Source organism: Nicotiana sylvestris, chromosome 11, assembly GCF_000393655.2.
Source record: "Nicotiana sylvestris chromosome 11, ASM39365v2, whole genome shotgun sequence".
Classification (NCBI taxonomy): Eukaryota; Viridiplantae; Streptophyta; class Magnoliopsida; order Solanales; family Solanaceae; genus Nicotiana; species Nicotiana sylvestris.
In genome coordinates, this window is record NC_091067.1 from 4,995,256 (window position 1) to 5,067,344 (window position 72,089).

The following is a 72,089-nucleotide window of genomic DNA, read 5'->3' on the forward strand; positions in this document are numbered from 1 at the left end:
ATAGTCATGGATTTGCCATGATTGTTCCACGTTTTTTGGCATTTTAGGGAAAAAACATAGGATCTCACGACGATTTTCGATTTTTCGTATGCTAATGTTCACGCTATCTTCATGAATTTGAGCGACGGGCTTCGAATCGTCAAAAAATTTTGGGCCCATTAATAAACCTAATGAACAATAGTTATTATTTCGCCATGACCATTCCTCATTTTTTGGTGTTTTAGGGCCATAAAATAGGAATTGAGGACGATTTCCAATTTTCCGTGTGCTAATGTTCACACCATCTTCATGAACTCGGGCGACGGGCTCCGAATCGCCTAAAATTCAGTGGGCCAATAAGAAACGACCTAAAGAACAATAGTCATCGCTTCTCCATGTTCTTTGTATTTTGGCATTTCAGGGCCATAAAATTGGTATTCAGGATGATTTCAAATCTTCTGTGTGCTAGTGTCCAAGGTTCATAGGAAACGGCGTAGCGACCAATACTCATTGCTTCGCTATGACTTTCGAGTTTATTTTCTAGCACTTTGTGGTCATGCAACATAAATTTATGATTATATATACTTTTTCGTGTGTATTAGTACATGCTTATTTTGTAGAATTTTTTTTACGGACTTTGATTGGCCTGAAATTTCGTAAGTCGATAGGAAACGGCCTACTGACAATACTCATTATTTTCCCATGATTTTCGAGCTCATTTTGTGGCATTTCAAGGGCATGTAACACGAATTTATGATTATACCTACTTTTTCATGTGCAATAGTACATGTTGATTTTATAGAATCTTTTTGACGGACTCCAATTGGTCTAAAATACCTTAGGTCCATGGGAAACAACTTAGTGACCAATATTCATTGTTTCGCCATGACTAATGTTGCTTTTTGGCAATTTGGGTTTATTTTTTAGGGTTTTGAGGTCGTGCAATACAAATTTATGACTATATTCACTTTTTGGTGTGTATTAGTATATGTTGATTTTGTAGAATTTTTTTTACGGACATTGATTAGCCTGAAATTTTGTAGTAACATAGAAAACGACCTTGTGACCAATACTCATTGGTTCCCCATGACTTTCGAGTTCATTTTATGGCATTTCGAGATCATGCTATACTTTATGATTATATTCACTTTCTCGCGTGTATTAGTACATGCTGATTTTGTAGAAGTTTATTAACGGACTCCGATTGACCTGAATTTTTGTAGGTCAATAGGAAACGGCCTAATGACCAATACTCATTGCTTCGCCATGACTTTCGAGGTTATTTTATGGCGTTTCATGGTCATGCAACACGAATTTGTGATTATATCAACTTTTTGGTGACGGACTCCGATTGGTCTAAACTTTTTTAGGTCCATAGAAAACGGTCTAGTGAGCAATACTCATTGCATCACATGACTAACGTTGCCTTTTGACGTTTCGAATTTTTTTTTTTTTTTGGTGTTTTGGGGACATGCAACACGATATTATATACTTTATGCTGCTGTATTTTCAATAGTCATATTAAGGCAGATTTTGGCGTCATGAAACATCTAGAAATGCATGCAACACAAAATCAACTATGGTCAAGTGCTATGACGTTAAATTACTCAAAGAGGCATGTTCCTAATTTGTATAAATAGGAAATGGAGGAAGTAAAAAACCATGCCAAAACTGAAGCTCTGAAAACTTTTAATAAGCATGTAAAATCCTGGAAATAATCTTGAGAAATTGGCCTCAATATATTGCTATTTCTAAATTGACAAAAATAAATTGAACTAAAATGAGCAGCTGAAATTGAAGAAAGACTTTATTCTGCATGTCATCTCGAGGCTTTCCAACGCTTCACAAAATGAGAGTTTTCGGCAAAAACGGTGACCCACCCGAGCTGGTTAGATGCGTGGGACAAAGGGCTTGTAGTATCTGCTAGAGCGGCTACACAGTCGAAAGGGAAGGAGACCATAAGGGATCTGTACAGTTGGCAAAATTTACTTGAAGCTGCTTCAAGAATGCCCCCAACAAATTTGATTTGAGAATCCGGAAGAAAGGAGACGGGACTCATAATACTCAAGACATGCAACTGAGACAAAAATAGCATGGAGGATCACCTGAGTTTTCTTCAGGGGCAATTCCATCCAAGCATACACTGTGAAAAGAATGACCACACGGCAAAATAGCAACATTTGGGAGAACCGAAGGTTCAACATCATCATAATATCCGTCTACATATTCATCAGGCATGTACAACAGATCATTTTCGCATAGTGGGCACGTGATTCCAGAAGATTCAAATGTTTCATCCGGACCTGCAGTGTACAGATTATTGATTAGCAATGCACTAAAGCAGAAAAAACTGAAATGCATATGCTGCCGAACACTGTGTTTATCCCGATAAGGGCAGCACAAGAAAGATTATGCCATTGAAATCATCGTTGTTGTGCACATTCCAGAAAAAAGTAAGCATATTAACTCGCCATAACATTTATAGTATGACTGGATCTATATATCTACCAACCAGTAAATTTAGGATCGCTTATGTTCTGTAAGCCCATCTATCCCATTTGCTTAAGATTAAAGCGCAGCTTTCCTACCCTAGATAGTGGTCTCGGAACACTAAGAAGAGATAAAATTTTGGACATACCTTCCCATATAATATGGTGGATAGGCTCTTCATTAATTCTTAAAGGCTCCTTGGTACTTGTGGACGATTTAGACTGCCTGATGGAAGTAGGGATCCTTGTCTTTCCCACCGAATTCTGGTTGAGGGTCCTTTTTTGCGAAAGGTCTGAAGTTGGAGCCTTTTGAAATTTGGACTGATGGACAAGAGCTTTGCCCTGCATCTTTTGATGCGAAAGCTGGGTCTTAGATGAAGTCTTCTGAAGTTCAGAGCTCTTTGTATGTCTAGGTGTTGGTTGTGATTGATGGATAGAAGTCTGGATTGGAGTTATTTCCTGTAGGACTTGAGACGCGGCCGCTGAAATCTTCTTGATTTTCTTAGCTACAGGAGGCAAGGGTGGTCTTCCAGGAGCAGGAGTATCTTTCACTTGGCTTGTCTTAATTGCTTCTGATTCCGAACCTTTTTTTAACCTTGTCTTCATTTGCGGGACTTGGACTGTATGATCTGTCAGAAGTAGTAATCAATGTAAGAAATCTCATGAAGCAATAGTTGGAACAAAAAGTATATGGATCCTCTAAAATAAGGGAAAGGAGTACTTTTCATGCTGATACTAAAATTTTACTCCTTCCGTCCCGAAAAGGATGATATTTTCCAATTTCGAGAGTCAAACTTCTTAACTTTGACCATGAATTCGAACATAGAATCTTTAAGTTTTTTAAAGTAAAATTTATATATTTGGAAACTACATAAAAAGTACTATAAGTCACAATAATTAACAATTCAAAATATTTAAAAAGGTATATGAAAAAGCCGTAGTCAAAGAACAACTTGTTTGACTCTCGAAATCAGAATTCATTTGCAGAAAAAGTATATGTTCTAATGCATTATATAGGTTTCATCAGTAACCTTCAAATCTAAGAAGCAGTATAAGTACTCCAGATAACTTATAATATTCCAAATAATTTGTCCCTAGTTTGGCTCTATACTAAACCAAATGGCAAAAACGCATATAATGCTTAGCCACAACCTCAAATACCATATCATTCATGTAGCCCCTCAATATGAACTCTAGCCATTAATTAAGAATATCTGTCTACGTTGTCGACGCCTGACATGAACAATTCAGTCAGAGACCCGAGGGATGAATAACGGAACATACATCAAGACTGAAGGAATTATAGGAATGTCTCTCTTTATCATGGAAGTAAGCTCCAGTTCCATATCAGTAAAGCAATCTGAAATAGCGCCGGTCTCACAACCAAAGATATTGAGCGCCAAAGAAGGCTTAACAGTCAAAGTATCTGACCCCCCTTATTTATAGGTAAGAGAGAGGAATTGAGTCCAATCTCTTTTCTATCTTATGCGAGGTAGGGGAGGGAGAGAAACGAGAGCAAGAGCATTAATCTTAGTTAACTTGCAGGGACCAAAATAAAATGGGGGAAATTATTCATTACGTGTCATTTTACATGGAGATACTCACAAGTTACAATGTAATCTTACTGGCTTCTCTTATACCAAAAACGAGTATATGCCTTTTTCACTAATCTAGTTGGCTGCTCACTACATGGACTTGAAAATTTAAAAAAATAAAAGATAATAAAGAGACAAGCCACAAAACCATGAGGAAAACGTGAAAGCATATCCAAACCAGATTTAGATTATCCTCGGCCATTTGAAAATCTTATTATAATTAACTAAGATTAGAAAAGGAAATTGGTCGTGTGGACATAGGTACTTGACTCAAGGAGTTCCTCACAATCTTCTTTTGCTAATATTGGAATCAATATTAGCAAAAAGTCATGCTTTATCAAAGTATATTGTTCTTCATCCAGAGGAGGACATGAAAGGAAAGAAAATTTAGTGTTACCATTTTGCTTTTCTGTATTAGTTTTTCTAGAAGAACTAATTGTAGGTGCGGAAAATGAACTTCTATTCCTTGTCTCAGCACTCCTCAACTCCGGTGTACTTTCTGTTTCTTTTCCACACAATACTTTTGTGCTAAAAGCAAGTGATGAATTCTTCTTTAGATTATGGGTGGTGTCCTTCTTGCTAGATAAAACAGGAGATCTCCGAACAGATGACACTGAAGTAGGAACTGGGGCTTCTAACCGCTTTTCCTCAACTTTACTACAGATGGAGCCATTCGTTTTACATTTCCGACTTAAAGGGCCGCCAACCATATTTGATGATCAGATGAACTTGAAATTAGCTTCGTCCAACGAAGAAGCTAATGCAAAGCGGCAAATCACCTCAGCAACAAAGGCCCTCCATTTATTGTGCTACTGCAATAACCACAACAATAGGTCACACCTGCTGAAATGTAAAACGATACCATCTATAACACATGCACGTTATGCACACTGCAAAGCGTCCATACATAGATTATAGATAAATCTAGTGATGAAAAGTTGTCCAACCGACAGTAAATTTTTCTCTCTATTAACTTTATCCACTGATAAATACTGTTACCAATTTAATAAATTAAACTACCATAAATAACCAAAAGGCCAAAAGGGTCACCATAAAGCATGTGAGTTTAAATAGGACCTGTCTACATTAACTATATCCACCAATAAATCCTATTCCCAGCTTATTACACCTAAAACTCACAGAAATAACTGAAACAGTCACCATAAAAACATACAACAACAACAACAAACCCAGTGTAATCCCACATGTGGGGTCCGGGGAGGGTAGTACGTGTACAGCCTTACCCCTACCTTGTGAAGGTAGAGAGGTTGTTTTTGATAGACCCTCAAAACAGGGGAAGCATAGTCACATCCCTTGTTGAAAGGAAAACAATAGTGTATAAACCATGGAAAAAACAATAACACGACATATTACCAAAAACAGTGGGATAACACGAAAACTGAAGCAAAAGAAACGGTCACCATAAAAACATATGAGAATTATATAGAACCTGTCCGGCAATCTCTATTAACAATATCCACCAATTAATCGTATTCTCAGTTTATTACACTTACCGGTCATTTGATTGATGGGTTAGTTAAACAGGGATTGTAATGCATAGATTGTTTGTACGGAGATTTTTATGTCGAGAATAAATAATAGTGGGGATTGTTATACGGTGATTAGATAATACAGGGATTGTTTTTAGGGCATTTTTGGCTTTAGATGCTCTTATACACGTATTGCTTATTCCGCCTTCTATTACGTATAAAATAATACATAGATTCCTATATAACTTATACCTCTATTAGCTATACAACATTTGATTTTCGGTATTAAAATACGCATGATGTATGAGTTTAATACTGGAATCATATAAAGTTCCACCAAGATTAACTTGCAATGCAGGGTTGTGTACTTCATACCAAACACTATGTAAAACAATACGAATTTTTATACCAGGATTATTTTTGCTTATATACTTGTAATTTGTAACCAAACGGCCACTTAATACTTCCACAAATTAATGAAAAACTCATTACACCTGACATGTAGTAGTAACTAATATCTACAGCAACACACAAGCTAACAAACCTTAAAAACACAATTAAAAAAATCAAATAAACCTAAAAAAAAAAAATCAAGAACGCCATATGGGTGTCTAAAAAATACGAAGAAACATCGAAAACTCAAATACCCAGAAGACGATATTTGAAAAAAAATCCGAAAACAAGAAATTAACAATAGAATAAAACCAGTATGAACAGCATAATCAATTCTTGATTCATCTACAAATATATATAGAACAAGTATGCACCTGTTGTTAAGGAACTGAAAGAGTAATTAAGAGACACTAATTAGGGTTAAAGGGGGTGTGAATATAAGAAAAAAAAAGACAAAATTTTGAAGAGGGGCGGTGGATTGAGAAGAAAGAAAGAGGGATTTGAAATTCAGAGGTTTGTTTTTGGGGCAAAGAGTGGTAAAATTGGCTTTTAAAGGTTTTGGTTGTGGGGTCCATTATTTATGTGGAATATTTTCTAAATAATTGAGTTAACCTAACCGACATAGAGAAATTAAAAATAAAAATAATTTCAAAAACACTAGTTGGCTTAATATCGGGGAAAAAATTAGTTGGCTTAATATTTTAGATGAAAAGTTTCTTTAATGTTAATTATTAGCTGGCAAACGCAAATGGCTAGAATTTCTTGGTAATATTAATTTTCTTTTTTACAAATAGAAAAATCCAAAAAAAGGTCTATTCGATGCTGCATTCATCCAGGATTTACGGAAGGGTCGCACCCTAAGGGGGTACAATGTAAGAAGCCTACCTTAATGCAAGCAACGTGGCTCGGCTCGAACCCGTAATCTATAGGTCATACAAAAACAAGTTGACTGTTGCTTCAAGGCTCCCCTTCAAATAGAAAAATCCAGATGTATGACAATAACCATTAGGTCAAATAGAATTGATTTCGTAATACTATAATTTGAAGTCACATGCATTGATGGTCTAAAAATGTATTTACACAATCATATCACTTAGGATAGTTACAACTATGAACTCAAGAATAATGAGAGGAAGAAAAGGCTTTTAGTGAGATTGAAATCTTACACTTAAATTGTGACTTTTAAAAGCTTTGTTACCTTTAACATATATCAGAAATTGTACTAGGTGTGAATAATTTTCTTCTTTTTTCAAATTACTAAAATGGCCACCAATTTCAATCCAGTAAGGTGTTTGCTTCTTCACCTTACTGAAAAGTAAAAACAACACTTGACTCCTCTAGTTAATAGCCAAACATTCAGCTGCCACAACAAATAATTAATAACTCAACATATTCAATAAAATAAAAAGGATAAATGGACAAGCACTAGGCACTAAACAAGGTTTTTCACAACAAAGTCCAGCTAAAATAAAAGATCAAAGGCACCAACCACCAATGAGTGTGGTGCGACTTGCCCTTAACTAGACATCTCGAATTCAATAAGGGGCGTTCAGACCTTCGAAATAACTCCTCATAGGGAGCATTATCCCTTTTAGTGGGGCTTACATCACACGAATCCGGATTAGTCGGGCCTGCAAATCTCATGACGATGATGCCATGAGCTATAATCAAACATTTGATAAAGCCATAAAGGCACTACCAAAAGAAGGATTCAACAACAAAAAAAAACTTTGTATAATCCCAAGAGTGGGGTCTGGGGAGGGTAGTGTGTATGCAGACCTTACCCTTACCTTGAGGGTAGAGAGGCTGTTTCCGATAGACCTCTGGCACAAAGAAAAAAAAAAAGCAGTAACAACCAGCAATAACAACCGCATACTAAAAGAAGGATGAATATTCAAATGTTTTGATAAAGGCAATAACAAAAGGAGGATGAATATTCAAATGTTTTGATAAAGGCGCTAACAAAAGGAGGATGAATATTCAAATGTTTTGATAAAGGCACTAACAAAAGGAGGATGAATATTCACAGAACTTTACATGTTTATAAGAAAAAAGCTATATACACAGAAAGAGTTCTGATTGATTTTCATCATCAGCTGTACATTGGGAAATCAAGCAAAGAATCCCTCTAAAAAGAGTACTAGTTACTATATAAATCATTCTGTACAATTTTGTTTTTCTTCCCTCATTTCTTTCATTTCCATTCATGAGATCAGGAAGTAGGTGACGAATGAATGGCGGTATCAGGTAACATGGCTACTGTCACTACGAAGTATTCACAGCCGACAGGGAGACCATACGGGTTCGTAGTTGATCCTGAATTCAAGGACAAACGATTGGTCGTTCCTGTGTCAGAAGTCAGTATATCTAAACGGTCTCTATCATGGTCAGCTCGAACTGATGTTGAGGGTGGCAGCCTCACAGTCTGTCGTTCAATATGCACAACCAGCCCTACGATGTAACTTGGACGATTTGGAAGATGGTCAGTAAACAAAGCCACAGATTCTGCAGAGAGATAGTAACGAGGACTGTTTCGATTGATAGCCTCATAATTTCCAGTAGAGTTGAGGACAAATGCTGCAATCTCATGGACTTCTAAACGCCCAAACGATATCTTCTCTTTGTTTGCCTGATTAACAATTAGGAAAGAATAAGTCGCATAAACAAGAAATTTCAATGGATCAAACTTTTTCTGTCACTTTAAAATCATGCCCAAACCATTGTCCTAACCAGCAATATTTCTATTTTTTCCGCAATATAGATTAAGATCAATCTAAGAGGGAACACTTCCCAAAAAAAGATCAAGGAAAGAGAGAAAACGAGAACAATTTACAGCCGCTACATGCTATCCTTATTAATTGTATTTCCAAACCATTGCTTAACATAACAGTACTTTCATTGTCTATGAAACTGAAAGCTCAAACATAGACAAACTACAAATACCTTGAGAATAGATCACATTGTAGTAATGGTACTATGTATATGACCAGAATACTAGTTACTATAAAGTGTACCTGCTTCTCGTGTTGATGCTTTTTATAGAGGGTGTTAACCAATTCTTTCTTTTCGTCCAACTCCTTCGCTAGCTGTTTATTTGCAGCATCAAACTTGGTACATTTGTCAGCCAGGTCCGCTCGGTGCCTTGATAACGCACCAACTTTATCAGCAAGTACCCGAATGCATTCACGAAATTCAGCTGAGCCATCTTCTTCTTTTTCATTGATTGAACTAAAAACAAATCAATTTAACTTGCATCAGCCTGTGTTAGTGAAAAGATTGCATATACAGTAATTATTACCATTATATTTTTAGTCCACTCCACCAGTAAACCAATGGGCTGACAGTCAACAAATGGTAGTCATTGTCCTAACTCCTAATATTTTAAGTAGTTAATCCAAAAACAAACATGTTATAATATCAGGAATTGCTCCCTAGTTACATTTAGTTCTCCCCTTGTAGAATTTAGGGATAAAAGAAAATTTTTATAGTTATTCAACACATTTCTTCACTCCACTTATTCTCATTTACTGCATAGAAGCAAGCAAAAAAAAAGCCCCTTGACACGACTCCAATTGCCAAAATCGCAAGACATTCCTTTTGATCACTAGGTTAGATTTGAGGACTGGAACTAATATAAACAAGATCATGGCTTAAGCATTTTATCCTTGAGAAGAACTTTGACAAGTTTCTTGAATAAGATATAATATACATATTGAAGGTGTTGAGCCATGCAAATATCAAGCTGGTGATTCATCATTGAGTTGAAAGCAAGTTAAAATAGAGGAAACCCATGTCTAAAATGTGGAAATATTGTACTCTGAAAATAAAGAAAACTAAAGAATAAGGCTAGGTGAAAAGGCATCAAGATAATTAATGGCACGCTAGAAGTTCTTTAATGGGGTTGGTTATGGAAAAATGAACACATCGTTATTTCCCGATGGATCTTGCATCTTAAACATTTTATGACCACCAACTAAAAAAGTATTTTACAGATTAGTAAGTTTTTGTCATGCATCACAAAACAAAGTATAAAGCAGAGTGAACGGCGAGAACTTACTTGGCTAAAGATTGAGATAACGCACGCAAGGACTCAGGCAAACCAGCTACACCACCGGACAACACACACGCTCTCAATCTTTCAAAGAGGCTGCGCATTTTAACTGCAGAAGCACGCAAAGCACTATACTCAGAAGCCCTTCTATCAGCTGCACATAGATGGGTTTGAGCTTCCTCTCTCGCTTCATGAAGACAATTCTCTAGATGGGCACAATTCATCTGCAAGTTAATTATAGAAAAGGATTAAGTAAAAGTCGATCAATAAATTAGCATACCATGAGATAACAATTGCCGTCACACATTAGGCCTAACTCTAACAAAGGACTCTATTGTAACTTGTAAGAGTCTTCACAGTGCAAGAGAAATCCATCTTCTTCTTTTTTTTTTGTTTGCAAACTACCAGCTTTGAACTTTTGACCTAGTATTGTAGAGAAAACTCTCTCAACAACTATGACAAAGAGTGACCGATAGGATAGAGCTAATTTATTCATCCCCCAAGATATTAAATTTGTATGGCTTAACTCTTCATTCATTTACAATTTTACTCATTACACTTTAGGTATAAAGCTTGCACTACATCCAAGGAACTACATCAGCACTACAGAGGGGTATTATTGGAAATGACAAACCACAGGTCAATGAATAACGAAAAACAGAAGACTTTATTCATGCATTCTCAGTGAGCATTTCTGTACCTTCAGTGTTACATGTCCTCTTCCAGAAAACGCATTAAAATTTTAAGGATTTGGGTTGGTTGGTTAAGGATTAGGAATGATCAAGATTTGATAGCTTTACAACCCATTCTTTTTCACTGTAGATAATAATTTGATTTATCCATATGACTAGGCAATTTACCAATAAACCACTTAAAGCTTGCTCGGTTTTGCTGTACGAGAAAACATAATTCCGGCATAAAACTCTCCATTTTATATAACTCTATAAGACTGATATAGTATAAAATTCCATGTAACTAACCCATGCAGAATCTTTGTATTATTTATACAACATAAAATATCAACATGCATTAGCAATACTCCGATAAAGCTAATTCTAGGCTTGGACATCACAATCTTTGTATAACAGTCCATGTATTATTATTCATCACACAACAACCACTCATTATTATTCACGAATCATCTATGTATTACAACTCCCAGGTAACTAGTAAGTGAAGCAAATAGCCTCCTATAGTCACATAGCACATAAAATATTTTTTATAATCGAAAAATCCTCAAGTGCCAGTGACGCACGGTTTTAAACTGGGTGGATAATGAGCCTGCCCTTCTGCCTTTTCCACTTAAATACCGGGCTTTTGTTTGTGGCAGAATTCAGCCCATCATGTGAGCCTAACCCACATATCACGCAACATTCTTATGATTGACCTACCGCAACAACAACCCAGTTGAATTCCACAAGTGGGGTCTGGGGAGGATAGTGTGTACGTAGACCTTACCCCTACTCCGGAGGAGTAGAGAGGTTGTTTCCGATAGACTCTCGGCTCAAGAAGATGAGAAGAGATAGTGGCGCAGTAATAAATCAACAAATCCTAAGGACATCCATTTAGCATCCAAGCATAAATTTTCCAGGAGCAGCAATTTAGCAGGATAACCTAATTCCTTAACACTAATATTGGAAATGCATACATAAATTTCTTTTACCAAGGAAATACACCCATAAAATTATCCACAACCACATTGAAATTACATCAATGATCCTTAAGCGATACTTCTGTTCTTGCATGTCAATGATCCTCAAGCGATATATCTATTCTTGCACAGGAAGAGAACACTAGTTACTTCGATCCTCCTACCAGCTTCTCTAAAGAAAGTTATGACTCCAAAAAACATATAAATACATGGAAGACAAGCTATGGACGCTAAGATTATACTTTCAAGAATCTGGAATTCTAAGGTCATGATAATTCCAGCAGTTACCAGAAATTTAAAGAAGTTCAGGAAACTAAAGAATACCTGAGATTCATCAAGAAGCTTCCCTCTGATCTCCAGCTCTCTCACCAGCTTGGCTACCTCCTCTGTTAAGGATTTTACCTTGGCTTCGCTTTCATCCAGTAGCTTTGATTTTTCAGCCACGACACCTTGCAACTCCAGGAGAAGATCCGATCTTTCTTTAGCATCCAAATCTTGTTCACCAGTTACTTCAGAAGGTATGTCATTCTGAGGGTGGGATATACTCACAGCCATGGAACTTGTCGCAAGTGTGATATCTCCACCAGCCGCTAATCCGGTATCTTTCTTGTCTTTCACGGGAAGGTTCTCATGCTCTTCTTCACGATGTGGATCTAGCATAGATGAATCCAACTGAGGGTTTATCATGCCAGAGGAATCAGTCATATTGTCATCTAAGCCTTCTTGTTCCTTAATTTGTTTAGAGCCAGGTTTGATATTTGATGAACTAGAAGCACAAGAAACCTCATCCATGACTTCAGTGGGCATATGAGGCATGTCAGATTTGCTGTCATCATTCTTCACAGCTGAAACAGTTAAGTTAGAAACACCCTCATCAGCAGAATGTGTGTGCCCTTGTGAGTAATGATCAGACAACCGCTGTTCCAACTCCTGAATCCGTTTTTCATAAGATTCACACTGAATTTGTTTCGTCTTAAGCATAGAATGAAGGTGCTTTTCGTACTCTTCTTTCAGATGTAGAGCCTCAGAGGTTTTCTCTCTTGCTTCTTTCAGTGCACTATCAATTTTACTGTCATCAAGCGATTCATAATCAAAATCAGGACAGGTAGAACACATAAAGGCTATCTTAGAAGCAAGTTCAGCCCTCAATTTTGCATTCTCCACTTCCATTTTGCTAGTTCCAGCAATATCCAGAACCTCTGAACCCTGAAGTAATCCCTCACAATCAATTTTCTCAGCAAAGTCACTTAACTCAGTTTCAGCTAATTGAGAACCGTCGTTAGACATGGAAAGCGGACTCTTTGATGTCCCGTGTTTTTCACTCCTGGAAGAGAGTCCCAACAGATACTCAGGAGCATATCGATCAATGTCTGAGATATCAACGTCAAGCAATTTAGTGTCAAAAGGAGTTATATTGACATCACAGTGGTTAGGGGTATCGTACAGTCCCATGGAAGCCAAAATATCCCGAGGAATGTATGTACTATTAACTCTCAGAAACTCCTCTCTTCTACGAACTTCTGTCTCCCTCCTGGTTGCAAGCCGTTCAGCTAATTGTCCAGCCATTCCCATGTATAGTTTCATTGCCGCTTTTCTTCGTACCACTTCAGCAAGGCATGCCCTGTAAGCAGGACCAATCCCTCGGACCACTTTTAAGTGCTCGAATAAATCGCCTTGACGCCTCAAAGCTTCCTGGAAAACAGCAAACTTGCATCGTATATCTTTGATGGTGTACTGGATATATGCTACCTTTTGCATGTAACTATGCACAAGAATGTTCATTTCATTCTTTTTATCATTGCAGAAGTCAACCAAATTTGAGATTTCACCATCACAAGCCTGCATCTTGGGAAGGTAACTTTTCTCATGGCATTCATACATCGGTCCCAAGGCTGAAACAGCATCATGCGGACGGAGTGAAGATGATAACTGGTTGGCCAAACAGTCATCCACAAGCTTTTTTACCATATTCACATCCTTGCTGCATATAAAATGAACAGAGATATCAAACATAAGAAGGCAAACTAACAGCATCTTAAAAGCTGTGTCAATAGTCATTCTTATCCAAGGAAAAACAAATTGACTATATCCAGGTAAAGCAACGAATGTACTCAAAGCAATTAATTCAACAGTCATCCTATAATCCTTCAGACTCTAAGGTTAAAAAACATCAAAATCCAGGGCTCCTTACCTTCGTCCATCCAGATCATTGTGACATGACAAAGATTGTAAACATCCTGAGCATTCTTTACATGTTCCAAATTGCTGGATATAGCTTAATAGCTAACCCAGAAAGAAATACATATGGTCTAAGGATCTATTTTGACATATAAGGAGTTGTCATCTATCAACTACCTTCACCTCTGAAACGTGACCCCCTACTGGAAAACAAAAAATCATTTGGTAAAACTAATGATCAAAGTCAAACTAATGCTTCAGCTTATAAATGAGGATGGTTCTTTCTACTAAAAATCTGAGACCACAGAAAGGTCGAACTAAACAAGAACAATATCAACGAAGGAGAGTGCTCGAGAACTTCCGAATCAGATTTCACCCTTTGTCGCTTCACACGTGACTTCAGTTTTAAATCATTTGAGCCATCCGTGAACATGACATCCACAAATAACTCGCACAGAAAGTATTTAAGTTACTGAGTTACCTTTAACCCGAAAGTCTTGCAAGGTGTAAGAGCCAAGGAAGTATCACTCACTTTAGATATCTAAAAAAAGGGGCCAAAAGAAGTATCTATAACATTTTCTTAGAGAAGGTCCATCCGTTGTGCAAAAGACTCTATAATTCATTACCAAGAACTTCTTTCTACAAGTCTAAGTATCACCAAAACCTACATGAAGCAAGCAGAAAACTGTCCCCAAGCTTAGCCTCCAAATCAGTAGATTAGCACTGCGGACAGGTAGTGTTGTCAAATGCTCATTTAAGGTGCGCTTATGCCCTGAAGCTCATAAAAAGCTTGGGAAGGGCGCTCTGCCTCGCTTAAGCTGTGCTTCCGTATAGAGAAGACAATAAGGCGTGTGCACTCATTGTCCATGAGTTCTGTCTTGAATCGAGCGGTACTAAACGACAAATATCGACAAATAAGTGTATTAGTTGTTAAGGAAAACAGTATGAATGACTTTGTTACCTTTTTCTTAAATTACATAGTGTATATTTTTATTTTTTTTCCTTCATTGCGCCTTTTTTTTAAAACTAAAACCCAAACTTAAATGCTTAAAGCCCCAATCAACCTGGAGCATTTTTTAGAGCTTTTCGCCTTTGACAACACTGCAGACAAGCACAACATAAATATATTGGCAGGTATGCACCACATGTAAATTAATAAGCTTCTCAGAGAAAGTAAGAGAGGAAGAGGTGGAGAGAAAACCTCAAAGCCTGCATTATGCTTTTCTGTTCACTGACATATTTCTGATGGTCTCTGATAGCTAGTTCCACTTCCCTAATAATATGTGAACCTTTGGTAGAAAATAAATGCTTAGCATTGTGCTCTAGCTCTCCAAACTCGTGCTTAAATTCGGCGACTTTATTCTCAAACTGCCTATGTGAACCACTACAATCCTCTGCCAACTTCCGCAAGTTCTCTTCTTTCACGAAATCCAGCAAGCACTTGCGGTTAGCAGTCTGCAAAGCAGGATGAAGTTTGCAAGACCTCAACTTCTCTATATCCCTTCCAAAATTAGATAGCAAATTAGAATGGCTACGATATTGCTGGGAATAACACTTTAAAAAGTCATTGTAATTTTGCACTATCATCCCATAGAAGTGATCAAGATTGCCCCTAGCAATCCCTAATGCCCGTTCTTGCACTTTTTGCTCTCTTAAAAGCCTCTCACAAGTCTCGATCCTCATTTGGGAACGGCTATAAATGGCATGACCGCTCTGGAAGTGGAACCTAAATTGCCTCTCATAAGAAGGCAACGCTTTTAAGGCAGGGTCTGTAGCATCATCCAAAGGGTGAGGGTCATGAGAAGACGATGGCAATGGTGGGTCAGGAATATCAATTATCTCAACTTCCTCGGGTAATGGAGGTGGCGCATTGCTCCTCATTCTAGCTTTATTAAACAAGATAACTTCCCGGTCATCGGATGGGAGCTTATAAGTACTAAGGGGACAATGCAATTCAAGTTTCACATCTAAGCACAAAAGAAGCTGATCACCAATCGGAATACCGGAAACAGATTCAAGAAATTGCTGAACAGCATCAACAAGAGTATATTCATCACAATTCAGTTCATACGATTGCCCATTCTCAGCAATATGAACCAAAAGTTTGCCTACTTGAACTACACCTGATGAAGCATTTGAACTACTCATTTTAGCCCTCAAAATATCAACCAAACAACCAAAACAAAGTTCCAAATCACAACTTCAAGAACCCAAATCCTCAAGATTCAACCCAGAAAATCTATCAAACAGATGTCAAAGTGCCATAAACACTATGTGAAAATCACCAATTACTCAAATCCTAATAAACCCCAAAAGGGATCTCCCAACCAAGATCAGATTTTTAAGGTTAAATCTACTAAAACCTCCCAAATTGACCAAAACCAAAAACAACCCACCAAATATTTTACAATTTTTTCCCAAATTTCAGCAGACCCACAAAGGAATTCAGCAATATAACTCCAAAATTTCACTGACCCACCAAACAATTCTTCACAAAGTGCAGATTTCAGACTTCAAATCAGAAAAAATCACATAAAAATCCAAACTTTACAACCCCCGCCCCCACCAAACTCCCAGTTCTCAGAAACCCCAGATGAAATCTATGATTCTTGTAACCAAAATAATAAAAAAGACAAATTTTTTCTAGAAATTTAAAAAGAAAACACTGTACAGAAAACCAAAAGCAAGATTTAAGAAAATTAAACTATAAAAAAAACCACGAGAAAGGGGACAGAATATAATTATCTTAGAGAATGAGTAAGAACAAGTTTAACACGAAAACTCTTCTATATTATTTTTTTTCTTATATATAATAGTATATATGAAGAGGTTATCTGGGTTGCTTGGTTCTGTGTTTTTCTTGTTCTTCTAAACAAGTGCTGGTGAGGGATTGCTTATATTTATTTAATAAAACTAAAAAAGAACTGAAAAAAAAAACTTTAAAAATTATACTTAAAAATAACTCAGCCGAAGTTGCTGTGTTCTTCCCAATTAAAGAAGATTTATAAAAGAAAGAGTCCTAAGAAAGAAAGAAAGAAGAGGTAAAAAGTTTCAGCTGTATTACATGTATTTTTTGATTATTTTTATTTTTATTTTTTTTATACTTTTCGTAGATAATGATTTGTATACACGTAGGATATATGTATGTAGGTGGTATATAGTACATTATACAAGTATTCTTTTGTTATTATTATATATATATGAATAAATAGATTTTAAGATCAATGATTGTGGAATGTGAATTTCCAATAATACCCTTGTTATTGTGATCCCTATTGGCTTTGGACTTTGGATATCCAACCGGACCAACCCCCTCTATAAGGTTTTGTACCATGAAATATTCTTCATTGTTTTTCATTTATTTAAGAAAATTCTGAAAATATTTTTTTTGTGTAAGTACATCTTTTTTTAGTAATTTTTCTTGAAATTGAATTTTTTTGGTTGATTATTTGGCATTTGTAATCCACGCTAAAGGGATAAAGCATCTTTTATCAAGAAATTTTTTTATTTTAAGAATCGAACTCGAGATATCTAGCTATAGCATCAGCTAACCAATTTGTATTATTCAAACTCAATTTGTTGAGAAGATAATGAAAAGGCATTAAGGAGACGATTCCAATGTGCTTTTGAGATATCGAGAAGTTTAGAGGCTCCCCAATCCTTTTTCATATTTTCTTAATTTTTTAAAAAAGAATTTAGTACTTATTATATTGGGAAGGTGAATGGAACCAATGAGAATTGAATTCGCATCTATTCGATTAAAGATTTTACTATACCACACGCAGGGGCGGACCCAAGTGATTAGAAGCGGGTTCCGTTCAAAAAATAATATTATGTATATATATAAATTATGGTTAAAGCAAGATAAATTTTGTATAGAAATTATTTTTGAACCCGCTTATACGGTTTATACCGCTTATATTAGTTATGGACTTTTTCGACTGAACCCGCTTGCACAAAATTCTGGGTCCGCCACTGACCACACGATTATACAAATTATAATTAGATTATTAACACGTTTCAATAAAACTATAAATCTGTAATATACTCACATATTCAATATTTTCGAGCTCAAACTAAATACAATCTTAAAAGCTCTACCAAATTGCGACGAGATAAAGGAAAAAGTTGACTAATGACTTGAGATGACTTGAAAAGCAAGTTTCATTTATATTTCATCACTTTTACTCCGAAAGTTCCTATATATTTTTTATTAAAAAACATTTAAAATTCCAAGACTTGTTTCACTTTTTCCTTTTTTTTCTTTTTTTTCAACCTTTTTTTTTTTTTGACTTTTTGTTTTCCAGTTTTCACTATAAGTATATTGCTCATGGCTCATTATGTTTTTATGAATTTTTTTCACCATTTCGCGGATAGAATCTACGTATTGTTTTTTAGGTTCATAATTTTGTTTTTATAACGGTGGTGTTAACGCTAGTTTGTGTGTTGTCCGGCCATTTTTATTTGATAGCTCATGTTTTCTATATTATACATATCGAGTAACTCTACCATTAAAACTAAGATTTTCTAAGATAACATTTTAGTTTGATTTATAATAACCGACTTGATCTGTTTCTTATGCATCCATACTCCTTTGATAGTGATTTTTGACAAAGTCTTAAACTATTTACGTGTATGATTAGAGACGGACCTATGTGTAGTATTGAAGGAACACCTTACTCGAAAACTTCGATAGAAATTTTTGATATAAAAGGTACCCTGGTGCACTAAGTCTCCGCTATACCTTGAGTCCGGGGAAGGTGTAACGACTCAGCTAGTTGTTTTGAGTATTTTAGCCACGATCCCCTATTTATTGCCTCCTCTATATTATATTATGGTTATGTGACTTGTCAGGATGGTTGGTTTCGGGTTCAGGTGAGCTTCGGAGTGAAATGGGACGCATAGTCTCTAAGTTGGAGGTTTAAGTTGTAAGAGTTGACCGTAATTTGACTTTTGTATACACGACTCCGGAATAGATTTTTGACGGTTCCAATAGCTCCATATGATAATTTTGGACTTAGGAGCGTATCCGGATGTTGAATTGGAGGTCTGTAGGTCGTTTCGACATGAATTGGCGAAAGTTAGAAAAATTACGGTTTGGAAGATTTCGAAAGTTTGACCCGAAGTTGATTTTATTGATATCGGGATAGGATTCCGATTCCAGAAGTTGGAATAGGTCCGTAATGTTATTTATGATTTGTGTGCAAAATTTGAAGTCAATCAGAGTTATTTTGATATGAATCGACATTGGTTTCGGAATTCGAAAGTTCATAGTTCACAGGCTTGAATTTGGGTGGCAATTTATAGAATCGATGTTGTTTGATGTGATTTTTGGCCTTGAGTAGGTCCCTTAGGTGTTTTGAGACTTGTTGGTATATTCGGACGGGTCCCGGGGGCCCCGAGTATGAAACAGATTGAATTCGGATCAAAATTGGACATGTGCAATTTGCTGAAATTCCAACCTTCTATTGTCATCGCACCTGCGGAGGGATTGGTCGCGGATGCAGACTCTCAAAAGCGAGCAATTGGTCGCAGAAGCGAAGCTGGCTTTGCCCAGCTGGGATCGCAAGTGCTGGGAGTTATCCACATATGCGAGTCCGCAGGTGCGAAGGTGTGATCGTTGATGCGGACGAGGCTGGCTTAGGCTATGGTCGCAGAAGCAAGCTTGCAGGTGCGAGCCATAGTCCGCAGAAGCGGAATTTCTGGACTTAAGTGGGATCCGCACATGCGATGATTTTTCCGCACGTGCGATCCCAAGGCCTGCAGAAGCGAGAATTGCTGGGCAAAAAGGGGTCTTGTTCGAGGGTTCAATTTTCATAATACATATTTGGACTTAGAGAGCTCGGTGTGAGGCGAATTTTCGGGAGATTTTCAAAGAGATCATTGGGGTAAGAATTCCTAACTCGATTTTGGTTAAATTACATGAACCTATTGTTGTTTTTATCATTTAATTATTGTTTTGAGTTGGAAATTGCAGAAATTTCATAGGCTTTAATTTGAAGATTTGACGGCCGAGTTGTGATCAAAATTTAGTAATTTGGGTATGGTTGGACTCGTCGTTGAATGAGTGTTCGAATTTTTATAATTTTTGGTCGGGTTCCGAGACACGGGACCGAGTTAATTTTTTGAGTTAAATTTTTATTTCTTCGTAAAGGCCGTAATTATTGACCCGACCGGTCGTCTTGGACATTTACACTTCGCTCGATAGTTTACGGGCATGAGTAGCTCCGTATGTTATATTATGACTTGTGTGAATCATCGGTTTTGATTTTCAGGTTATTCGAAATTGATTTGGGGGAATGATTCTCAACTAGGAAGCTTTAGATTGGAAAAGTTGACCAAGTTTGACTTTTTGGTATTTGACCTTAGAATGGAGTTTTGTCGGTTCCGTTAGCTCCGTTGGGTATTTTGGACTTAGGAACGGGTCCAGATTGTGATTTAGAGGTCCATACTTGAATTTGGCTTGAAATGGCGAAAGTTGAATTTTTGAAAAGTTTGACCAGGAGTGGACTTTTGATATCGGATTTGGATTGTAGTTCCGGGAATTGGTATAGCTTCATTATGTCATTTGGGACTTGTATGCAAAATTTGGGTTCATTCCGGGTTGATTTGCTATGTTTCGGCACGAGTTATGGAAGTTGAAAATTTCAAGTTCATTAAGTTCGATTTGAGGTGCGATTCGTTGTTTTGATATGGTTATGTATGTTTTGAGGCTTCGAGTAGGTCCGTATTATATTATGAAACTTATTGGTATGTTTGGACGGGGTCCCGAGGGGCTCGGGTGAGTTTCGGACAAGGTTCGGAGCATTTTGGAAGTTTTGGCCAAGGTTAGTGTGGGTTGTTGGTTCTGGTGTGATCGCACATGCGACTGGTTTGCGCAGGTGGTCGCAGAAGCGAGGTGTGAGCTGCTGAGGAAAATCGCATAAGTGGAAGTAAGAGGGCATCTACGCGTTCGCAGAAGCGCAGGATTAGTCGCAGAAGCGGCGAGTGGCGCAGAAGCGGGAGTTGTTGGCGCACATGTGCGTGCGCAGAGGCGGGAAATGTCGCAGGTGCGGAAGGACCAGTCTCCATGGACTTCGCAAAGGCGATATTTTATCCGCATAAGCGAAAGTCGCAGATGCTACATTATAACCGCATACGCAAAAATGCTGGGCAGAAACTATAAAATCGAGGTTTTGGTTCTTTCTTCATATTTTGAGATGTGGGACTCGGATTGAGGCAATTTTTGGAGCAATTTTCATCACAAGGATTGGGGTAAGTATTCTACACTTGGTTTGGATATTATTTCAGGAATCCATCTTCATTTTTGGCAATTGCTTGATGAATTTTAAAGAGAAATTGGGGGTTTTGGCCTAAAGTTTCATAATGTGAATTTTTTAGTTTTGAACATCGAATTGGAGTCGGATTTGAGTGAACCTAGTATGGTTGGACTCGTAATTGAATGACTTGTCGAATTTTATGAGTTTTGTCTGGTTTTGAGGTGCGGGACCGGATGGAACTTTTTGGGTGATTTTGAGCTTTTGATTAAGATTCAACATTTATCGATGGGTTTGTTTCCTTTGACATTATTTGATGTATTTGAGTTGCTTTTGGCTAGTTTTGAACCGTTCGGAGGTCGGTACGCACGAGATGGCAATTTTGAAGCATCGCTTGGCTTGCTCGGTATTGAAATTGACTTGTTCGAGGTAAGTAACACTTCTAAACTTGGTGCTGAGGATATGAAACCCCGAATTACGTGCTATGTGATTGGTGTTGAGATGACACACATGCTAGGTGACGGACGTGTGGGCATGCACAATGTGAATTGTGACTTCGTTATTTCTGTGGAACTATGTAGTTACATGATCTTACCTATAACCATGCAATTTCTATGTATTTGAGCTATTGAGTTGTGATCCATGTTAGAAACCATGTCTAGACTACATGTTTATCCTGTTGGGATCTACTGAGGTCGTTTCTACTGTTGAGTTTTTTGCTTTCATTTCTTTATATAATCAGTCATATGCATTCATATGCACATCATATATCAGTTTCTGTTGTTATTTATTGATATATCATATCATAATTTTTGGGCTAGTTTCATGACATTGTGAGCCCAAGAGAGAGACTAGAGAGATTGGTGACTGAGTGAGGCCGAGGGCCTGATTGTGAGGATATTGATACTATAGCACGTGAGTTGTCCGTGCAGATTCTGATATTGATACTATAGCATGTGAGTTATCCATGCGGATTATAGTGCTTGGGCTGAAGGAGCCCCTCCGAAATCTGCACACACCCCTAATGAGCGCGGTTGATTATACTGAGGGATGGATCTTCCCCTGATATACCTGGGGATGGATCTTCCATGGATCTTGTCCGAAGCATTTATATACCTGGAGATGGATCTTCCCCATGGGCTCGATTTGCCCCTACTCAGTACTGAGTGACTGTTGGTCAGTTGATGTATATATTCTGGGATGGATCTTCCTTGGGCCGGCTTGGCCATATACAATACTGAGTGCTTGAGCATGATGAGTGAAAAGTGTAAGACAGTGAGATTGAGTACTCTGAGAGTGTGAGTACATGAGTTCATCTATGAGATACATGGCAGTGATATGCACACATGACATACATGCATAAAGATGCATTTTTCTCATGTTGTACGGTATCACGTCATTCATGACTTCTCACACATATTGATATATGGACATAGAGAGGTATTTCACACTTGTTATCTCGAAAGAAAATGAAACATCTTATTTATTGTGGAAAGAATTTTTGGGAAAAATTTATAGTTTTTAAACTTATTCATATTTTCAATGATTTCGGTAAAGGATTTGGATTTTCACTGATATAGTTGAAAAGCGGAACTATTTTTCAGGAAATTATGAAAAAGCTGAGCATTTTATCTTTGAATTACTTCTTTGCTTGATTTACATTGCTATGAATTGCTATTGGCTATTGGTGTTGGACCCGACCTTTGTTCCAGCTCGTCACTACTTTCAACCTAAGGTTAGGTTTGTTACTTATTGAGTACATGGGGTCAGTTGTACTCATACTATACTTTTGCACCTTGCGTGCAAATGTTGGTTGTTGATGTTATTGTGTCCTATGGGAGCTGGAATTGAAGACGTACCTGCGTTCCGGTTGTAACTGCCTCTTGTACATGGTAGCCTTAGATTCATAAAACTCAGTTTATGTACTTTTCAAATAGACGATGTATTTACTTGATACCAGCTTTGTGAATTCTATCTATAGAAACTTATGATTTGTACTACCAGTCCTTGGGGAATATATCTGATTCAATATTTCTTTACTTATTTGCTTTATTAATTGTTATTGGAATTGGTTAATTGTTAATTGGCTTACCTAGCGGGTTGGGTTAGGTGTTATCACGACTAGTTGAATTTTGGATCGTGACAATTATATTGTTCGAATTAGATTCCTATAATTTATATTTATAGCGGGTTGGGTTAGGTAGCGTTGTGGTATACTCATGCTATACTTCTACACATCTTTTTGTGCAAATCCAAGTAATTCCTACCAGACCAGGTATGAGTGAGTTGAGTTCGTACGCAAAGACTTTACGATATACCTGTCGGCATCTGCAAGCCTCAGAGTCCCCCTTCCACCTGAATTATTTTATTTCCTTGTCCTTATTTAGACACTATTACATAGGGATATTAAGTATCATTTCATATAGCATGTGACTTGTTTTTTGCTGGGTTTTGGGCAAGTATGTATATACTGAGTTGTGGAGATTTCCTTTATACTAGTTGTTGGATTTTAAGATTTAATTGTTACTTCAGTTATATTCCGCATGTTGTTAGGCTTACCTAGTTTTAAAGATTAGGTGCCATTACGATATCCTACAAAGAAAAATTTGGATCGTGACAGAAGGGCCGGGTCACTAAGATCTATTGTAAGCATACTTGAAAATGCGTTTGCCTTGAAAATAAATACGTATATAAATAACTTGACACCATGACACTTGAAGCTTTTAGGGTATTGGTTGAGTAAAATAGTAGTGATGCCGTCACATTAAAATTTTGGGTCCGCGTCATCAAACTTGAATAGTTTGTATATGTAATTGGATACGTACAAGCAGCAACTTATTCTTTTTAAATAAATTAATAAATAAAAAATAAAGACAACTCATTAACTTGAATCAATGTTTGATTGGAAGAAATCCTTTTTTTTTTTTTTACTCATTTGCACTTGAAGCCTTCGTCGTAACACGTAACTCTGCCTAATTATTCAACGTCTTGGAATCTTCGTGAAATTCATATAACGTGCATCCAAATATACATAAAACTAAATCAAAATTTTATTAATTATTACGTGATTAAACCCTATGACTCATGTCTTGTATTCCGTCGTATTTTTGTCTATAAAAAAATTTATATACATATTTAAAATTCTATGTAACACAGGACTGGGTATATATCGGATAAAATCGATAACCCGAACCGTTAATTTTTTATTGGGTTATCGATATCGGGTTATTGGGTTAACGGTTCGGTAACAGTTTAGAATTTTTTTACTATTGGGTTATCGGTTCGGGCCTCGGTTTGCCAATTTTGTTAATGGGTTAACCGATAACCCAATAAGAATTAATAAAATTACGACTTTATCCTTAAGTATATACAAATGTTAGAGCTTCAGTTCATTCACTCCTATTCTTTCTCAACCCCACTCTTCAGTTGCTTCATCTTCATTCTTCATAGACCTTACTAGTTACTCCTAGCGTAAGTCTTTAGTATGCTATATGTGAATTCTTCTCTTTTTTACTTAACTCCGGTGAATTGTCTTTTCTTTTTTGTTTAACTCTTGATTGAGTTATCTTATTGGGTAAACCGATAACCGGACCGATAATGATTGATAACCGATTAACCGATACCCGATACCCGATATCTTATCGATTCGGTTATCGGTTTTATCAAATTTGTAAACCGATAACCGATATGCTAAACCGATAATATTCATAACCGAACCGAACCGACCGATGCCCACCTCTAATGTAACACTGTTGGATAAAGGGCAAAGAGCCAAATATACCTATGTACTATGAGAAAATGTTTAAATATAACCTTTGTTATACTTTAGGTCCAAATATACCCCTGTAGTAATACTAATCGTTCAGATATACCCCTATTATGTTAAGTTTGTCCAAGATGGACATCCAGTCTTACGTGGTATTGGTGGATGCCACATGAAATGCCACCTCAACACCCCTAATCCATATATAAAAGACTAAAATTTAAAATACAATATTTTTCAAGCGGTAATGGTGATAATAGTGGTGGAGGAGAAGAAAATTTTAGTGGTAAAAAATAGAAGGGAGGGGTAGAATGGGTTAGGGGCGCTGAGGTGGCAAGCCATGTGGCATCCACCTCATCAAATGTCAGGATCATGTAGGATTGGATGTCCACTTTGTACAAATTTAGCATAAAAGGGATATATTTGAACCAATAGTATAACATCAGAGATATATTTAAACTCAAAATATAACGAGGGGTACATTTAAATCTTTTTTAATAGTACATGGGTATATTGGCCTTTTCCGTTGGATAAAACCAAGAATATACTTAAAGAAATATCTATCGTCAAGTCAAATTCAGAACCTCTAAATCTATCTTTTATTTAAGTAAGACACAGAAGGGTGAGGTGGAGAAACAACGAAAGAAAGCATTAAATATTTATAAACAATTAATTATGGACCCAGTGACTATTATAGTATTAACTCAAAATCATCGTAGGAATCTATAAATTTTAAATTTTGGATCCGTAGTAAAGTATATGATTATGAATACTGTCCAACAACGACAACAATAAACTCAACTTAATCCCACATGTGAAGTATAGGAAGGATGATGTTTGCGTAGATCTTACCCCTACCTCGTGAAGATAGAAATGTTATGATATTGTAATTTGGCTAAAAAGTTACATTGTTTATAAATCTAGATTAAGTTATGAATATGACACTGAATAAGCTGAAAGAATATGTATTTGGTGAGTGATTATCACATGTTGAAATTACATTATTGAATATATATTGACAATGCCTATAGTTGTTAATGAAACTCATGTTCATTGTATGGATACAAACATGTTTTTCAGATGGAGGTACACTAATACTACATATTATAGGCTTATAACATTAAATTTAACAACGATTGAGTTGTGTTTTCATATAAGTGGAGGTAGATGCGGAGTTAGGATTTGAAACTTATGAGTTCGGAATTCTAGTTTTTTTTTTTTTAAGTTAGTGGGTTCTAAATTAATAATTTGTACATATTCAATGAATTTCATAAGATAAATATAAATGACCAAAGCTGCAAAATTCAGCCGAACTCGCACGTAGCTCCGCCCCTGAGTGGAGATGTATCTAACCATTTTTTTTATGACACAATATATGTATGATGAGTTGAGGAAAATCTTATGTATATCTCATAGCTGAGTGGATGCACATAGACATGGAGTCAAAATTTGAAGCTTTTATATTTGGAATATTAGTCCTATTAAGTTATTGGATTCTAAATTAGTAATTTGTACATATTAAATGAATTTCATGAAACAAATACAAAATCTGAACCAAAATTATTGGGTTCGACTTAACTCACGCAATAGCTCCGCCCCTGTGCACACTGCTCATAGAGCGGAATGATATTATTGATACCCATTGTCTAGGGAGAGCGCAAAGGCTAAGAAATTATATAACTTTTAAATTTTAGGATAACGACATCATATGTTTGTATTGGATTTCAAATTTGATTTAGTATCTCTTTATACAATATAAGGTTTAAACTAAAACTGCATTCAATCGAAAATATTCTAGCTTCGCCCCTAACGGAGAGTAAGGATATCAATTAAAATTAGATTCCCTCATTCACACGACCTGTACTAACCAAAAAGGTTTTAAAAATTTAAAAAAAAAAAGAGTATAGAAGAAATCAAGAACATCTCAAAACGTAGCTATCAAAGAGCGCAGCCGAAATTCATGGCTGCTCACTCACATGGGAATGTGCAAAATTTGATAGAGACATCAAAAAAAAAATAGTTCGGTGCACTAAACTCCCGTTATATATGAGATCTGGAAAAGAATCGAACCATAAGGGTTTATTGTACGCAGTCGTATCCTGTATTTCTGCAAGAGGTGTTTCCACGACTGTTTCTATTTCTACATATCGCTTTTATGCAGGATTTGGAGAAGGGTTGTGTCCTAAAAAGGTGTAATATAATTCACTACTAAAAATCACATGTTTATCGATGCAAATTACCGACAGACGTCCCTCGGTAATAAAGTTGTACCAACGGAAGTCTGTCGGTAAGTGGTTGGTAGGTAAATCCTTCCTCGATTAAATAAACCGACAGAATCCATCGGTAATTACCGATGGACCCCACAAGCCATCGGTACATTTCTGAAAGTAGTTGGTCAAATAATTTTACTTACCGATGAATATCCGTTGGTATATCATAAAATAATATAATATTAATAATATCAATACCGACGGATATCCGTCGATAAATTAAAAATAATAATTTAATAATACCGACGGATACGATCGATAAGTTTAGAATTTTAATTTAGTAATTTAAAAATTAATGCAAATATCATTGAATAATTTCACGACCCGAATCTATCACCTATAAATCACACGAAAACAACTTAATCATTGCTCGAACGCTCTCTTTCGTAGCCAAAAGCATTGAAAATGAGTGAATTAAGAAAGAAAGGGACAAAAAGGCCCTCCTTATACTCGGTGCAAGTACACGTTTGATCAGATATTTTTCATATTTTGTCTCACAAAAAAAAAAAAAAATGCTTCCAAATAAAGAATCCTAGTGGGTCATAGCTGATGGATCTGGAATCTTAATTAAGCATTTCTTAAAAATAATTAACCTTAAATTAACGGAGCCATAAAGGATTTAAAAATATATAATCTTAAGATGATTCAGATTTCAAATCTCCTTTAAATTAGTGAGTAATTTTTAATTGTTTAACCTTCCCAAATTGTGGATGGTTTGTGTCTATCAGAGATATTTGCCTAGCATTTTTTTTTTTTTTATAACAAACTAAATAATAACTCCCTCCAATTGTGAGTTGGACTCGTATTGTCTCTAAATTGAAAAAGCAAAAAACAATGTAAAAAATTACTAACAAAGAAACATTTAAATAGTGTTACATAAATATTATATATACATATATTGTTTCTAATTTAAGCGGTCAGATAAACAGTTATTTAGATAAATTTAGAAAAGACATGGTATAGGAGTTATGAGCTTATAGATCTTTTTGGTCTAGTTTTGGATGAAGTACACAAATTGCTCTTAAAGCAAGTGGTTTTGAATTTTTTTTTTCCCGCTTGTCCCATGAGCAAAACGTCAAATTTAACAAGTATTGGTCCGTAACATTTTTAACTTTTGATCTTGAATTTCTACACATTATATATGAATTATATACCTATATTATATATTTGCATGCTATTTTTAATTTAAACGGTCTGGTGAGCAATTATTTAATTCTTCTTATTTTTCTGGTTTCGACTAAAAAAAGAAAAGACGTGGTATGGGTGTTATAACCTTATAGATCTTTTTGGATGTAGTACACAAATAACCTTTAAAGTGGGTGGTCTTGAGATTTTGTCTCATCTTATATCATGGGCAAAACTTCAAGTTTAACAAGTATTGACGCATGGACAATACTTTAACTTTTTGATCTTAAAATTCTGTCCATGGTCAAACGTTAAAACCACCCCCCAAAAAATTATATTGAAGAATTAACTTAAATAGCCACCTATCCAAATGCTTAAACTTAAAATAGCCGCCGAATGTGTGATATATGTAATCCATGTATAATCTATGTATACTTGCTAGAAAAGGTAAATAATAAATTCGACCGGCTATTTGTGGAAAGATCCCTATTATATTTCTCCAATATTTAAGTAAACTGAATATAACTGCCAAATGTATAATATATGATATCCATATATAATATGTGTATAATCTGTGTATACTTGCTAGAAAAAGTAAACAGCAAATTCGATCGGTTATTTGTGTGAACATTCCTATTATATTTCTCCAATTTTTGAGTAAACTAAAGCTCGTAGAGAAATTTTCATAAAGCACTATCTTTTAGTGGTAATTAGCTATCTATAGATACCATTTGCTATATTACAGATTGTAGATACGTTTTCTGTTGTTATAAGATGTATTAGATGTATTTAAGTTACTGTATTCATGAATACAATGGCAAAAATAGGCGTGAATCAGGGAAGTCCAGCTAATCAAATATTGTATTCGAGTGTATTCGACTATATTCATGGCGTGAAACATGGGATTACACTGTTTTTAAACGGAAAGTGAATCAATTAACATAATAGACTCCTAATATAACTCAACAAACTCAATTACAACACACAAATTTTGTATTTCCAGTTATAAAAAAGATTCTCAACCGAAAAATACCCCAGAAACATAGCAATCTTCAGAGAAATTATATAATATATTTGAATACATAAATTATATTAATTAAAAAAACATATGAATACATTCATGGCATATAGCGAGACAATAAATACAATAAAATACATAGAATACAGCGGGATACATTGAAATACAATGAAAAAAAAATAGTGAATACAATAAAATACATGGAATATATTGAATTACAATGAAAAAATAGACAATGAATACAATGAAATACATGAAAATACAGTGTGATACATTGAAAATATATTAATAGAAAATCAAGGTGCTCAGCCCCAATGGGTCCCTGAATCCGATCCAATAAATTACCAATTGTCGCCTCAGAACCAATCTGATCAAATCAGAAACAATTTGGTCAAGGTATATTTGAAATTAAGAGGCATTATCTAATCATGTTGCTGTGAGGCTTGCTGAAGCCGATATTAGGGTATTGGGTAATATTCTACCTCATCCAATGGTAAATACTTTGTAACAGTTCAAGATAGGGATTGGTACTGGAGAGCTTATCTACCAGAAGGGAAAGATAGGGATCATCCTGCTTGTAATATATTTGGCCCGAGGGGTAGAAGCCTCGAAGGACTTAACTTTACAAAGAGTTTAGTCGTTGAACCATCAACGCTCTGTTTGTTCTTCTGATTTTAGAAGCAGAAGATGGTGGTGTGGCGGTGAGCATAATTGCGTCGGCGGGGAGGAGAAGAGAATAAAGAGAGAGGAGAGAGCGTGGGGAAGAGAATGCCATGTATCAAAGTAGAGAGGAAAAGAAAATAGTGTAACTGAATATCTTATTTAGTGGCTTAGGTATAGGAGTTAACCAAAATTAGATATTTTGCTATAAACATTAAAAAGTATCTATAGAATATAATTTTTTAAAATGATATTTATTTAAAATAAATAAGGTGCTAACTTTTGCAATAGGAGGTAAAAATCTCAAGCATGTATAGGTTGGCCCAAAGAAAGAACACGCCTATTGGGTTAAATCACATAGTTGTCTAGCCCAACATGTAGCCCACGCAAATATATTGTTGATATTTTAAATATTATAGGTATTGAACTTAGAAGAATAATAGTATTACGATACATCCAAATAACTTTGATTTTCACAACTGTTACACTTTAAATAGTAAAAATATATAATTCAATAATTAATAACAATGACAATTAACATTTGTTTTTTAAATTCGGAATAACGCAGGCTCGAATGGACAAAGGGAAGGAGAAAGAAAAAAAATTGACAAAAATCGAACTGTACATCTTAGTGATGAGCTACCTCTAATTTTTAAAATCAAAATTAACTAAATAAAAGTAATAATTTACCATTTCTTTTGCCATGTTAGATTAGCTTCAAAATAACAAAATATTTTTAAATTACAATTGACTTCCACTAAGAGTGTGTTTGGTATAACGGAAAATATTTTCTGTGGAAAATGTTTTCCTGGAAAACAAGTAGTAATCTTACTTATTTTGTGGTGTTTGGTACGCAAATTAAGGAAAATAACTTTTCAAGAGTATTCATAAATAATTTAGATACAATAAACATGAAGTCATAAACTTTCAAACCAACAACCTTTCAAACCCACAAATTTCATAAACTTCCGATCCGCTAAACTTCGAAACCGCGAATTTTCGAACCCGTAAACTTTATAATTTCTAATAATTTCTAAACCCGTAAACTTCCAAACACATAAACCTCCGAACTCATAACTTTGACTTGTAAAATTTCGAACCTGTAAACTGAAAGATGAAAAAACTAAAACTGAAAATATATAAAAAAAAATATGTTTTTTTTTGGGGGAGGCAAGGCGGCAGAGGGGGGTGTTTTAGAAAAACCAAAAAACAGAAATTTGAAATTACAAAAAAAAGAAGTAAAAAAATAATTTGTTAGGCGGGGCGGGGGGATAGCATAGTGGGTGATGACGGAAAAAAATTGAAATTTGAAAGAAAAAAGCCTTTTGGAGAGAGGGGGCTGGATGGGAGAGGTGGGGTAGGGAGAGAAGGGGGCGGGGTTGGGATTAGATGTGAGGGTCTGTGGAGTTTTTGGAAAATGTTTTCCTAATTTTTTCTAAGGAAGTCATTTTCCTCCAATTTCAGAAAAATGTGATATCTAGGAAAATACTTTCCAAACTATTTTGTGAAAAATGGAAAAATATTTTTCGAAAAATATTTTCCGTCATACCAAACACACCCTAACAACAACAACAATAACATACTCAGTATTATCCCACACCGTGGGGTCTGGGGAGGGTAGTGTGTACACAAACCTTTGTAGTGTGTACGCATATCTTACTCCTACCTTGTGAGGATAGAGAGGTTGTTTCGAATAGACCCTCGGCTCAGGATAGTATAAATACCACATTAATGAAAATATAGGCAAGAAAGGACAATATCAAAAAGCCATATAAAAGCGGAATAACACAACAAGATAGGAAGTGATCAACAATGAAAGAAAACAACGGTTAGTCATAAAAATCTACTACCAACAGAAAACGAGACTACGTGCCAATACTAATGTTATGAACACTCTACACTACCTACTATACTACCCTAATTCTCGACCTCCATACCTTCATATCAAGGGTCATGTCCTCGGTCAGCTGAAGTTGCGCCATGTCTTGCCTAATCACCTCTCCCCACCTCTTCTTTAGCCCACCTCTACCTCTCCGTAGGCCCTCCAATGTCAACCTCTCACACTTCCTCACCGGGGCGTTTGTGCTCCTCCTCCTCACATGACCAAACCACCTAAGTCGTGCTTATCGCATCTTGTCCTCAATAGAGGCCACCCCAACCTTATCGTGAATAATCTCATTTCTGATCCTATCTAACCTGGTGTGCCCGCACATCCATCTCAACATCCTCATCTATGCTACCTCCATCTTTTGGACATGAGCAATCTTGAGTGGCCAACACTCATCCCCATACAACATCGTTGCTCTGACCATCACTTTCTATAACTTACCCTTAAGTTTCGGTGGCACCTTCTTATCACACAAAACACTGTAAATGAGTCTCCATTTCATCCATCCCGCCCTAATACGAAGTGCGACATCTTCATCATTCTCTCCATCCCCCTGAATAATAGACCCGAGGTACTTAAAACTTCCTATCATAGGGATGACCCGCGAGTCTAGTATCATCTCTCTTCCCCCTCCTAGAGTCTCGCCACTAAACTTACGCTCCAAGTATTCTGTCTTGGTGCTGCTCATCTTGGAACTCTTAGATTCCAAGGTCTGCCTCCATACCTCTAATTGGGCGTTCACACCGTCTCACATCTCATTAATCAATACAATATCATATGCAAATAGCATGCACCACAACACCTTCCCTTGAATGTAGTGCGTCAGTACGTCCATCACAAGAGCAAACAAAAACGGGCTGAATGCTGACCCCTGATGCAACCCCATCATAATCGGAAAATGGTCTGAGTCCCCCCTCCCCCCCTACCATCCTCACTCGAGTCTTTACTCCATCATATATGTCCTTAATCAACCTAACGTAGGCAACAAAAACACCTCTAGCCTCCAAATATCTCCACAAAACCTCACTCGGAACTTTATTGTATGCCTTTTCTAAGTGATGAACACCATATGCAAGTCCTTCTTTCTCTCCCTATATTGCTCCATCAATCTCCTAACAAGGTGAATGACTTCTATAGTCGAACGCCCCAGCATAAACCCAAATTGATTCTCGGAAATAATCACACTCCTTCTCACCCTTAGCTCTACCACTCTCTCCCAAACTTTCATAGTATGGCTAAGCAGCTTGATGCCCTGATAATTATTGCAATTTTGGATATCACCCTTGTTCTTGTATACAGGAACCATTGTGCTCCACCTCTACTCTTCAGGCATCTTCTTCGTTTTAAAAATGATATTAAATAACCTAGTGAGCTACTCCAAGCACGCCTTGCCCACACTCTTCCAAAACTCTACCAAAATTTTATCCGGCCTGGTCGTTTTGCCCCTGCTCATCTTACGCATAGCATCCTCAACTTCATCAACTCTAATCTGCCTACAATACCCAAAGTCACAACGACTCCTGGAGAGTTCCAAATCACCTAGTACAATGCTCCTGTCCCTCTCATCGTTCAAGAGACTATGGAAGTAGGTCTGCCATCTCCGATGGATAAGTCCCTCATCCAACAAAACTCTACGTTCTTCGTCCTTGATGCACTTCACTTGGTCCAAGTCACACGCCTTCCTTTCTCGCACCTTGGCTAACCTGAACAACCTCTTATCCCCACTTCGGCCCTCGAGTTCCTTATACAGACGACTAAAAACTGCAGTCTTTGCCGCGGTAACTACTATATTAGCCTCTTTCTTAACCAACTTATAATGCTCCCTATTCGCCCTCTTCTCCTCCTTGTCTACACTTTCCACTAGCTTCAAATACACTGCTTTCTTGGTATCCACTTTTTCTTGCACCTCTCCATTCCACCACCAGTCTCCCTTGTGACCACTAGAGTAACCCTTTGAGATCCCTAATACCTCTCTCGCGTCTTTCCTAATGCACTGCGCAGTCATGGTCCTAATAGCGCTTGCGTCCCCACTACTCCTCCAAGCCCCCATAGTCACCAGTTTGACCCGCAACTCCTGCGCTTTAGCTTCCGTTAAGGCTCCCCACTTTATCCTATGTCGGCTATACATCGCCCTCTTCCTCCTCTTCCTCTGACCAGGAGCCTATGAAGGGTCGAGAGGTTCTCACTTGGGATGACCTTGCAATCCATGCAAAGACCTCTATCGGATTTCCTACAAAGTACATAATCAAGCTGAGTCTCAGCTACCGAACTCCGGAAGGTGACCAAGTGCTCCCTCTTCTTCGGGAAACTCGAGTTTGCTATCACCAAATCAAATGCTCTAGCAAAGTCCAGCAGAGACGTTCCTCCTTCGTTTCTATCTCCAAAACCAAAGCTACCATGCACATCATCATACTCCCAAATGTCACTCCAATGTAGCCGTTGAAATCTCCTTCTACGAAAAGCTTTTTGGTGTGCGGGATACCACACACCATCTTATCTAAGTCCTTCTAGAAACGACCTAAATGTTCCCTAAATGTTTAACTTATTCACTAAATTCTACAAAAGAAAGAACGTGAGGAAGTGTATAAACTGCTTATCATGGACTAAACCCAAGTAAATATTTCACGTGTTAAAATATTTTAGTCGCTAACTCTAACTAATTATTGCCTTCACAACATTCTTGATATCAAATACTCCAGTTGACATTACTACAACTGAGAAAGTTTTTCGTGTTGAACCATCTACTCTATAGAATTACAAATAAAACAGGCATCTGCTTTACTCATAAATTAAAACTAAAAAGAGAAAATAAATGGAGACAACACAAAAGGTTAAAGGAAACTACTAAAGTATTCAACTACATAAACACTAAAGCTAATGCTAATCTTCTCCATGATTGCAGGTTCCTGTTAAAAGCACTGGATCAATCGGAAGTTAGGCATGTCTACTGTAAAGGAAACCAAATGACGCACACACTAGCGAAGTTTGGGAGCTACTGTAACTCACATACTAATGCTGAGTGTGGAGAACACTTCTGGAGCGAACCACCTTTATTTGCTTTCTCTACTTTCCACAAAGATAAATTAGGAATTGTTTCGATAAAATCAGTCTGACACTGTAATAACTCTCTTTAAGTTTAATGCTTAATAATAATCAGCGCCCCCAGGCTCCTTTATCAAAAAAGAAAAAAGAAAAAAAAGAAACTACATCAACTGACTAAACACCTGACAATATAAAGCATTAACTTACATGTGAACTTGACACATATATTTCAATAATAATAGGTATTATATAGTCAAAGAGTGCTATACTTTAACTAGGAGAAAAACAAATATAAAAATGCAGTTCGGTGCACCAAGCTCCCGCTATGCACGGGGTGGGAGAAGGGTCGGACCACAAGGGTCTATTGTACGCAGTCTTACCCTGTATTTCTGCAAGAAACTGTTTCCACGGCTTGAACCCATGATCTCCTGATCACATGACAACAACTTTACCAGTTGCGCCAAAGTTCCCCTTCAAGAGAAACAAATATATATATATATATATATATATATATATATATATATATATATATATATATATATATAAAACATAAATGCATGAGCATATACACGACTTACTTATTATTCCTTCTGGAACTTTGATACAAATTAAACATCAAACTTGTGGAGAAGTCAGCTAGTTCTCTGCATTGCTATGAGAGAAATTAAAGTACTGGTACTACATATAAATAGAGCTCAAGATCTCCTCCTGAAACGAAGAATCAGATGGTGTGAATAGTAGATATACAAGAACATAGGCGGACCCAGAATTTTCACACTATAGGGGCACAACTATTCTGTTCAACTGGTGCCCCTAAAGGCTTTAATGTTCAGGTTACCAAGTTGTTTATATACTAATATTTAAGGTATAAGTGCATATATATACAAGATTTTTTCCAAAATTTTACAGGGTATGACCACTATATGTTATACATAGGTCAAATGGTCATGCCATTCTTTAATATGGAGCCAGCCTACAAATGCATGCCTCTCATTTACTCATAAATTAAAACTTAAAGAGAAAAATAGAAAGAACACAAAATGTTACAACTAATTGAACACAAAAAAATAGCGTTGTATGTAAAATATCAAATGTAGCAAATACTCAAGGTAAATTTTGTTAAGATTAATTATGTAATTTAGTAAGAGCTTTACTTAGCTTAGTCCTTAGTTGGTTAGTGTAGCAGTGAGTTGACAGCTGTATCCAACTCACTTGTTAGTTAGTCAGTTATGTTTAGTTTTGTTTTCTGTCATTTTCATTTTTTGTATATAGTAGGTTCTCCACTTAGAATTCAATAAGAGAATTAGAATTCTGGAAGATGCATTTTCTCATTCTTCCCTATTCTCTCCATTCCCTTCTCTCATGGCGAAGAGGTCAAGCTCTCATCATCATTGAAGTTCAGCTAAAGCTCAAATTACTGTTTCATTGACAAATCTAATATGGTATCATAGCCTATCACAGGTTTTGACTCGTTCCTCTGATTCTGTTAAATCTCGATCCGTCATCCTGTAATTCGATTAGAACGTACTCATGCAAGTTTCATTTTTCATCGATCTCGAGTCGTAATTTTGAAAAAGTTGTACTCTATTCATTGTTAGCTTTTTAGATCTGTAATTACTACTTTTTAGTCTTCGGTCACTTAAAGATCTCATACTGTGCGAGATGACTAACGTCGAAGATGATGAACAATCTACATCGTCCATGGCTAAATCTCCTAATCAGCTAATTGTTGATACTAGTAGCCCCTTTTATATTCATCCGTCTGATTATCCCGAAGCAACATTGGTTCCTGTTCCATTTGATGGTTTTGGATAATGTTCATGGAGAAGAGGTGGAATGTGAGCCCTACCAATAAAAAATAAGCTAGGGTTCATCAACGTGGAATGCAAAAGACCAGATCTAGACTCATCGAAATATCGATTGTGGAAAAGGTGTGATGATATGGTAACTTCATGGATCCTGAACTCTCTAGCTAAAAAAATTGCAGACAGTATTGAGTATGTGACAGATGCAGTTGAATTATGGAGAGAACTTGAAGATCGATATGATCAAATTAATGGAACAAAACTGTACCAAATTCAAAAGAAAATTAATGATCTATCCCAAGGAACTCTTGACATCACTGATTACTACACTGAGATGAAGAAGTTATGGGAAGAACTCGACACTTTAACTGCCAAATCTCATTGTACTTGCAATTGCACGTGTGTGGCCAAGGAAAGTATGCACAAAGCTGAACAAGATAGGAGGTTGATACAGTTCCTCGTGGGAATGAATGAGACATGCACTTTAGTCCAAGGTAGTATACTCATGATGAATCCTCTTCCCTCAATTGCCCAGGCTTTTTCACTACTAATTCAAGAGGAAAGACAAAGAGAAATCAAGCCAAATAACCATCTAGCTCTTGAATCAACAACCTTGAATCTAGCACAAGTAGACCAGGGTCCTTCAGGACTAATTACTCTCCTAAAAACAATAACAGCAATATAAACAAACCATTCTGCGATCATTGCAAGAGACCAGGTCATACTAAAGAGAAATGTTATAAGCTTCATGACCATCCTCAAAGTTTCAGTCAAAATCAGAATCCAAACACAAATCACAATCTGGTTTCCAACTTCAATCAGAATCCAAAACAAAACTTCAACTATGGACATAATCTCAATGGTAACCAGAACAGTAAGCTCAATAGAGGAAATAGAGTAGTGGCTAATGCATATGTGGCAGCCATAGATACACAACCTACTGACACTAAGAAATGTGCTTCTCATGATAATGCTCAAAGTGTGAGCCTCACCAAAGAGGAATATGGTCAGCTAGTGAGTCTGTTGCAACAGTTTTAATCAGAAGGAGGACGAGATTGTACAAACAGTGCCAATATTCCAACTGGAGCAGCAAGCTTTGCAGATATTATAGCCTACACTTCCTTTATTGATTTTGGTAAGTTATCATGTGAATGTTTCAAAAACAAGACTGACTCATGGATTATAGATTCAGGGGCATCAAACAATATAACCTTTAATAGATCCCTATTAACCAACATAATAACCTTACCCTATCCTTTGTTAGTTATGTTTCCAAATGGCTGCAAAGTAAAGGTGATAGAGATTGGTAGTGAGATACTCACTCTTAAGATCACTTTAGACAGGGTGATGTTTGTTCCTTCCTTTAGATACAATTTGATCTCTGTTCATTCTCTGGCCTCTCATCTCAACTGCCTTGTTGCCTTTGCTAAATAGTATTGAATACTGTAGGCCCCTTCAATGAAGTGGCCTCTGGTGATTGGTAGGGTCAATGATGGGCTGTACATCATGTGCCCAAGCTGCTTGAAGAGCAACAATACAAGCCCTATAGTAAAGACCTCTGATATCTTACCAGCTACTTTTACTTGTTGCACTTATAATACATAATGTCCTACTCATTCTGTTGTAAATAAGCCATTACATGTCAATATGTATGTTTCCTTCCATCCAATTGTAAATAGTTCATGTGCAAATAATGAAGGACAATTTTCTCTTATAAATCCATCTTCTCATTTATGAATTGGAGATAATAAGAATGTGTTATGGCACAACAGACTTGGACATGTCCCTTTTATCAAATGGAAGAACATTTCTTTCATTCCTCTAACTTTCTCTCCCAAACAACCTTTCAACTGTACCATTTGCCCCATGGCTAAACAAGAAAGACTCCCATTTCCTTAGAGAACTAGTACAACTAGCAGAATTTTTGAACTATTACATATTGATCTATGGGGCCCATATCATGTTCCTACACATTCATGACCATAGTGGCTGACTTCAGTAGGTCTACCTGGACTCACCTTTTATCTAGTAAAAATAATGCTCTCCAAGTGCTCAAAGGCTTTATTAATCTAGTGGAAAATCAATTTGTTGTGACTATAAAGGCCATAAGGTCAGACAATGGGTTAGAATTCACCAACACAGAAAGCAAGTGTGCTATTCCAATCTAAAGGTATTATCCACCAAAGAACTTTCCCCTATACACCACAGCAGAATTGTGTGGTGGAAAGAAAAAATAAGTATCTTCTTGAAACAGGCAGAGCACTTTTTTTCCAATCGAAATTGCCACTAAAATACTAGGGAGAATGTGTTCTTTGTGCCACCCACATTATAAACAGATTGCCTTCTGGCTCTATTAGAAACTAGATTCCATATGAGCTATTGTACAAAAGAAAGCAAAATATTCTCACCTAAAAAGCTTTGGGTGTCTGTGCTATCCTACTGTACCAAAACCACACAGGGACATGTTTGAGCCTAGAACAATACCACATCTTTGTTAGTTATCCTTTAACACAAAGGGGTACAAAGTTCGAGTCTAGGCACTAAGAAGATCCAAATTTTCAGAGATATAATCTTTAATGAGTCCATTTTTCCCTTTGCAGTCAGCATGAATGCATCTTCTCAACCTTATGTTCCTCATTCTTTTCCCTTCATCGAGTCCTTTTATGAACAATCTTCTGGTGACACAAAAATTGCACAACAATTGTCTGATGTTCTCCCTGGTCAAAGGAGTCCTGATAGCACATCCAACTCTATGTCACCTGCACTTGTTGCTTCCCTATCACCTTCTACAGTACCTATATCTCCACTACCTTATTCACCACAACATTATGCTGAACAATCCTCTGTACAACCTTTACAACCGAGACAATCTCAAAGAATACATAGGCCACCTGGTTATTTGTAAGAGTATGTACAATTCTCTTCCTAACCTTAAACCAAATTCTATTTCCCTTAATGCTTTGTTTTCTATGAATCATAACATTGCCTCTAATCTACTAACCCATAATAGTCAGGTTCTTGTGAGAAATGTTTGTCATGACAGGAAATCATCATCATATGAGGAGGCAGCTATTGATCATGCATGACAAGTTGCAATGACACAAGAGTTTGAAACATTATATTCCAATCAAACCTAAGACCTAGTACTTTTACCACTTAGGAAGCAAGAAATAAGTTGCAAATGGGTCTACAAGGTGAAGCACACAACTAATGGTAGCATTAAAAGATTTAAAGCTAGATTGGTAGTTAAAGGCTACATTCAGTAGGCAGGAATTGATTACACAGAAATATTTTCACCAGTGGTGAAGCTGACAACAGTGAGAGAATTGATAGCCATAACAGTTAAGAAAGGTTGGGCCATATCTAAGCTAGATGTGAACAATATTTTCCTTTATGGGGATATTAATGAGGAAGTGTATATGCAAGTACCACCTGGACTTGTTGTGGATAAACCAAGACTGGTTTGTTAGCTAATTAAGTCTCTCTATGGTTTAAAACAAGCTAATCGACAGTGGTATGCAAAATTGACTGAAGCATTGTGTTCAAAGGGTTATACACATTCCATTAATGAATCCTCACTCTTCTACAATAGGAATGGAGAATCCTCATTATATGTTGTAGTATATGTGGATAATGTGTTTGCTCACTGGGACTGATTAGCAGGCAATTGCACAACTCACAACCTTTCTACATGAACAATTCAAGATCAAAGACCTGGTCAATTGCATTCCTTTTTGGGGTTGGAAGTCATGTACAAAGATGCTGGTGCCATTACATCCCAAAGGAAGTTTATGTTGGACTAGTTGAAAGAGTACAATTGCTTGGATCACAGTTCTTGTTCCTCACCCTTAGATCCCACTATAAAACTAAAAGCCAGGGAAGGCACCATTCGGCATGATACTACTTATTATAGGAAGCTGGTAGGTAAGCTGAATTTCCAAACTAATAAAAGGTTGGATATTGCATACAGTGTTCAACACTTGAGGCAGTTTATGCAAGAGCCCAAAGAGCCTCATTTGAAGGCAGGATTTCACATGTTCAGATACCTAAAAAAGGATCCTACTCTAGGGATTTTCATGTCAAAAGATGCAGATCACACAGTTAGAGCCTATTGTGATTCTGATTGAGCAGCTTTCCCAGACTCCAGGAGATCCATTACAGGTTGTTAGTTCTTCTAGGCAATAGCCCCGTCAGCTGGAAGTCTAAGCAATAAGAGACTATATCTCTGTCCTATACAGAAGCAGAGTATAGAGCCCTGAGGAAAGTAGTGGGGGAATTGGTATAGTTGAGCAGATTATTTGAAGAACTGGTCGTCCCTTTTTCTATGCCTATCTCAGTGTTCCGTGATAGTCAGTCTGCACTCCACGTTTTCAAGAATCTAGTATTCCACGAAAGAACCAAATATATAGAAGTGGGTTGTCATTTTGTATGTGATAAACTACAAACAGGCTTGATTTCATTCCACCACATTAGAACAGATAATCAGCTAGCAGACATTCTCACCAAGGCTCTGACTGGGATCAAACATAGTGTTACATTAGGCAAGTTGGTTGTGTTTACTACACCTCCAACTTGAGGGAGGGTGTTAAGACTAATTATATAAATTAGTAAGAGCTTTACTTAGCTTAGTCCTCAGTTAGTTGGTTAGTGTAGCAGTGAGTTGACAGCTGTAGCCAACTCACTTATTAGTTAGTCAGTTATGTTTAGTTTTATTCTCTTTCATTTTCATTTTTTGTATATAGTGGGTTCTCCACTTAGAATTCAATCAGAGGATCATAATTTTGGAAGATTAATTTTCTCCTTCTTCCCTCTTCTCTCCATTCCCTTCTCTCATGGCAAAGAGGTCATGCTCTCATCACCATTGAAGTTCAGCTGAAGCTCAAACTACTGTTCCATTGACAAATCTAATAAAATTATCAAATTTAGCAAAGACATTTAGAGGGAAAAAGATGTTAAAAAGCAGATATTATCCTTAACAGTTCGTGATTGAGTATTAAACTAAAGCCCCAGTTCTCTACTTGTAGTCGATCAATTAGTGGCCATTCAGACTAAAGTCGCATTGTAACGCGCTTAATAACTCGCATTTCAATATAGCGATTTATATAGCATTTGACAATTGCAATTTATAAGTTGCATTTGAACATAGTGATTTATAAGTCGCATTTGAGCATTGCGATTTATAGGTTAAGTCGCATTTTTGTTTATAAGGCCACATTTACGAAATTGCAATTTATAAATCGTGTTTGGGTATTTATAAGTCGCATTTACAAAATTGCAATTTATAAGTCCCATTATGGGATCCCGATTTAAAGTCGCGTTTTCAAATTGCGGTTATAAGTTACATTATCGGATTGCGATATATAAGTCATATTATCATTGTGATTTATATGTCCCTTTTGCAGATTCTACAAGCTCAAACCTCTCTACTTCAAGTTTTCTAGTTTTCCATGCTACAACTCTACTATTTAAGGGAGAAAACACATTGATGTCTAAGCATAGCCTATAACTCTTTAACATGTACTACATTATAGTCTTGTGAACAATGTCACTCTTATTCCTGCATATGATACTATTCTTGCCATCGGATTCTTATAGCACTCCCGAACACTAGCTGACTTCTTCACCTAGTTTACAGTCAGATGAATGAACCGCGGGAAGCTTGTGTGAGAGTTGGTATGACTGTTGTTTATGAGATATTAATGAACAAGACATACTTCTATTTATTCATAATATTTTTCGTTTCGTCCAATCAAGATCTGAAATATCGGTCTCATTGGGTTGAATGTCTTCCATTGTGCGTTATCAACCGATGTTAAGTACCGAAATAGGTTCTTTACAACAAAAAATTTACTTCTAACACAGAAGGGTTCATAACCTCTATTTGAGCAGTTTATGTATGCACATATGATTTGACCGACTCTGCTCCTGCTACGACAATTACACATTCAGATTAGGAAAGTAGTGAGATATGCTCTTGCTTTAAGCAAATGCAAGTTTGAATCATGTCTTCAGTGTTAAGACTTGATTTAAACTGTGATTCTCATATGGACTATATTAGTAAAGACAATTTTGATCCTTTATGATGCCTGATTCTGAAAATTTTATGCATTATCTTCAAATTAAATTGTTAGAATATGGAAGTTACTTGTGCGGTTGATAAGAAAGAAATTGCTATCCCTTTCTTTTGTTATTTTTTCTAAAGTTTTGATTGGTTATTTTTCTCTTTCAATTTAATAAAAATTGTAAAACTAGACGGATCTAACTTTCCAACTAATAGGATGAATACGTCATTGTCCACTTTGTTTCAGTTTTTTCTTGATGATTGTTCCATGTTAATATGTTTAATATAACTCATCAAAAATGCAAAATGTATTTCTATTAGAAAATAAGTTTACATTTAATACTTTTTTTTCCCTTTCAAATCCATCCTTGCTGCTCCAATTAGTGAAATGCAATAGAATGAAAGTTTAAGAGAGAGATAATATTCTTAAGATTAATTTTATCAAAATCAGGTTTAAAAACTTTTAAGGATGAATAGTATATTAATATAGGGAGAAGGTTGAAAAAGAATTTGGACATCCAACTCAGAATTTTAAAGCAATGGGTTGAGTGATCCAATGCCATTTAAATCTATTTAGAAACCTTTACACAATCCATAAATAGAGAATTGTAACACTAATTTTTCATTAGTGTATTTAAAAAAGAATTACATATTTTTATATTTGAAAGCAATCCAATTTTAAATGTTTTATTTTAATTTTAATGACATGATTTAGAAGCCACAGAAATCTCAAGATATGTTGCATAAGTTTCCAAAATATTTCTTCCATTTTTAATCTTCTTGCTAGTTAAACTATGCACACTGGGATGGATAAGATTATGAATGATGATATTTGGGAGAAGGTGGGCGTGGCTCCTATTGATGTCAAGATATGGGAAGCGAGACTCAGATGGTTCGGGCATATACAGAGGAGAAGCTCAAATACGCCGGTAAGGAGGTGCGAGTGGCTGGCTTTGAAAGGCACGAGAAGAGGTAGAGGGCGGCCTAAGAAGTATTAGGGAGAGGTAATCAGGTAGGACATGGCGTGACATCAAATTTTCGAGGACATGACCCTTGATAGGAAGCTGTGGAGGTCGAATATTAAGGTTGTATGGTAGGAGGTAGTTGAGTCTATTTCTACTTCGTAACTATATGAGGCTAGTCTGATAGGATTTTTGTCTTAGACTGCTAGTGGTTAATGATGTGTTCTCACTACTCTTTTGTTTTTCATAGTACCGGGTCTAGTTATTGGTTATGGCTATTGCTTTTCATTTATTTTCTGATTTTTATGATGCTGTTACTATTCCTTTGGTTTCTGTTGATGATACTGATATATTATCTCTTTTCTCTTTTCGTCTTCTTGAGTCGAGGGTCTTTCGGAAACAACCTCTTCACTCCCTCGGGATAGGAGTAAGGTTTGCGTACACACTACCCTCCCAGACTCCACTAGTGAATTTTTATTGGGCCGTTGTTGTTGCTAGTTAAACTACATCAAATAAATTGAAATGAATATCACAAAAGCGAAACACATAAAACACTACAATTCTGATGGCATAGCAAATACCCTCTCATCTTTAACTAGAGGTCTTGGATTCGATCTTGAAAGCAAAGTCGTCTTTGGTAGGAAGCAATTTATTCTAAAGCGGAACTTCTTGCCGCGATTTATTCTAAAGCGATGCATTCGAATTAATCACCTCAAAGAGTTATATATTGATTATACATAAAGTTATCCACATATTATACATAAGTTATACTCCATCTATTTCAATTTATATGAAAGTATTTGACTGTGCACGAAGTTTAAGAAATAAAGAAGACTTTGGAACTAGTATAAAATGAGGCACATGTATTATGTGTGACTATAAATCATTCCATAAAGATAAATTATTTTCAAATAAAGAAAGTGTACAATGTTTTTGGAGCTAAAAAGGAAACAAGTTCACATATATAGTATATATCCACAAAGGAAGTATATATATTATATATCCACGGACTATTTTTAATTTAAGCATTAAATGAGTTAATTCTTGATAAATAAACAAAAATCTCCAACCTTTCTTTTAGCCAACCAATTGCAACATGTACACGTTTCCATCATATGCAACAATGATTGCAGCTTTTCTATCAACACAACAAGCAAAAACATGAATCATGTGCACAACACTGCAACAAACAACAGTACCCCTTACGTTAACAAATAATAATTCACCCCCCCCCCCATCTTCTTGGCCAATAAGGTCTCTATTTTCAAAAATTAAACAAAAACAGTGGAAAAAAAAATACTTCTTTATATATCCCCTTATACTCCATTTCACTAAAAATCCTACCAAGAAATGTCAAATCTCAAGTGGGGTTTTCTTGTTTTTGCTCTATTTTTCATTACTGAGGTTCATTTGGGTAGTTGTTTTGTAGACTCAAATGTAGTACAAAAGCAATTAGATAAAGTTAGTAAGCTTCCTGGTCAAGGGTTTAATGTGAATTTTGAAAATTATGCTGGTTATGTTACTGTAAATGAAGAATCTGAAAGAGCTCTCTTTTATTGGTTCTTTGAAGCTGTAGATGAACCATCTTCAAAACCTCTTGTTCTTTGGCTTAATGGAGGTTTGATTAATAACTCATTCTCAAGTTTTGCTCTTTTTTTTGTTTTATTGCATTCTTGTTACATTTTCTAGTACTATTTCTAGTGGGATTATACTGGGTATGTTGTTGTTGTTATTTTAGCTTGTGTTACATTTGTCCATAGCGGAGTGTCTATCCAAAATAGCCTAGGGGTAAGGTTTTCTATACACTACACTCTCCGGATCCCACTTATGAGATTATGCCCTTTTTTTTTTTTTTTTTTTTGTTGTTGTTGTATTTTAGCTTGTGTTAGGTTGGTTTTGGTTGGTTTGTTGATTCTTATGTTGTATATAACAAAAATTGAAGAGCAGTGATGGAGCTAGGTTGAAGAAAGAGGGGATTTGTTGAAAAAATATACTGTGCAAACAGGGTAATAGTGAATTCGTTTTTTCGGTTATATATGGGTTGTTGAATCCATTGAAATAAGAGAAAATGGCAGTGAAGTGGCAAAGGTAAAAATGACTACTTTTGCATTCTTGTTACATTTTCTTGTTTTCTTTTAGCTCATGTTAGGTTGTTTTTTTTTTTTTTTTTTTTTTTTTTTTAATTCTTATGTTCTATATAACAAAAATTGAAGAGGGGATTTATTGACAAATTATATTGTGCAAATAGGGAAAAAAATACATTTTTTTGTTACATGTAAGCTGTTGAATCTCTTGATATAAGAGATAATTCTCGTGAAATGGCAAAGGGGTTCAAAAATTGCGACTTTTGAATGCCCTTGTGTTAGGTTGGTTTTGGTTGTTTTGTTGTATATAACAAAAATCGAAGAGCAGTGGTGGAGCTAGGTTGAAGAAAGAAGGGATTTGCTGAAAAATTATACTGTTCAAATAGGGCAAAAGCAATTTTTTATATATATGGTGTTGAATCCCTTGACATAAGAAACAATTCTAGTGAAGTGGCAAAGGGGTTAAAAGATTGCTACATTTGAATCTCTTTGTATAAATTCCTAGGTACACCACTGTTGAAAGAGTCATCAATTCCCATATGCTTGACGTTGAATGATCATTTTCCTCACACAAAGATTTATTAAAAGAATAGTTCTTGGTTGCTCAATGTGGTCGATTGTGCCAAATGATTTGTTCTCACTGATTATGGGTTCTTGCAGGGCCGGGATGTTCATCGATTGCCTATGGGTTAGCTGAGGAACTTGGACCTTTTCATATTGAGAAAGATGGGAAGACCCTTTATTGGAATCCTTACTCTTGGAACTTAGGTATGTTTCTCAATATCTCTTCTTTCTTGCTATAAAAAGTTATGCTAGCTTCTGAGGGTTTTTGCATTTCTAAGCTCTCTCGTCAAATTATCAATTATGAGATATATAATATACATATTAGGCATTTCTAAGCTCTCTCTTCATGCCATTCACTTCAGCATTTTCGACATTAATTGAAAAATTTAGCAATTTGGTAACATAGAATATAGTGACAGGCAGAACCTTATGGTTCTCCTATTTCACATGAGGTTGTAAATGGTCCAATCTGATTAAAAAGGATTCTCTCTCATGGATTTGGTTTTTGGATTATCAAGGAAGCTTAAAGAATGTTGCTGGATAATCAAGGCTTGTTCTGTTTTAATGGAAATGACTAAACGGAATCTTCAATGGTTATATTTGTAACTTTAAGGGAAATGACTAGCTGTTTTGTTTCCTTTTAATTTCTTTGGGGGGGGGGGGGTTGTACCGACTGGATACCAACTTTCTAAATTTGCATGATCACAAGCAGGATTAAGTCAATCACCCTATAGTGCATAAACTCACTGGATATTTCCATGTGCTGTTACATTTTTTACCCTGAGTCACATTGCTTCCGAAGTATGTATAGGTTTGACATAATTCTAGGAAGCAGTGTCTTAGGAACTTATCAGGACGAAGTCTGACTCTATCTATTTCTGCAGCTGCAAACCTGCTGTTTCTCGACTCTCCTGTTGGAGTTGGTTATTCTTATTCAAACACTTCATCTGATCATCTCAACAATGGTGACGCTCGTACAGGTAATAATTTGACCTTTTAAGTTATCTCCCTGATGTTATCATTCATATATTTCTGTATATATGTATTAAATTTCCTTCAATTGTTGCATTACAGCTGCGGATTCCCTTGCATTTTTACTGAAGTGGCTTGAACGATTTCCAGAATATAAAGGAAGAGACTTTTATATTACAGGAGAGAGCTATGCTGGTAAAATTAATTTTCTAAGCTTCCTGTGAAATTTCTATTTCTGATCATTTTCTGGTTAGCTGTATTCTGTGCAATATGATTAGATACCCTACTCGATTGATGGCGACCAAATTTATCGGGTGCATTGCAGCAAAATAAGTAACTGGTCATCAAGATGAAATTATGTGTCTCTTATGCTTACAGAGGAAATCTTTAAATATTTCAGGAATTCGATTGCTTGTATATATTAATGTATAGATGGACTCGTAAAGATGCTTTAACTTGTTAATAACTTACTAATTGACGTCATTTGCTCGATGCCGTTATTGACAGTACAGATTCAAGTATGGTTTGTCTTGCTTGCCTAAAGGGTTGATAGAAAGTTTATAAATCCCTATTTCAAACAACTAAGTAATATAATTTACTGTACGCCAAATCTTGGGCGTTAGCATTCCTTGGAGTTGATTGATTTCAAGTTGTTCGTTGACAATTCACCACACTGCCACTAATCTTATATCTTTCTTCATATGATTGATGTCTGTTTTTGATAAATATCTTTCTTCATATGATTTACTGCGGCCAATATTTCAATATTCAAAGATGTCGAGATGACAACAACAATCTAGCCTCTCAATATTTGATTGGACTTTATACAAGCAACTATGTTTCCTTGATATATTCTGGTTCTTTTATGTTTGTTTTCTTGAGTAGCTAAATTCAATTACCGAAACAACTTCGGTTTTACTTATTCCTGATTGTGGACCAGGGCATTATGTTCCTCAGCTAAGTCAAGCTATTGTGAGGTACAACAAGGGTGTAAAGAAGCAAGTAATCAACTTAAAAGGTTTCATGGTATGCACGCCTATTTCTCAACTCTATGCACACACACATATAAGATTATCAAAGACGAATCATTTGCATTTGTGTAGTTTAGTATTAATACAAGGTAATGAGCATTGCAGGTCGGAAATGCTTTGACCGATGACTATCATGACCACCTAGGACTATTTCAATTCATGTGGTCAGCTGGAATGATTTCCGACCAAACATTCAAGCAGGCGAATGCTTTGTGCGACTACCAATCATTTATAAGACCCTCAGAGCAGTGTGATAAGATTCTGGATCAGGCTAATGAAGAAGTTGGAAATATTGATAGCTACAGCATCTTCACCCCAACATGCACAGCCAAGTTTAGTATGCTAAACCACTTGCTCAAAAGGAGCAACGTAAGTGACTAGAACTTTACTCTCGCATTAAGTTCAATGATAAAGGTTTAACTCTATTCACTTAATGTTCGCTATCATGGGCTCATGGCTGTTTTAGAGTGCTAATGTTGATGAATCCTAGTATCAGGGAAGTCTAAGTATCAATTAATGTTTTTCGAAGGAATGAGTTTCGAACATAGTTCAAGTAAATGACAGATTACAGTGATGAGGTGAATATCTTTGGAGGACAGCTTTTGCTTTTTGTTTATCTGTTCTTTTATCTCATTGTCAAATGTTGTCAGTGTATTTCATTAGAAAGAGTTATGGCATGGCAAGAAGTGAGAGCCACTTCTTAGTTCTTACAGATGTAGAAAAGTGATAACCATGTGAGTACTGTTAATGGCTTAACTCAAACAAAAGTTTGACGTCAGTATAATTAATATGCAAAACTCAGAAGAGCGAGATTTATGACCTTGGCAAGAGTTAGACTTCCTTTATAAAATATCGTAATGGGGAAGATAGAAATGGTTTACGTCATCAAAATTGGTATTCCAAACTGCTAACGTACGATATTTTTGGGATTTGGTACTCATTTGCCAAGCTTTTAGAGGTCATTGCCGGCCTATAATTGTGAAGGCGATGGACTGGAAAGTAAACTATCACTAAATTGTACTTTCTTCTATTTATTTCCATTTTCCTGTACGATGATTGAGATGTTATCAATATGTTATCTTTTTAGTATAGACTTCTTAAATGATGACAATGTAATTCTTGAACTTGGATACCATGCTGAATAGAACAGGAGATTAAAATGTTGAAAAAGATTTAACCAGCACTATTTTGATCACTGATAAAATTTCATGCCGTTAAATAGAGGGTGGGCCATCTCAGAAGAAGCTATGATCCATGTACAGAGCAGCACTCCGTGATTTACTTCAATCTTCCTGAAGTTCAGGAGGCTCTTCATGTTCATAAGAGAAACTCGTCATTCAAATGGGTAGCTTGCAGGTATTTTCATTTTGTTCATTTAGTGGATATCTCCTCAAGATCTAGGGGGATTCCTAGTCGCAATGTTGTAGCTACCCGAAAGTTGGTATTTGGAATGAATAAAATTTTAGCAGGTTACCACAAGAGAAGATTTCTCAATTTGATTTCAATGAAAAAAGAAGTGTGTACATCTACGGAATATGAGGACATTATGTTACTGAATTCATATGGTGGTGCTACGAACCTATTTGCCACATAAATATATTGTTGACAACTCTTGCATTCTATATTAGAAGTAATTGAATCACAGGGCAAAAATAGGACTTAAAAAGAATCCTCTTCCTATTTATTCTTATTATCCGCCTTCCCGAAACAACAGAAGTGAGCCAGTTTCTCTTCTCCTCCAGCACCTGCTCACTGGAAAAATCAGCAACCTTGCTATATATATCTTCTCTTCTTTAGCAGCGAGTTACTCTTTTATTGCTTTTCTCTCACCTCTTCCCTCTTTCTTTCATTGCCATCCACATGCATAGCAAAATAAAAAGTAGAAGAGGTTAAGAATTTAACATGGTGGTTTACAATGGTGTCAAAAGTTGAGGGCTGGTTGCCGTCTAAAAGAAAGAAAAAGCTGAATTCTATGGGGCAAAAAAGATGTTAAAGGGAATCTCGTGCAATTTCCTTATTGTATAAGAGTCAAAATGCATTATTGCTTAGGTTAATCTACTCAGTGAGCCCCAATGTCTTTCAATTGTAATGTCTTATACTTGGTTGCACGCCATGTATTTACTCATTTGCCCTACTTGCAGTGAAGAAGTATCCAGTGGTTGGAAGGATTCTCCCAAGACAGTGCTGGACGTCTATCGTGAACTGATACAGTCAGGCCTTCGTATTTGGGTTTTCAGGTGTGCTTTGATTCTAAATACTAAGCTTTTCTTTCTCTTCTCATGTTTACTTGCTATGTTGGAAAACATGGAGATTTTAAGATGCAAGAAAAAGGCCATGAGATGTAGTTGCAAATCGCTGATGATACTTCACTCTAGCATACACCCCGTCCGCTTCAATTTATGTAATCTAGTTTGACTGGACACGAAGTTTGAGAAAGAAGAGACCTTTGGAATTTGTGGGAATATGCAATGAGAAAACTATGGCTATAAAATCATGCCACTAAGGTCCGAACCTTCAAAGTTAAACCGTTCCCAAATATAGAAATGTGTCAATTCTTTTGAAAATAATGCCACATAAATGAAACGGAGGGAGTAAACTCATTGAAGAATAAACATTTTCTCCCTCTTGAAACCATAGAAGTCGAAAGCTTTGATATATACTCAACTGCTCACAAACATCATTCTTTGAATTTCTTATGCTAGTGAAGACTCTTCAGTCATGCACATCAAAATGTTTTTCAGCCTCTTGTAGACTTTCCAAGAACAAGATTGATAATACGCAGATAACACGAGGATCTTTTATTGTGTTTTTTTTATGGCAGTGGTGACACGGATGCTGTGATTCCAGTTACATCAACCCGTTACAGCATAGATGCTCTAAAACTGCCAACAATTAGTCCCTGGCGAGCGTGGTATGATGATGGACAGGTATTTTCTTTGCTCAATCTTAGCTTATTGTCCTTTCCATTTTGAGTCTTTTAAAAGCTATGTTGCTCGAACTCTTCGAAAATGTTGATGGATGTGTGTCGGATCCTCCAAAAGTAGTGCATTTTTTGAGGATTCGACACGGGTGTGACAACTGTTTTGAAGAGTCTACGCAACATAGTCTAAAAGTACCTCAAATTAGATCTGACTATAGCTTGGGAATTACGGAAACAACCTCTCTACCTTCACAAGGTAGTGGTAAGGTCTGCACACTCATTACCCTCCCAGACACCACCATTGGGATTACACCGGGTTGGTTGTTGTTGTATAGCTCGGGAATTGCTTATTTCTTGATTTAGTATCAATTCTGATCGCGTCAAACTACTAACATACTATGCTTAACGGGGTAAAACAGGTCGGAGGATGGACACAGGAGTACAAAGGGCTGACATTTGTTACTGTAAGAGGTGCTGGCCATGAAGTCGCTCTGCATAGACCGAAGCAAGCTCTCACTCTCGTCAAGTCATTCTTAGCAGGAGCATCAATGCCTAGCTTGCAACAAATCAGTGACTCTTAGTTCTGTCTTTTCTTTTCTTTTTCCCAACTGATGCTTGTTTACCTCGAGCTGTAGAAAGCTATATCTGGATGAGCAAAAAACAATTGTTACATCGACTGCAGCTACCTGCTCGATATTTTATAAAAACTCACTCGTTGCCACGCTTCTGAGTTGTAAGAGTTTATCAAGCTTTATCTAAAGCAAGCATGAGCATACCTTCCTATTATTTCATAAGGCAGCTGAAAATGGAAGTTGGAACCAAAGTTATGTTTTGATTTAGGGTCCGTTTGGCCATAATTTTTTTGGAAAAATGACACTATATAGCTGCTCTCAAAATAATAGCCGAAAAAATGTATATTTTTTTTTTGTATATATATATATATATATATATACAACTCACCTATGTGTGTGTGTACGTACGCGCACACACACACACCCTATATGTTACATACAGAATTTATACAAATTTTATACACTTTCGGCTACAAAATGTAAATAGTTTCTGGCGCGGTCTAAAAGTGGTAATATCCCAATTTTTTTTACTCTTCTCTGAAAAATTATCCTTTTTTTCGAAATTGGTGTTAGGCTATAAAATTTTTAATTTTCACTCGAAGATGAATTTTAGAATTTTTTGAAAATTTGAAAATTTTCAAAAAGTTGTTTTTCAAAATTTTTATTTCAGATCACTCACAAAAATTCAAAATTAATCCAAAATTATATTCATGTCCAAACACAACTCTAATTTTCATATACCATTTTTGCTTGAAAAAATCAGCTTTTTACCCGAAATTTTACAATTCTTATGTCCCAATGCCCACTTATATGATTTGAGAATGAATTCTAGTTCTTGCCATCCCAACCGGTCATTTTTTTGGGGGAAGTTCACAAATAGCCGTTTTTAACACCGATATTTAAAGAATAGTCAAGTTTACAAAAAGTTTAAAATTTAGCCGCCTCTTCACACTTCAAAATTTAGGGCTGTGCATTTGGATCGGATATCCGAAATCCGATCCGATCCACTCTATTTCGGATTTTCGGATTGGATACGGATTGTGTTTTATAAAATCGGACTTTCGAATTGGATTCGGATTGATATGATTTTCATCCGATCCGATCCGAAATTATATGTACTTATATAAATACTACACTAAAATTTTAGGGTTAGGCTTATACATTTTTCACACACCCCCTTACTCATTCAGATTTTTCTGCCTCTCTTTTCTTCGGTGAAGACTGAAGAGTCTCAAAGACTTAAAGTCTCAAACTTCTGATTTTACTTTGATTTTTATATCTCTTTCTTCCGTCTCTCTTCTCTTCTCTTCTGTCTTTTATGTCTCTTTCATGTTCTATTATTCAACTTTTGATTTTACTTTGATTTTTTTGTTTTATTTTGGTAGATGGAAGATGAGACAGAGACAACGAATGAACTTCAAATTGTTGAAAAATTTGGTGAAAGTGATGCTTCAACTGATTCCACAACCAAAAACAGTGAATCTCAATCTGATTGAATGGTGTTTTATGAGATGGATGGTGTTTATTCACTCAACTTTTTTGAATGTGATTGAATGGTGTTTTAGGAGATGAATGGTGTTTTCTGATTGAATGGTGTTTTAGAAGATGAATGGTCCTAAATCCTAACCAGCAATTTTGTGACAATCCGATCCGACAATCCGAAAAATTATCCGATCCAAAGTTTAAAGTACGATCCGATCCAATATTAATTCGGATTTTGACTACCCTAGGCTAGAGGACTTGACGGACCACCTCAGAGGTCGGAAGAAGATTCTTGGAGACCACGTCAACCCTTGCTGAAAGGCCGGATTCGGATTGCCCTTTTCAGAATCCGAAATCCGAAATCCAAATCCGAAATATGCTAAATCCGATCCAATCCGTGACAGCCCTAATTCAAATCGTCGAATATGAAGCTTGAACTACAAGAGCCTTAACTTCAGAAGTTGGCCTATAATAGAGGCTAACTTCATACCATTGACCTTTGAAATGGTGTGAAGTTTTGTTTTATGTTTAGGTGTATTTTTGTCCAAATTCTATTTACTTATTACGAAGTGGATAAACTTTAAATAGTTTTTAAAAAGGAAATTATGTTTTAAATGATGTCATCACAAGCGGCTACCTAATGCTTTCTACTTTTTTATTTTATTTTTAACCACAGGATATTCGAAAAGCACTAGTTCGATTAATTCAGATTCTTAACCTTCACGATGTAGGTTCTGAAAACTCGTGTCTCATTGGTTTATAGACCAATATAACCCGTTCTATTTAGTTTATTCTATTTTTATTCTATTCAAGTTCTACATAGTTAGCTCTACAATGTTTATCTAAACATCAAATTTTATAACCAAACTTTTAGTTGATTTCAACGGGGGATTTGTATCTATATCCGCTTTGCAAAAAAAAATTACAAGCGTACCCGCTTTTTCGCATAACTTCAGCATACGGGGCTGAAGTAGCAAAAGACAATCACGCAAAACTTCAGCATTCTAGTAGACGGGTCTAAAGTAGCAAGTGTGCTGAACCAAGTGTGCTGAAGTTTTTGTTTGTAATTGCTACACTTAAGCATAGTAGCTGAAGTTTTGTTTTCTATTTGCATTGCTGAAGTTTTTGTTTTGTAACTGGCGAACTTCAGCTCTAGAGCTGAAGTTTTTGTTTTGTAATTGGAAGTTTTTGTTTTTGTAACTGGCGAACTTCAGCTCTAGAGCTGAAGTTTTTGTTTTGTAACTGTTGAACTTCAGCTCTAAAGCTAAAGTTATTTAGTTAATTTGTAACAACTTCAGCACTATATAAGCAATGAACATTTTATTTCTTATTGCATACAACTATATAAGTAACTTGGTGTTTCCTTGTCATGGGCAAGATGCTAAATTTGTGGTGAATTGCTTTCACTTCAGCCTGAAGTTAAGGGTGAAAAAGGACATGGTGCCAAACAATGACCACTTGCAGATCCATTCGTATTTCTTGACTGGAATGCAGTAGTGTAAGAAAATTTTCGTCTTATCATTGAACCAGATATGTCTACACAAAATTTTAATAACTGAAGTTCCATAGCAGCACCAACAGCAGCAGAAGAAAGAAGAAGAAGAAAACGAAGGAGGAGAAGGATGAGGAGAAAGGGGGTTGAAATTATTAAAAAGTGCGTACAAGTTAAAAGTTTAAAAAAAATGGGTATAGGTTAAATGGGGGCGACCAAATAGGGCGCCCCGTACAATTTTTACGATTTCAATAACTTTAATGGTAAAGATTGTGCGGTACAGGAAGCATTTCGCGTTTCACGTAGGGCCCGAGAAAGGCCGCACCCCAAGGAATGTGATGTAGGTAACCTACTCGGATGCAAGCATCAGTGAATGATTCCATAGCTCGAAACCGTGACCTATTGGTCACATGGAGCTAACTTTACCGTTGTTCCGAGTCTCCCCTTCAATCACTTAAATATTGAACAAATAAAAACAAACTATAGGACAAATTGGACAAGTACAAGAAAGAAGTTTTACTGAAATATCAAAATTACTAAATTAGTAATATTAAAATTGTAAACATTCTCATATCAAAATTACTAAAATAGCTTCCAACTGCATTCTCAATTCATATTCTGAAAGAAAAAAAATTAACTAGATCAAGAATATGACTTTAATTGGAGCATCTCTTTGGAAGTCTTGGTGTGATCTCTTCTGTAAATGACGACGACAACTGGTGGATCCTCACATCTCCACAATTAACTTTTAATTTTTTCAAATTGTATTTCCCATTTAAATCCACTTTAAAAACTCCATATCCACTTGTAGAAATACTCGTCTCCTTAGCAACCTCACCGCCCTTTATCTTGACAGGCAAATTACTGAAAGTTACTTGTATTGACATACGTTCTCCTTTCTGTTGATGATAAAGATGTAATGTATTCACCCAAAGAATATCTCCCTCCTAGGAAACCAAAACCACCATGCTTTTGTACTCAACATGACACTCTTTCTCTCTCCTCAATTGCTTCTTGAGCCAACAAAGTTTTTGCTTGTCTTTCCTTGCTACTTTCAATCAATCAGAAAAGGAGGATTGAGCAGTGACTTGGGAAATAAGACAACACTTGATGAGAATTGAGGAGTAGTAAGGAATGATAAAGAGTGAAATTCAGTCACCCTCTCCGCTTTCTTTTCTTGAGAAGAATGCTCTGGTCTGGCATAAATGCCGAGGAGCACGATTCTCGACGACGAAATTGATAGTCAAGTTTTGAGCAGAAAGGGACGAATAATAAGGGGTTAATGATGATGAGGAAATATCAATGTTAGAAGCTGTGATTCCTTCAATTGAAAATTGTGGATACTCAAGGGAAGTTTTATGGGATTCGACAGTACAAAGAAAACCAACCATCATACCAACGAAGACGAGCACAGAAAATACACTTATTACTACTAATAAATCATCAGAATCTTCAATAAATTTTTGTCCATTGGATGGTTTATTATTGCTTTGTTGTTTCTTTAAACCCATAATTTGGCTATTTTTGTCACAAGTTTTGTGAGGGAATGGTTCTGGGTCGATCCTCATTGAAGGAGAGGATCAAGAATTCACGATAGTATATATTTCTAAGGTTTAAAGAGAGCTAAATTTAAGGGTTAAAGAGGGTACATATATATAGAGTTCTGCTTAGTACAAAACCTACTTTGAATAGAAAATTGAAAACCTATTCCAATATGAATCCGAGTAAAAACCTATTTAGATATTAAATTCTAGAAGGGGAGCGTTCTATTTAGATATTAAATTCTAGAAGGGGAGCGTTGGAGCAACGGAAAAGTTGTTTTCATATGACCTACATATAGGTTTGAGCCGTGGAATCAGCTTGCATTAGGATAAGATGTCTACATCACACCCCTTAGAGTGCGGGACTTCTCCGGACCCTGTGTGAATGCATGATGCTTTGTGCACCGGGTTGCCCTTATCAAGTATCAAATCCAAAAAAATTAGATCTAGTATTCCAATTTTGAATTAGTTTTCAACGTGAGAAGAATGTTAAAAGTTGATGATCACGAATATATTCACGATGGTATATATTTCTAGGGTTAATTGGCGCTGAAGACTAGACCTAAAAATGTAAGTGTTAAATATAATATGTAAGGTATTTGCATAGGGGCAAGGGTTGCCCGTTTGTGTTCAAGTAAAATTCTATGAATTGCAGTTCTAGTGAGAAAATGCCCTACAATATAATATTGTGAATTAGTCATGCTACTAAATTTAGTAAATTTCGAACGCCGGATGATTAAACAAAAAAAAAACTAAATATAAGGCAAGTTTACAAAATTATGTCCCTTTTGGTCAAGAAATAACAACAAACTAAAAACTTAGGTTACACATAGAATTATTTATGGTTGGAAAGAAGGCTCGCGGATGTCCCAGGAAACAACAAATCAGAGTAGATGATAAAATTCCAAAGCTAAATTCCATGGAAAGGAGCTAAACAAAGGTTATGGACTCCATTTCTGGAACTTCAAATATGCAAGCTGGATCTGGCAATTTCGTACATATCTACCATGGAGAATCTTCAGGATCACCTAGTAAGCAACAGAAGAGAGCAAATCAAAGCCCAATCCCTGTGCATGTCGATTTAAGAGAAAACATCACCCCCTCTGTTCGTGAAGTTATTGTTCCATTGAAGAGCAAGGAACAGGAAAATGTAACTCGAGTGCCCTCTCCTGCAATAGCTGTTACTATTGTTCCATTGATGAACAAGGAACAAAACCCAGCTATAGTGGCGCCTAAGGAGTCTACTTGGGCTAGAATACTCACATGTAACAGATCTGCTGGTAATGGTATGACTCTGAGCTATATAACTCCGGAAATCGTAGAAGGGAACCTAGTGGCTAAGCTTGAGAAAGCAGAAATTGAGCAGGAAAACTTGAAATGGAAGTGTGCCCTAATAGTATATGTCCTTGGTAAAAAACCTGGATATAACTACATGAAAAGGTACATAAATCAGATGTAGAATACTGTAACTATGTCAGACTTATATTACCATGATGAAAGTTATTATATAGTCAGGTTTGATAGTATGGATGATTTGAAAGAAATTATGTGCGCAGGGCCATATACAGTAAATAATAGGCCATTGATAATGAAATAATGGTCTCCACAGTTTGATTTTGCAGCAGAATTCATGACAGATTTACCTTTATGGGTAAGGTTTCCCAAGCTGCCCATGAATTGCTGGAGTGGTAGCTCATTGAGTAGAATAGCAAGTACCATTGGAATTCCAATGTTTGCAGACGAGTGTACTACCAAACAAACAAGAATCTCCTTTGCTAGAATCCTCATTAAAGTAAATGTCACCAAGCCTTTGCCAAGCAAGATACCAGTTATGGATGATTCAGGGGTGATATTTGAGCAAGATGTTAAATATGATTGGAAGCCAGAGTTCTGTGATAAATGCTTAAAAGCTGGACATGACTGTGGAAAAATTCCAAAAGAAGGAGTTAAACAAGACCCTCAGCCCAGAAAGAGGAGACCTTCACCAATGAAACATATATGGAAAGCTAAAGAATTAGCAGTGGCTCCCACTGTTGAAGCAAGTAAAAAACAGGTGGACACAATAAGCAAGGAAGTAGAGTGTACTTCTAAGCTAGTAGAAAGCACAGATGATCAACAACAAACAGAAGAAGGTGTACAAAGACAACTAGAAAAGGGGAAGATTTCAGTGGAGATCAATGGTGTTCCAATGACTTATGCTAAAGCAATTCTGTCACCTGTGAAGCAAGGTCCACAACAGCAAACAAGTCTAGCTGTGATAGCTAAATTGAAACCACCTATCACAGGTGGCCAAATTCAACATATATGATGTCCTGGATGGTGTGGAATATAAGAAGTACCAATAAGAGATACAAACAAAGGGAGTTGTGTACCTATATAAAAGAGAATAACATAAAGTTAATGGGCTTAGTAGAGACTAGAGTAAAGAAGGATAAGGCAGATCAAATAACTCAACTAGTGGCACCAGGTTGAAAGGAAGTTACAATTATGATTATGCATTAAATGGGAGGATTTGAATTCTATGAGACCCTCAAGCTTATGATATTACAGTCCTAGAAAAATCTGCTCAAGTAATACATTGTAGAGTTCTTGGTAGACAAAATCTAATAAACTGCTTCGTGACAGTGGTTTATGGATTCAATACAATTGGAAAAAGGAAACCATTATGGCAGCAATTGAAAGATTTAGCACCACAGAGCAATATGCCATGGATCATATGGGGAGACTTCAACTCAGTCTTAATAATACAAGACAGGATTTGTGGCAAGCTAGCTACAAAGAATGAAATACAAAACTTCTCAGAATGTATGCAGATGTTAAATTTGAATGAGTTACTATGGAAAGGGGATTTCTATACTTGATCAAATAAACAACAAGGGGTAGATAGAGTCTATAGCAAGATTGTTAGAGACATAGGGAATGATGAATAGATGCAGACTTATGGGCACATGAAGGTTGATTACATGCTACTATTCATATCCGATCATGCTCAATGGTTATAACAATAAGGAGATTAGAACCAGGTGTCACGACTTTTCACCCTCGAGAGTCGTGATGACACCTACTATTGTAAGCTAGGCAAGCTAATTATGTGAACAATTTACCTTTTTACCCATTTTATATCAATTAACAATTTCGAAGTAATAACATTTAAACAACGGAATTTAACATAAGCGGAAGAAAAAGCAATAAGCTAGCTGAACATGAATCCAATACAACTATTTGAGTCTCGACTACCCAGAACTGGTGTCACAGTTTCATAGATGGTCGAAGAATACTATAATTAAAGGTCTGAAAGAAATAAATACAACACTATCTCTGGAAATACATGAAAGAAACAGGAATAATAGATAGAAGAAGACACCAAGGCCTGCAGACGCCTACAGGACTACCTCGAGTCGCCAGATGAGCAAGAATCGACAATCCCATTGCGGTACGAAGTCTACAATAATGTGGTCTGCACAAAAGAGTGCAGAGCATAGTATCAGCATAACCGACCCCATGTGCTGGTAAGCGCCTAGCCTAACCTTGATGAAGTAGTGACGAGGCTAGGACCAGACTACCAAATAAACCTGTGCAATTTAACTATATACAACAGAAGAGAAGTACATAAAGAAACAGTCATATACAGTCAAGTATGGGAGGGGAAAAACATGCTGCAGGGAAACATCGAGTAGTAACAGAAGAGCAACAAATAAATATGAGGATCACCACAATTCAATTGAAAATAGGAAGGGGAAATCATGTTGCGGGGTGCAACAAGTATCAACAGGAAACCAGCAATTTAGTGTAGAGAAACCATAACACTGTTATCAATAAAAATTAGGAAATCAAAGACAAGTGCACGGTATCACCCTTCGTGCTTTTACTCTCTCTCACCAAAACAATACACGACATCACCCTTCGTGCTTTAACACTCTCTCACCAAAACAATATACGGCATCACCCTTCGTGCTTTACACTCTTCCTCACCCAAACAACAATCACAAGGCAAATAGGGTAAGAGAATCTATAATCTCGAAATAAAATCAAGCAACAACATAAAATCAGTAAATAAATGTAAAGGACAACATAACTCAATTATCAGCAAGAATCAGGGAAATCAAGGACAAATGCACGACATCACCCTTCGTGCTTTTACTCTCACCCTCACCATAAGAATTAATACAATAGGCACGGAATGGTACATCGTGCGGCACAACATCACCCTTCGTGCTTTACACTCTTTCCTCACCACGAAATCAATATAATAGGTACGGAATAGTACATCGTGTGACACGACATCACCCTTCATGCTTTATACTCTTTCCTCACAAAACAAACAATGCACGGCATCACCCTTCGTGCTTTAACTCTCTTTCTCACCCAAACAACAATCACAAACAATAGGGCAAGGAAATAAAGGAAATTGCAATAAGAATTCCGGCAAGGGAGCAACAAGTCAACAATTAAATCCCAGCAAGGGAACAACATCAATAATATCAACATCCCAGCAAGGGAGATAACAATTAAATCAACAATAGCTCGGCAAGGGTGACAACATAATGATCTCTTCCCTTTCTCATTTTTTTACTTCACGATTCACTTCACAACTCGAGCCAATGCTCTAGAGGTTCAATTATCACTTATACCTTCACAACTCATTTCACAACTCGAGTCAATGCTCTAAAAGTTCAATTGTCACTTATACTTTCACAATTAGTTATACAACTTGAGCCAATGCTCCTCAATATTCATAGATCACAATTCTTTCCACAAACTTTATACAACAGATAGAAACCACCACTAAGGCATGAAAGATACAACGAAGTCATGATAATCACAAATATAAAGACTCACGGGCATGCTAGACACCAACGTATATATATTCGTCACCATGCCTATACGTCGTACTCAACAATTACCACATAGAAAATAAGACTCAACTCCTAATCCCTCAAGCTAAGGTTAGACCAAACACTTACCTTGATGCCAGGAACACAATTCACGATTCAACTATAGCTTTACCCCTTGATTCCACCACCAATTCGCTCGTATCTAGTCACAAGTTACTTAATTACATCAATAAACGCTAAATGAATCAATTTGAATGCATGAAAATGAATTTCCCAAAGTTTTGCCCAAAAGACAAGAATCACCTCCGGGCCCACATGGTCAAAACCTGAGGTTCGAACCAAAACCCGACTACCCATTCACATATGAACTCAAATATATAATTTGTTTTGAAATCGAACCTCATATCGAGGTCCAAATCCTCTTTTTTTTTGAAAAACCTAGGTTCTACCCAAAACACCCAATTTCCTCCATAAAAATCATTGATTTTAAGTTGAAATCATGTTAAAAGATATTAATGATTGAAGAAAACTAGTTAAAAATGACTTAAAATTGATTTGGAGAAGAAGAAGCCTTTGAAAAATCGCTCTAGTGTGTTTATGTTTTGAGAGGATATGAAAAATGGGGTTTAAAATCGTCTAAGTATAAAAGTTGCAGGTCTCAGGTATGGGAATTGCGAACGCCGACCTCTGTTGGCTTGGGAATTGTGAAGGGAAGTTGGGAAATGCGAGCTGGGAATTGCAAAGGGAGGTTGGGAAATACGAACTGGGAATTGCAAAGGGAGGTTGGGAAATACGAAGCCTGCAGGCTTGCAATTCCTTAAGTCCAAAATTTCACCTCGCGACCTATCCAAAACGCACCCGAGCCCTCGGGGCTCCAAACCAAACATGCACACCACCCCAAAAATATCATACAGACTCTCTCGTGCCTTCAAATTACTAAAATAACATCAACAACTATGAATTAAACCTCAAAATCAATGAAATTTTCTCAAAACTTCTTTAAACATCAAATTTTGCATTTAGGGTCCGAATCACGCCAAATGAATTCCGTTTCATACCAAACTTCACAGAATTATCTTAAATCACATATAAGACTTATACCGGGCACCGGAACCAAAATACAAGCTCTATACCAACATGTTCTAATCAAAATGCATTTCCAAATCCTTTAAACAATTTCAGAAAACAATTTTCTTTAAAAATTCATTTCTCGGGCTTGGGACCTCAGAATTCGATTCCAGGCATACGCCCATGTCCCATATTTTCCCATGGACCCTCCGGGACCGTCAAATCACGACTCCGGGTCCGTTTACCCAAAACGTTGACCGAAGTCAAATTAATTCATTTTATAGTCAAAATTTGTCATTTTTATAGATTTTCACATTTAGGCTTTCCGGCTACGCGTTCGGACTGCGCATGCAAATCGAGGCGATGTTAAAAGAAGTTTTTAATGCCTCAGAATGCAGAATTCATTTTAAAAACAAGTGATGACTTGTCATCACATTCTCCACCTCTAAAACAACTGTTCGTCCTCGATCGGACAGAAGAAGGAAGTACCTGAGTCGGGGTATGCAAATTTGCGCAAGCAACTTAGGGTTCAAGTCAGGTATTACTCTCTCGAGATTTAACCCTTTAATTGGGACTATCAATTCTCTTGAGTCCGTCCCAATTCCTTGTTGGATCCATTTCGGAGGCTTAGGCTCTCTTTCTTAAGAAGAGCCCAAGTCAACTTAGCACAAACTAGTATTTGCAACCACTAATTCAATAATTATACCATGAAATTGACCCAAATAACAAACACCCATAGTCAATCTAACCCTAAATTGCAACACCCATCAATTGCCCATACTAGGGTTGAGCCACAACCCTAGCTAATGGGTCTAGCTACTCATACTTGAAGAGAAAAATAGAGAAAAAGATGAAGATAAACACATATTAATTAATTGCTAAGTTAAATACAAAGATTCAATGATGAAAACTAAGTAAAAATGCCCAAAATGGTTAAGAAGAGTCGTCTCACGAGTGCAACTGTTGTATTAGAATATACGATACCCTAAAAATGGAAAAAGGATCAATTTATACTAAGCTGGAAAATCTAGACAAAAATGCCTCTGCGGGGTTAGTGCGGACCGCACAAAATGGTGTGCGGCGGCACTAGGCTCTTGAACTTGAAAACTTGACTCTCTGAACTTAGGCTCCGCGGACCGCACAAAATGACTGCGGCTGTGGAGGCTTCTAGTGTCGTCCGCACAAACTGGACCATCGACCGCACAGGCTTGAAAGCTCCAACTCACTCTCTCTGAACCTTGGCTCTACGGACCGCACAGAATGGTAATGTGGCCGCATTGCCTTCAGCGTGGACCGCACTGCCTTAATGCTTGAAATACCAGCTCTTTGAATCTCCCTAATGCGGATCGCACAATGTGTAGTGCAGCCGCACTAGGCCTGTTTTTCTTGAGTTTGTCTTGTCTTTGGTACTTGTGCAAGTTTCACTCCTTTTGAGCTGATCTTTGACATATTGTCACTTTGTTGATCAAACCTACAATCAAGCATAACTTATGAGCCATTTGGGACTATTTTGTATGAATTTATAATCAAATCGTAAGCAAGAAGGAGTATAAAATCCGTCAAAATCCCTAGTTATCAACTTCCCCAAACTTAAGCTTTTGCTTGTCCTCAAACAAACAAACTAAGACCCACCCCTTAAGGGAAAATCCAAGAAGTTTTCAGCTGTCCTAAAGCAACCTCAACTAACATCAATTGGGACTAATAATTGCCCTCAACACACATGAGTCATTAACAACATTTAACCTTTGAAACATCATGGATTAAGTGCGACACAAGAGCATCAAAAGTTGACTCAATACATCAAAGAACTCTTTCAATTACTTTGGTCATTGTGGAACCCAAACTCACACATTCTCAACTCTCTCTAAGCAAACCTCACCTTTAGAATATTGGCACGCAAAATGAGGCTAATGGAAATTCACTCATCTCTCTCAAGAAAAAGTCACAAGTCCGGCTCTAGGTACCATATGCTTGCCCTTTATGTGAGTATCCACTATTGTAAGCTTCATTCAACTCAAGATCATATATGGCTTTTGTTGAGACATTATGAAGGCTTTTGGTTCAGGGTAGGACATATTTTGGTCTAAGTAGGTTCCATCTTCCCTTAAACACTTTCTTTGATTCATTTGGTACAATTCACTTGACTCTTTGAGTCATTTCACTTCTTTCTAAGGGGTTAGAGAGACACACTGTCACTCTTTCTTATGCATTTCAAACCTTTTCTCCTTTTTCAACTTTCCACACCTTTCATTCTTTGCTTTTTCTTGAATCCCTTTTTATTCTTTTTCACTTTGAACATTTTTTTGTCTTTTTGCTTTTCTTTCTTTTTCATTGCCTTTCCTTTTCTTTATTTTTGTGCCCTTTTACCACTTTGTTGCAATCCTCATCTCTCTCCCCAAACTTATACTTTTTCCATGTGCTAAAGGAAAGATCGGGTACCAAGAGAGGGTATCTTTTAAAACAGGTATAGGCTTGTATAATGGTTCTTGAAAGAAAGAGGTCTAAGGCTCAAAAGAGTTGACTAGGTATCATATCATTGGTAGGATATGGAATTGTTCAAACTATCATTTGGATCAAGGAGAGCTTATAATCATTTCTCAAGTCAAAATTCACTTATGATTTCGCCTCAACAAACATTCAGGGCAAGTTCTAGACCAATGGCTCGGGACCTGGACTTGCAATTGTAATTACTTACCACACAAGCTAAGGGATTTCTAAAGACATAGAGTCGGGGGCCCACAACGACCTTAGATACGATTTGAGCACACAATGGTCCCGAAAAACCACTTGATGATTATCGGTCAACACAAGAGTCTCAAGGTCACGATTTTCACCATCCTAAACACAACAGTTTGTTTTTGACCATGAGATCAAAGGCAAATGTGCCAGGCTCAAGTGAAGCTTTGCTTGAGGTGCCCTTAACTACTAACTATTAAAAACTAAAAAGAAAAACAGACTCAAACCCTTAAGAAGGTTGTCACTCCATCCATCATTGGGAAGAGCCACCCGGTTCACACAACACTCCACCTTTGGAAAGAACCGTGACATTAAGAAAACTGAAGGCTTATTGCAAACTTTGAAAACAAGAAGCTACGAATCACAATTAAGAAGCCAAGAACGAAAAATTTGTGGAAAATATAATGAATATATACAAGAGGGGATTTGTCGAATATACAATGGATGGGGATGAATATGTACAATGTAGCATAACTTTATATATAGACCAAAGTAAAATAAAAGTACGATAAATGTAACAAAATATAAAATTATATACAGACCAAAGATAAAAAGATAAAGAAAGCATAAAAATGTATCAAATATATATACAATCATCCAAATGAATAGTACGGCCTACCCCCTCAAATGAAAGCTGGCATTATCCCCAATGCCAACTAGTCTAAATAAAGCATCAAAAAGGTAAGAGGAAAAAGGATATCGAAGACTCCCTATGGCCCGTCTGTCTGCATAGGCTCATGTGTAGTCCCTGGGTCCTCTGTGTGCTCGGGGACCTCAGACTGGTCCCCTATGGCCTGTTGCACTGCTACTGGGACCTGGGCCTGGAGCTGGACAGGCTTTGTAGGTAGTGCACCTTGTGGCTGACTGGAAGGGGTCTCCTGTGGGTCAGCCAGTTGGATGACTGCATCATCAGCTCGAGGGATCATCCTCTTCCTCTTGGGAGGCCTCTGTGGCTGCTCCGGCTCTGGATGAACATCTAGTGCTGGGTCTTGGAGCAATAAATATAAAGGCAGGTGATCCGCCTTCAGTCTGTCTACATCAGCTCTCAACACCTTCACGGACTCTTTGGAGGCCCGTGTCTTTCTCAGCTTCTTGTGCTCCCGAGCAAGCTCCTTGAGAGCCTTGCTATGTGAATCATCTGCCTTTGAGAGCGCAACCTGAGTATCGAGGATCTTCTTCTGGTTGTCAAGTATCTCTTTAAGCGCATCCTCTATCGACTGTGGAACTATGGAGCTAGGGGAATCGACTGAGCCTCAACCACTATAGTGAGTGTGGACAACTTGGATGAGGCAGTCTGCATCCAATTGTTTATGCTAAGAAGTGTCTGGCTCAATCGGTGAGCAGTAATAGGATAGGCCCGGGAAGATGGGATCTCCGGGCCTGTTGATGTGGATGGACCGGCAAGAGTGGCTGTGGATGTGGAAGGAGGCTCAGCAGGGGTCACTACCACAACTGGCTCTTCAGACTGGCCAGTTGGGGCAGTAGTAGCAACTTTGAAATTCTTGCTTTTGGGATTGTCATCCCCCTGCATACTATACCAGGAAAACGGGGCTCTCGCCTTGACCTTGATATCATAAGGCCTCTTGTCCACTTGCAGGTCCCGGAAGTACATCATGAGAAGCTGGGAAAAGGATAGTTTCGATAATGCTCTGCTCCCACAATAGTGATAATCTGGGAAATCACATTCCTCACATTTATAGGGTACCCCGCCATAATAGAAGCAACCAACACAGCCCGGTGGAGAGAAAGGGTATTGTCATGAGTGGTAGGGTCCAGCCGGCTACAAACAAAAGTTTCTGTCTCTCATCCCTTTGCTTCAAAGTTCAACCTCCTTCTTAGTATTTTGACTCCAGCAGTCAACCAGTTGGGAACGGTACCTGGGATTGCTAGGTACTGTGCTAGCCATGGACAGACCTCCTCGCCCATCTCCATATTTGCCATGTACAATGTCTTGTCCTCCTCATTGAAGCCCAAGTATTCATTTATCTACTTCCTATCAAACAACACTTTTAAATTCGAACCTTGGTCACTTTGGAGTCCTTTTTGATGTGGGATACATTGCAATAAAATTCCTTGACCAAATGTTCGTTGGCGTCAACACAGTTATCCATAAAGTGCTCCCAGCCCACTCTAGTCCTAAACTGTCTCTGCACATCGGGGTTGTGAGGTAGTAGGTCTCTATCTATGAAGCTCCTCTCCGGAATCAATTTTCTCACGGGCCACCACTTTCGAAACTTATGGTATGCCACCTCACGCACAAACCTATCTTCCCAAGCTTCGGGCTTTCTAGTTCTAGTAACGCCTCCCACCTGAGGCTCACCTCCTTCAGCTACCTCCTCATTTCCCTGTACTTCCTCCTCACCTCCTTCTGCACCCTTCCCGGATAATGAAGTTGTGGGAGAGGTAGAATATTCCCCACTACCTACTGCTGAGCCCTCAGAAGACTCAGAAGAAATGTTCACTAATGCTTGGGCAGTGGGGGAAGTGGGAAGAGTGTCTCTTAATCTATGCCTCTCCGGCCAGTCAGGGATATATTCAGGCACAGAATCTGAAGAGATTTCCCCGGAGGGCTCGTACTCACTCCCCGACTAATCTCATGCTCTGTCAGCAACTTTTATTGCCTTCCGCATATTTTTGATGCTTTGCCTAACTTGGGGATGAGTTTTATCATTTTCTGCTTCCCTCCCCGTGAAGATTCACCTCTGCCCAGTTGTTTTGAACCTTTCCCTCATTGTTTAACCATTGTCTGCAATCACAATCACAAGACATTGTTAGTATCAGTTGCAACATTAGAGAAGCAGTGAAAATTCAGTATTGCAAAACATGGGAACATAGTTGCAGAAGTCCTCAAGGTCCCTAGTGCGGACCGCACAAAATGGAGTGTGGCCGCACAGGAGCTAGTACGGTCCGTACAAAATGGTAGTGCGGTCTGCACAGGGATGAGGTTTAGACTACCCATCCTCTTTATCTAACCAGTGCGGACCGCACAAAACGATAGTGCGGCCGCATAGGGGCCAGTGCGGTCCGCACTGCCCAAGGTTCAGTTTTCCAGAAGTTCATCAGTGCGGTCCGCACAAAATGGTACTGCGGACCGCAATAGGGCACCGCTGACCGCACAAAAACGACCGCGGTCCGTATTGAGTGTCCAGTTTTGGCACTAAGTTAGGGTTTATGGGATTTTTGCTTTTAAGTCCAAATTTTCATCTAATGAGTGCCCCTAAGTCATTTCCCAGTCCATTAAACTAACAAAGTCCTCATGAATTCAAAATTTAACTACTCTAGCCTAGGTAATTGAAATAAATACGGGAGAAAGAAGAACAGAAGCTGAGAAAAACAAAAATTAAACGAAATTACAAAATTAAACAAGGAAAAGGAATATTTTGTTACCAGATTATGAGATGAAGTGAAACTAATCAATGTCAAGCAAGTAGTTATGATCAAATGCACGGGATGAACAATATTAGTATGCTCTGAGAGTTAAAATTTCGAAAAGGGTAGCAGGAGACCCTCAAGGTCTATTTATAGAAAAAAACCCTAGGTCCCAGTCTCACCTACCAGTGCGGACTGCACAAAATGGACCGCGGTCCACACTGAACTGTTTTGTTCAAGTTTGAGAAAGCAACACTCTGCGGTCCGCACAAAATGAACTGCGGCCGCAGAGGTCCACCGCGGACCGCACAAAATATAGTGCGACCCTAGTGGCAAACTTCAGAGAGACTACACTTTACCCTTCACCAGTGCGGTCCGCACAAAATGTAATGCAGCCGCACTGGCAACTTCAGAGACATGTGCATTTTTCCACCATGTCTTACACTGCATCAACACAACCCTGCAACATCTCACAACCAGTTAGCCCAAAAATCAATCCTGTACTACAAAGAAAATCAAAGGAAACAAGAAGAAAATCACATGGATTGCCTCCCAAGAAGCGCCTGATTTAACGTCACGGCACGACGCAGGTTACCATCACATCATTTGAAATGAAGAAGTTCCACCACGTGGCTATCATCAATTTTCCAAAGATAATGCTTGACCCGGTGCCCGTTAACTCTGAAGACTTCACCATTTTTATTTTTCAAATCAAGAGCACCAAAAGGGGTCAGAAACACAATTTCAAACGGCCCAGTCCATTTTGATTTAAGCTTTTTCGGAAACAGACTTAACCGAGAGTTGAACAAGAGAACCAAATCACCTACTTTGAACTCCTTTCCACGAGAATATTTATCATGAAGGTACTTCATCTTGTCCTTATACAAGGACGAACTGGAGTAGACATGGAATCTAAATTCATCAAGTTCATTGAGCTGCTCTACACGAAGATTGGCTGCAACATCCCATTCAAGATTCAACTTCCTCAAAGCTCACATGGCCTTGTGTTCTAACTCAACCGAAAGATGGCAAGCTTTCCCAAACACCAACCGATATGGAGACATACCAATCGGGGTTTTGTAAGCCATCCGATAAGCCCATAGAGCGTTATCCAACTTCTTCGACCAATCAGTCCTATTAGCATTGACCGTCTTTGACAATATACTTTTGATTTCCCTGTTAGAGACTTCCACTTGACCACTTGCTTGAGGATGATAGGGGGTAGAAACTTTGTGATTGACACCGTACTTAGAAAGCAACATATCTAAAGCTCTATTGCAAAAGTGAGACCCCCATCACTGATAATCGCACGAGGAGTGCCAAACCTTGTGAAAAATGCTCTTCTTGAGAAATGCAACAACACTCTGGGCTTCATTGTTAGGTAGAGCCACGGCTTCAACCCATTTTGAGACATAGTCAACCGCCACAAGAATGTAAGTATTCCCACAAGAGCTAACAAATGGACCCATGAAATCGATACCCTAAACATCAAAGATATCCACTTCAAGAATGGTATTGAGAGGCATCTCATCACTTTTAGAAATTCCACCCGCTCTTTGGCATTTGTCACACCTCTTCACAAAATCACCCGCATCTTTAAACAAGGTTGGCCAATAGAATCCACAACTAAGAACTTTCAAGGCGGTCCTCACCCTACCGTGATGGCCACCATACGGTGAAGAATGGCAAGCCTCTAAGATACTCAATTGTTCTTCCTCCGGGACACATCTACGAATCACACCATTCGTGTAAATCTTGAACAAGTATGGGTCATCCCAATAGAAATCCAAACTATCCCGCTTGATCTTCTTCCTTTGGTTAGAAGAGAGCTTACACGGGATTACTCTGGTCGTAAGGTAATTGGAAACATCGGCAAACCATGGCATATCATTCATTGACACCGCAAGGATTTGTTCGTCGGGAAATGAATCATTGATCTCAAGTCCATCACAAGGCCTCCCCTCCTCCTCCAAACGGGACAAGTGGTCCACCACTTGGTTCTCACTACCTTTCCAGTCCATAATTTCAAGATCAAACTCTTGAAGTAGTAACATCCATCGCATCAATCTTGCCTTGGAGTCTTTCTTTGTCATCAAGTACCTAAAGGCGGCATGATCGGTGTGCACTATGACCTTGGCCCCCATAAGATACTGTCGGAACTTTTCCATTACAAACACTATGGCCAACAACTATTTTTCGGTAACCGTGTAGTTCCTTTGAGCCTCATTCATGGTCTTGCTTGCGTAGTACACCGGATGAAACATCTTGCTAACCTTTTGACCCAAGATAGGCCTAACCGCAACGTCACTTGCGTCACACATGAGCTCGAAAGGCAAGCTCCAATTTGGTGCAGTAATGATTGGGGTAGTGGTCAACTTAAGCTTGAGAAACTCAAATGCTTGCATACATCCCTCATCGAACACAACCTTTGCATCCTTTTCTAGTAGCTTGCACAAGGGGTTTACCACCTTTGAAAAATCTTTTATAAACCTCCGGTTGAACCCCGCGTGCCCAAGAAATTTCCTCACCCCTTGACGGAAATGAGGGAGGAACCCTTGAAATCACCTCTATCTTGGCTTTATCAACTTCAATCCCACGCTTTGAAATTTTGTGGCCCAACACTATGCCTTCCTCCACCACGCAGTGGCATTTTTCCCAATTAAGTACGAGATTTGTGTCTTCATATCGGGCCAAAACTCTATCCAAATTTCCCAAACACTCTTCAAATGAATCTCCAACCACACTGAAATCGTCCATGAAGACCTCCAAAATATCTTCCACCATGTCGGTAAAAATAACCATCATGCATCATTGGAATGTCGCTGGGGCATTAAACAACCCAAACGACATCCGAGAGAAAGCGAAGGTTCCAATGGGAATGGCAATGGGAAGTGATCCTTGCGGGTCACCTTGTTCAGCTTCCGGTAGTCCATGCATACCCTCCATCCGGTAACTGTCCGAGTGGGAATAAGTTCATTGTTATCATTTGTCACCACAGTCATACCACCCTTTTTTGGTACACATTGCACCGGAGAAGTCCACGAGCTATCGAAAATGGGGTACACAACCTCGGTATCCAACCACTTGATCATTTATTTTTTCACCACCTCTTGCATTGCCTCGTTCAATATTCTTTGATGCTCCAAGGAAGGTTTTGATCATCCTCCAAGATAATTTTGTGCATACAAAATTTAGGGCTTATTCCCCGAATGTCAGCCAAAGTGCATTTCATTGTGCTCTAGGTGGTCGTGGTTCTCATATGCAATATTCTGATCAGTTGCCCAACCGTGCGCCACCAGCTCCTATCAGTGCCCCCCCCGCTCCAGTTATTATGGTGGTTCTCATGCCGTCAGGGTCAGTTTTAGGGTCAGCAGTCTTAGCAGCCAAAGTCTTGTTATACATGTAGTGATCCGTGGCACATTGCTAAGTATTGCCCTCGAGCCTCGAGCAGTTCTCAACATCAAGGTTCTCGTGCCGTGGTTCCAGCACCAGGTGTTCCACTGTCCGCTCTTCCAGCTAGAGGTAGGGGTTGAGGTGGAGGTCAGGTCGTTAGAGGTGGAGGTCAGGCCGTAAGAGGTAGAGGTCAAGCAGCTAGAGGTGAGGCCTCTGATGCAGTTATCATAGGTACTATTTTAGTTTGCAGTAGAGATGCTTCAATTCTATTTGATCCGGGGTCTACATATTCCTATGTGTCATCTTATTTTGCCCCTTATTTGGTTGTGCCTCGTGATTCTTTGAGTGCACCTG

General features: G+C 37.3%; 4 protein-coding genes across 5 annotated transcripts; 1 reads left to right on the forward strand and 3 right to left on the reverse strand.

Moving 5' to 3' along the window:
* Positions 1-1,645: 1,645 nt before the first annotated feature.
* LOC104246460 (uncharacterized) lies at positions 1,646-6,451 on the reverse strand. 2 transcript variants are annotated; one of them, XM_009802269.2, is made up of 5 exons: positions 6,321-6,451; positions 4,461-4,875; positions 2,618-3,097; positions 2,085-2,282; positions 1,646-1,974 (listed from the first exon to the last, which is right to left on the reverse strand). In XM_009802269.2, exons 2-5 carry the CDS (start codon positions 4,771-4,773, stop codon positions 1,799-1,801), a joined length of 1,167 nt encoding a protein of 388 aa, XP_009800571.1. In that variant the 5' UTR covers positions 4,774-4,875; positions 6,321-6,451; the 3' UTR covers positions 1,646-1,798. The 2 variants fall into 2 exon arrangements, with proteins under 2 accessions (XP_009800571.1, XP_009800572.1); XM_009802270.2 differs by having other exon boundaries at positions 1,800-1,946.
* A 1,463-nt stretch (positions 6,452-7,914) lies between these two features.
* LOC104246462 (autophagy-related protein 11) lies at positions 7,915-16,811 on the reverse strand. The gene is made up of 5 exons (XM_009802271.2): positions 15,028-16,811; positions 11,973-13,629; positions 10,004-10,221; positions 8,961-9,174; positions 7,915-8,575 (listed from the first exon to the last, which is right to left on the reverse strand). The coding sequence occupies exons 1-5, from the start codon at positions 15,972-15,974 to the stop codon at positions 8,159-8,161; spliced, it is 3,453 nt and encodes a 1,150-aa protein (XP_009800573.1). The 5' UTR covers positions 15,975-16,811; the 3' UTR covers positions 7,915-8,158.
* Positions 16,812-33,178: 16,367 nt separating this feature from the next.
* Positions 33,179-33,934, reverse strand: LOC138880683 (uncharacterized). Its single transcript, XM_070160858.1, has one exon. The coding sequence runs from the start codon at positions 33,932-33,934 to the stop codon at positions 33,179-33,181; it is 756 nt and encodes a 251-aa protein (XP_070016959.1).
* A 10,931-nt stretch (positions 33,935-44,865) lies between these two features.
* On the forward strand, positions 44,866-52,033 carry LOC104236950 (serine carboxypeptidase II-2). The gene is made up of 10 exons (XM_009791003.2): positions 44,866-45,294; positions 46,421-46,528; positions 47,209-47,304; positions 47,399-47,491; positions 48,237-48,322; positions 48,433-48,696; positions 49,550-49,683; positions 50,469-50,564; positions 51,149-51,254; positions 51,667-52,033. Exons 1-10 carry the CDS (start codon positions 45,027-45,029, stop codon positions 51,826-51,828), a joined length of 1,413 nt encoding a protein of 470 aa, XP_009789305.1. The 5' UTR covers positions 44,866-45,026; the 3' UTR covers positions 51,829-52,033.
* Positions 52,034-72,089: the final 20,056 nt, after the last annotated feature.

Bases quoted from the DNA above. Each gene is read 5' to 3' on its own strand.
- LOC104246462 (XM_009802271.2), bottom strand. From the start codon at position 15,974: ATGAGTAGTTCAAATGCTTCATCAGGTGTAGTTCAAGTAGGCAAACTT. The intron at 10,222-11,972 runs GTATTCTTTAGT...ATTAACTTGCAG, and splicing joins AGCTTCTTGATGAATCTCAG to ATGAATTGTGCCCATCTAGA. The intron at 8,576-8,960 runs GTACACTTTATA...ATTGTTAATCAG, and splicing joins AGCATCAACACGAGAAGCAG to GCAAACAAAGAGAAGATATC.
- LOC104236950 (XM_009791003.2), top strand. From the start codon at position 45,027: ATGTCAAATCTCAAGTGGGGTTTTCTTGTTTTTGCTCTATTTTTCATT. The intron at 46,529-47,208 runs GTATGTTTCTCA...CTATTTCTGCAG, and splicing joins TCCTTACTCTTGGAACTTAG to CTGCAAACCTGCTGTTTCTC. The intron at 47,492-48,236 runs GTAAAATTAATT...ATTGTGGACCAG, and splicing joins TACAGGAGAGAGCTATGCTG to GGCATTATGTTCCTCAGCTA.
- LOC104246460 (XM_009802269.2), bottom strand. From the start codon at position 4,773: ATGGTTGGCGGCCCTTTAAGTCGGAAATGTAAAACGAATGGCTCCATC. The intron at 2,283-2,617 runs GTATGTCCAAAA...TGTACACTGCAG, and splicing joins CCACCATATTATATGGGAAG to GTCCGGATGAAACATTTGAA. The intron at 1,975-2,084 runs GTGATCCTCCAT...TTCTTGAAGCAG, and splicing joins TGCCCCTGAAGAAAACTCAG to CTTCAAGTAAATTTTGCCAA.
- LOC138880683 (XM_070160858.1), bottom strand. From the start codon at position 33,934: ATGTATAGCCGACATAGGATAAAGTGGGGAGCCTTAACGGAAGCTAAA.